The following is a 53,604-nucleotide window of genomic DNA, read 5'->3' as shown; positions in this document are numbered from 1 at the left end:
GAGCAATACCACCTCCATGACCACACCCATCAACAATATAATGCTTTTCAAACCCCAACTTCCTCCTAACAGATAAAACCTTTTCCTCTTTAATCATAGTTTCCATAAGAAAAAATAATCAAAGGCTTGTGGACACGCACCAGGTCCCGTAGGACATTAACTGTACGGGGATTGCCCAATCCCCGACAGTTCCAACTAATGAGACTCATAATCCTAGGCGGACCTGACTAGCAGGTCTCGCCCCTCCTCCAGCTTTTTGATTATCAGTAAATTTTTGTTCAAACTCCATATCTGATTCAGATGTACGCTGACGTTTCGGATCCAATATAATTGTATCTTCAGCCTCAGACCCCTTACACATTGATACTCCATAGCCCGTAGACTGACTATCACTTCCCATGAGAGTAAGTTGAGAACCACTCCTAGTGCCACTAACATCTGTCTCACTACGATCAGAAGTAATAAGAATCCTCTTTTCAAACTTAATTGTATCTGCCTCTGCTGATGGATCCTGAAGCCACTCTTTTCCCCTTTGAACTCCAGTTTTACACATTGTAGCCCATAGCCAACTCCCAAATTTCCTTTCCGAAGTAACAGTAGGACAGTCAAACAACTAAGGACAAAACTTATCAGCATGCCCAATAATTCCACAGAAAAAACAAAATGGTGGAAGCCTTTCATACCTGATATTCACCCACAACCATTCGGCACCACCACTTCTCTTTAATTTCTGCCCCGTCTTAAGAGGTTTACGAACATCAATTGTAACTTTAATACGCAAGTAGCTTCGTCGTAGCCTAGTAAAATTTTTGGGATCAGCCTCCACATATTGACCAATATGATTGCAAATGCCCTGCACACTGCCTCAGTCTGAAATCCTATGGGTAAATCAGATAGTTGAACCCATATGATTAAATCCACCAAAGTAGGAAGCAAAGGTTGTTCCAAAACACCAAGATGTTAGGTCCATGGACCGTCGTTCAACACACGAAGCATATCAATCTCGTGAAAAAATTGGAAAAGATACCTTCCCTCCATATCAGTTTCAGTAATAGTCATTTAACTTGGTTACCAAGTGTTACTCTTGAGCTCAACCCGCACCACTACTGCTTATAAAGTTTCGTGAAGCCTAACTAGTAAAAATCCATATTTGAATAATCCAGTGGCAATCACAAATAGGACAATAACTATCTTAAATAATAGTAAGAAGAAAGAATAAGTGTAAGAGTGCCCAGTTACGAGTTGGTTCGCTTATTTCGAGACTAGAGACAGGGCAGGGCATAATGAGCAGTATATATTACTCCCTCCATTTTTTATTATATGACGTTTTAGATTTCATTTGTTCTTTTTTATATGTCGTTTTGTATTACCAATGCACTTTTGATAGTGCTTTCTCTAATTTGCCCTTATTTACGATAAGAGAGAGGTATAATAATTCATGCAAATAACTTTAATTGCATTAAAAGTAGAGATTAAAGAAGGGTAAATTAGTCATTTTAATAGTCTTATTAATATTGCATTGGTTTTAATAAAAAACCTTGAATGACATGTAAAAAAGAACGGAGGAAGTATTACTTAACAATATCTTATAAGTTTGAATTGTGATACCTAGGACTGTCTAGAATGACTCATGATCAAGTAAAGGAAGCACAAGAGTTGGATTCAATAACTTGGGAACAACAACCATATAACAAATCTGCACATTACTTGCATTTAGAAAATATGTTCCTTTTATTAGAAATCAAGAAATTGTTACTTGTAACTTTAGGATTACAAATGACAAAACTCACTCCAGTTGTCATTTGATTCAATTAATGATCTGCTCCTGTTTGATGGGATGAGGACCCGAGAAAGTGAAACTACGAGGCAATAAGATACTAATCTAAATATTACTAGTCTGTTGTTATCGTGGGAATGATAATTAACAAAGACTAGTATGTGTTAATGGTGTTTCGTTGATCATGGACATCAGATGTCAGTCAAAGGCATATGGGTCTTATGAATCAGTAAGCACTAGATCGATCAGTTATAAGAACACTACATGGTAACAATGTTATGGGTGGTTCTCATTTAATGCTCATTGTTGAGTCCTTATGAACCCAAATTCACTGTGGGCCTAAATGAGACACAACATACTTAGATTATTCGCCTAACGGGCCTATGATAGGGTGCCAAGCATGGGTTTAGTTGGGTATGTTCTGGATCATGTAAAGGAGCCATGAGTGAAGTGCGAGTGATCACTACTCTCCTATGGTAGATAAGAACATCAAATTCAAGTACCCATTTAGCTTGAATACAAATGCGATGTAATGGGATGTAGGGGTGAGAACCTGCCCATTTTTCTTGGATTCTTTCCTAAAAAAAATCACCACACACTTTGGATTCAATTTCTCAAACTTGGAGTTCCATTTCTTATCTCAAAAGGACGCTTATTCCGTCGATTTTTCTTCGCTTCTTGGATTTAGGGTTTAGGTTTTGAATTATTGTTGCAATCTTGCTGTAAATTTTGATAATGTTATGATTTTAATATTGTTATTGTTGCAATCTTGTTATAAATTTTGATAATGTTGTGATTTTAATATTAGAATTATTGTTGCACCCTTGTTGTTATACTTTTTTTTGTTATATACGACTTCGCATATTTCGCAATATGCGAGTATGCGAAAATAATACTGATTAAAAACACGTCTTTTACTTCGCACATTGTGAATTCTGCGAATTAGTGTTGTATTCGCATGCTTCGCATATTGCGAATTAAATTCATGTTCAGAAGCAAAATATCAACTTCGTATATTGCGAAATATGCGAGGTCAGACGAAAGAGAGAAAGAAAAAAAAGACTAAAAAATTTCTTAGTATTATATATATATTAAAGGTATTTAAAAAAAGTCATTAAAAATCACTAATAGGTTGCATAAATTGACAAAATATATAAATACGCCTAATTCTTCCCCAGCCCTCTTAACTTGTCTAAATTGGTCATTTTACCCCCTCAACTCATCGAATGTCCTATTTACCCCCTTAACTTCTTAAAAAGTGGTATTTCTCACCCCCTCAACTTGTTCATTTATCGGGAAATTATATTGGAGTCGGGTCTTCCAATTCATTAAAAGACCCTCCATAGATTTATTGACACCTGTCCACTAAACAATCTACCTGTCAAATGCAAATAATATTTGTAATTCATAAAAACCCCAATTAAACATCTATCTCCACAAAAACATGTCTATTCTCCACCACATCCATGTCCACCGTTTTGTTCTCCACCGCCTCTATTCTCCATCAGTCTAAGTTTTCTTCCTTTCTTTCAATTTGGTGGAACTCTCAAACCTCACCTGGGGTTTTCTAGTCTTGGCAAAAAGGGGAAGGAACCCACTAAAATGAAATTGGATTCAAATCGCTGAAAGGTTGGAGTGGCGGCAGGAGAGATGTACGGCGGTGGAGCGGCGACGATGGAGAATGAAGAATGGTGAAGATAGGAGAGTGTGATTCTTTTTCCCTGTTCTTCCTCTATCATTTATGCTGTGGTCTAGTACAGAAAATTGGAATAATTCCTGTGATTTTTTTGCACACCAAAGGGGATTTATATTCATTCCCAGATCTTTTCTTCGCTGTTCGTTCGCTCATCTTCGGGTGTAGCAAATTTGAAATTGGGTCGCCTGAGTTAAGAAAGGTTGTTAGTTGAGATGATATGAGGGAAACTTTCCCTAAAACTGTTATAATGGATAATGATGCTGTAGGTTCATCTAGGCAATTAAGAGACTATCATGTCACTTGGTAATAATTTCTCCTTCTGTTCATCCAATCCAACTATTTATTTTTCTCAAAAGAACTTGAGCTAACTGCATATTGACTTACTAAAACATAAACTTCACATACACTTCAATGGATGGTGGAACATGGTGCTATCCCAAGCACTATTGTTCGAGTTACCCCTAAGAATCTGCAAGTTCAGATTGCAAAAGAAATGGAGTTAAAACACAAAAGACGTTGGAATGAATATAAATCCCCTTATTCGGACGGTGATGAACAGGCGGCATCCATGGAGATTGGCGGCGACAGAGAAGGTGGTACCTTCTTCCAATATTATTTGTTTGTACTAATTGATTAAAAAGAATTCTTTTAATTTAATAACTATTACAGGTGTAAAAATTCTCATGGGAGGTCCTTGTTTGAGTTGGAGGACCGGATCCCTCCTATAAATTCCCATTTATCCCTCCAAACTCATAAAATGTTTTATTTACCCTTTAACTTCATAAAAGTGGTATTTTTCACCCCTTATAATCCGTTATCGAAGCCTAAATTAATAACTTTTTTAAACGTTAAACCTATATTTATGCTATTTTGTAAGTGGAACCTAAATTGATACTTCCCCAAAAATCATAAGTTTATTTTGGTACATTATCCCTACATATAATGTATTTAACTTGTTTATATTAATGTTCTTGTTATTTGTATTTTTTATTCGTTCTTTTTCTTTTCAACTTTTTTGACTATTATAAATGGATAAGAAATACAATTTTTATGGAGTTAAGAGGGTGAATAGGATCATAAAAATACCACTTTTATGAGTTAAGGGGGTAAATAGGATATTCGATGAGTTGAGAAGAGGTAAAATGATAAATTTGGACAAGTTAGGGGGTGAGAAATATCATTTTTATGGAGTTAATGGGGTAAATAGGACATTCGATGAGTTTGAGAGATAAAATGACTAATTTGAACAAATTAAGAGGATTGGAGAAGCATTAAACGTATATAAACATGAAAATCTACCAAGTGAGCTCTTTTTTCTTGAATGCGAGCTCTCATTTTATTTAATTTTGTAATTTTCTCTATTATTAATTAAAGTACAATGTAATAATTGAGTTGATTGCATACATTTTGTTAAACAAAGAAATAAATGTATGATTTCATGCATAGTAGGTGGAAAAGGAATATAGCCCCTACAGTAAGAAATAAATAAAAGAATACTTTAAATCCCAGTCCTCGAGAGGAGAAGCAGTAGAGCAATGGAGGATTCAACCCAACCCCTTCTTCTCTCTCAACACCAAATCACAAACACTACTAATTCCTCCTCCTCCTGCACCTTTATCGCCGGCGACGATGACATCTCTCCGATTAATAGCCCCCGTGATTTCTTCAGAGAATTCACCAAGGAATCCAAGAAACTCTGGTTCCTAGCTGTCCCAGCAATGTTCACAACCCTCTGTCAATACTCCCTCGGCGCCATCACTCAAACCTTCGCCGGCCAACTTCGCGCTCTGGATCTCGCCGCCATTTCCGTTGAGAACTCGGTAATCGCTGGGTTTTCCTTCGGAATCATGGTAAAATTGAAAACCCCTAAATAATAATTTGAACTCGATTTTGTTCATTCAATCCTTGTATCTTCAATTAATTAAATGTTGGTGATGAATCAACAGCTTGGGATGGGAAGCGCACTCGAAACGCTAACAGGGCAAGCATTTGGGGCAGGGCAACTGGATATGTTAGGAATCTATTTACAGAGATCTTGGATTATTCTTTGCACCACAGCATCGATTTTTTGTTTGATATATGTCTTTGCAACAAACATCTTGCGGGCAATCGGGCAGACGGAAGCTATATCAACGTCGGCGGGATTATTCGCTCTGTATATGATTCCTCAGTTATTTGCTTACGCTATGAACTTTCCGATGGCGAAACTTTTGCAGGCGCAAAGCAAAATAATGGTAATGGCGGTAATTGCAGGATCGGCGCTTGTATTACATGTGATATTCAGTTGGCTGTTTATGCTGAAACTGCGGTGGGGAATGGTGGGTGCTGCGGTGGTGTTAAACGCAGCGTGGTGGTTCATTGATATATGTCAGTTCATTTACATTATAAGTGGAACTTGTGGAAGAGCTTGGAATGGATTTTCATTGAAAGCTTTTCAAAATCTATGGGGTTTTGCTTGCTTGTCTATCGCCTCTGCTGTGATGATTTGGTTAGTTTTCCTTTTCTTTTTTATTTTATTTTATTTACTATGGTCCTGGATCACATTGATCCGGTCCTCATATTGCCACGTATGATTTTACTATTCTTGCTCGTTTTTATTGGCATATTAATTAATTTGGATTATATATATTATTGGATTGGAGTTCAAATAAATTAAAGAAAGGTTCTAATATGTGCAGCTTGGAAGCTTGGTATTACATGTCGTTAATATTGTTTGCTGGATATTTGAAGAATGCAGAGGTAGCAATCGATGCTTTGTCCATATGGTGAGTGAATCAAAATTTTCATAGGCTTAATACATAATTTGCTCTTTAAATTTGTCCAAAAAATTTAATTGACCCATAATTTTTTTTAAATGTCTTGATAGCGCTCTCAATTTGCACAAAATATTTGGATACTCAGATTAACTTTCATAAAATGTAGTCAACTGATCATTCGGTTGCACACACCTTGAAAAATTAAAGTGACTAATGTGGGGGTATGTGGTTATAATATTAGAGACAACAAGTTTTGCAATTGAACAAGAATTTCATTTTTAATATGTTTTAATCTATTATGTGAATTATGTAATAAAATTTTAAAGTGTGTGCAACACACACCGGCAACACATGCCGGCATGCAACATACTTTTTTACAACCGAGTGATTAACTGGTTACATTTTAAGTAAATTGATGAGGCTATCAAGACATTTTAATCAAGTTAAAGACTATCGAAACACTTTAAAAGTTCGGAGAGTCAATCAAAAATTTTGGACAATTCAGAGGTTGGTATATAAAATTATTACATCGTTTAACGACTATTTTTATAAGAAAAATAGTAAATATTGAAATTACCACCAAATTTTCCTGTTGTTGTAGTCATTCAAATAATAAATTATATAATGATCATGTTCTTCAATCATAAATTATAAATATTGAAAAAGAAAACATAAAATAATATGATTTTTCAATCTAATTATTTGCTCTCAAATTAAGAAACAAATAAAACCTCACTTGGGTTTGGTTGTCCAATCATTTGTAGTAATCGACAAACCAAAATAGAAGATTGCGTCCACTTGCAAATTAAGGGATAATTCTAATTTTATTGGTATCCATTTTGGAGGAGCTTGTAGTTATTCTAATTTTATTGATATCATTTTTGTTTCATATTACATGCCAAATATATGTTAAGTTATTTTTTTTACTACTATAAAATGCGGGTTTATGAAAATTAATTAGAATAATTGACTTATTATAGAATAAATAAATATTAGAATCAATAAATAAGGGGCGACAGTGTCTTTTTTATAATATCCTTAATTTCTATAAAACTCTTTAAAAAGACATGTAATATGAAACAGAATGAGTAATATATAAAATGATATAAATTTATATTTTGAAATAATGTTAAGTTTTTTTTTAATTAAAATAATGTTAAGTTTTTTAAATCAGATAAAAGAATGTTACTACTAAATAGTGGTTAACATAAATATTATCAAAAATTATCTATTTATACAGTTAATAAACAAATTTAACAAATTAATTTATTGTTTTGTTTTCCAAATTACTATTTTAATATGTTATTTAATTACTTTTAAATATTACTGTAATTATGTATAAAATGTATATTACTGATACATTTATAAATAATTTATCAAAATATCAATAACTAAGGCCTTTTGATAATTTATTTAATCACTTATTAATTTTAAATAATTATTTAATTTAAGTGTGTTTGATAACGAATATTTTTTTCCCATTTAAATTAGTCAATTAAATTAAAAATCATTTATTTTGATAAGTTAAGAAAAATTAACTAAATAATTTTAAAAAATCAGTTGATAAAATAAGTATAATATTACTTTTTTCTGAATCCATCCTATAGATGCAAATATCAAGTTATTTAGTGGGTGTTTGTTTTAGTTTTTGGAAGGAGCGTTTAGCGTTTCACTCCAAACCGCAGGAAATATAGCGTTTGGTTAGGTTTATATAACTGCAGCATTTAGCATTTTCTCTGGAAACTGCAGCATTTTGGAGCTTTTCACGAAAATCTTTTTTTGGAGCTTTTCATGAACAGTTGTTTGTAGTTATTTGTTATTGACAAAATTATTCTTCTTATTTTTACAAAATATTTTTAAAACATGTCTATATTGGATATTTTAAATACTAACAATAATATTTTAATATAATTTTACCAAACATTAGTAATTAAACAGCTAACAACAACAACAAACAGCTTACTGCAACTACAAACAACTAATAGAAACAGTTATTAGCTAATAACTGAATGAAGAAAGAAAATATTTACTACTGCCTGCCTATTGGATCTCACAACCTTTTTTGCACAGCCTTAGAGAAGATAGAGCTTTAATTTTTAATTTCTCAATTTGCGCTATTATTTAACTATAATTACATATTTTAAATTTTTATTATCATGAAAACTGATTGTGAACATAAACTTTTATTAAAAAGAATGTTTTAAAAAAAAAACTTTTATTGAAAAGAATTATTTATTTTATATTTTTAAGCTGTTTAAAAATATATTTTTATATGTCAAGCTTGTTATAGGATAACAGTAAAATTCGTTTATACAATTTAGCAATGTTATAAAATTTAGACCGGACTGACCGATTTGATCAGTCGAATTCGCAATTGGTTAGCAAGTTGAATTGGTTTGTTACAATTTAATTTAGGGTATTGCTATATACCGCACCCAAATTCCTTATCACCGCATCCATTGGACCATTTTGCCCTTGGCATAAAATTTTTGTCAAAATTAGGAAAAAAAATTTTGAGAGAAAATTTAAAATTTAGCCTAAACGGATGCGGCATACCATTCCCACCATGATGGGAGCGGATGCCGCATCCGTTCCCGCCATGGTGGGAATGGTATGCCGCATCCGTTACCACCATGGTGGGAATGGTATGCCGCATCCGTTCCACCCGTGATGGGATTATAAAAGCAACATCCCCGCATCCGTTCCACCCGTTCCAGCCATGATGGGAACGGCTGCAGCATACCATTCCCACCATGGCGGGTACGGATGCCGCATCCGTTCCCACCATGGTGGGAATGGTATGCCGCATCCGCTTAGGCTAAATTTTGAAATATGCAAAATCGTAAAAATTTTAGTGACGAAAAATACTAAATCATTCAATTTTTTGAGATGAAAAATTAAAAATTCTCCAATTTTTTGTGACGAAAAATGCAAAATCGTCATGAAAAATATGTATTATTTTCATGAGTTCTTTGATAAAAAGATGTAAATCTTAATGTTTCCGACTCGTAATCATCCATTTTCGGGGTTCGGATTGTCACACATCAATTATTTTCATAATTTCAATTATTGTTGTTCGGGTTTATGATTTTGGAGAGAGAATTTTCAGTTTTTGATCAAAATTATGAGAATGGCAGAAAAGTCCAAAAGTAGTGGTGAAAAGGAATTTAATGGCGGTATTTATCATCTCACTTTAATTTATCATAAATTGGACAGAATCGGGATCGGACCGAACCAATCTGACTCGGTTTTTAGAAAAAAGAACTTACATGCGCCACAAAAATGTATCAGTGCTTGCTTTGTTATTCATTCCATGTGCGTAAAGCTTTTGATCCCAAATTCTTCCCCACCTTATCCGAATATATCATTTCCTCACTTTTATGATTTTTAACCTTTTCTTTTTTTTTTTCAAAAAAAAAAAAAAACCTTTTCTTTTTTTCTTTATTAAGAATTCTTAACTTTTTATTATTTTCTGTCTATACCCTTCGAACTTTATTATATAGGCTTAACATGTTATGGAGTTTTGATCTATTCAAAATTTTATCATTTGGTTTCTGATTTATTATTCGGTTATATTTGGTCCTTGAACTATCCTAATTGGTGAAATTTTATCCAATTTAGATGTAGATTTGACAAAACCGTTATCCCCCTCATATGTAATGATATTTTGACATATGAGCTTGACACGTCACACGTCTTGAAGTTTATTTACCACATAACTCTCTTATATGAAAATAATTAATTGGATTAAAAAAGAAAAACAAATAAAAACAAATCTCTAAACTCAAATTTAACTGTCAAAATATCATCACGTGCTAATAGAATAACAACTATGTTAAGTCCCTATTTAAATTGGATGAAATTGCCAAATGTGACCAAATAATATGTCAGGGGCCAAATAAAAAAAAATTAGATAAATCGAGAGCTAAATATAGTGGTTTAAGCCTATTATATATTATACGCAACCCTTAATATCTTTAGTCCTATGTGACAAAATGTTTATTTGAGAAAGTTTAGTTCTAATTTATAAAAATAATTTCAAAATAATTTTATATATATATATATATATATATATATATATATAAATAAATATTATTTATTACATCATCCGGTTTGACCAATTTGAATCATATGGTCTGACTATATGACTCTTGACCCAATCACAAATCCGGTTAAATATTCAGTTCGGTTTTGATAACATTACAATGTACATAGATACATTTAAAATGAATAATATTTTATTCACAATATGTATTTGATTTTCACATTTACTAACTCTAGTAATAAATAATTATATATATATATAGTAAAGGCTATACTTACTTTGTTTTTTTTACACCGTGGTGGCCAATTTTACATTAACTAGATTTTTTTGGGCCAATTGTTCTTTTCGATCTCATTTTATATCTTTATAAACAAAAAATTTAGGGTAAGTTACACAATGATATATATAGAGTTGGTTAATTACAAATGTCTCAAACTTATCCACTAAATTTCAGATTTGTCAAATTTTGAAAATAATAAACTATTTTATCATATAAGTTATAACCAATTGCATCCTTAAAATCAGGAGTATACAACAACAACAAAGACTTAGTCCCGAAATGATTCGGGGTCGGCTAACATGAACCATCATATAAAACCGTGAAATCAAGTCGTGTCAGCGACACAAATTCGCTCCCTCCACTCCGTCGGATCCACTACCATATTTTCCTCAATTCCCAGTAAACTCATATCACTCTCGATCACCCTCCTTCAAGTTTGCTTAGGTCTTCCCCTACCCCTCACCACTACATCCTTTTGCCACTCTTCAGTTCTCCTAACCGGTGCATCAAACGCTCTACGTCTCACATGGCCAAACCACCTTAGTTGGTTTTCTCTCATTTTATTCTCAATAGATGCGACCCCTACTTTTGTCCTAATTATTTCATTACTCACCCGATCCTTTCTCGTATGACCACACATCCATCTCAACATACGCATCTCCGCCACCGACATCTTATGGATGTGGCAGTGTTTCACTGCCCAACACTCCGTACCATATAACAATGCTGGTCTAATTGCCGTCCAGTAGAATTTTCCCTTCAGTCTATTAGGCATGCCGGGGTCACAAAGGAAACCCGTAGCACTCTTCCACTTCGACCAACCAGCTTTAATCCTATGAGCAACATCTACATCTACTTCTCCATCCGTTTGGATAATAGATCCTGATTCGGATTATCACACTAAGGCCCAGGGGCGGCCCATCATGCGACCAGGTGGCATATGGCCCCCAGGCCCAGGACTGTCCGGTATAAATAACCCATTCAAGGAGGAAGGGGCGGGGAACTCTTTCTTACTTTTCTCTACTTCATTCACACTAGCCTAAAAAGCTCTCTAAGAATAACTAATTGTCTTAATCTTCGGAGTATCCATAGGGACCGATCCCCGCGCAGAGACGACCCACGAGAAGAGCAATATCTCCCCGACGGAACCCCGGATCACTATTCCGCATTCCCAGATTATTTGGTGCGGTGAACGTGGAATACAAGTGACTTCGGAGCATCAAACAGAATGCAGACCCCCACTGAATCGGCCCCGGCGACAGTACCCAAAACGGGAGCAACTAGCTCCATGACGCACGCCGAGCGTTCGACCCCGAACATTCCAATTTCCCCCAGAAACCTAGGACCGCTGATGGAGGAGGTGAGCCCTGAAGAAGAGGAGACCTACAACACCACTCAACTCCTCAGTGCAATCCAAGGTTTTCAGACAACCCGGGCGATACATACGGCGGCCCAGATGAAGATCATAGATCAACAAAGGAGTTTGCAGGAGGAGAACGCCAAAATCTGGCAATACCTCAAGGAGGCGGCGGAATTACAAAAAGAAGGAGCTCCGCCAGTGGAGGCCGCGGTGCCGTTGATCATCGCGGGAAGCGGAGCCGGGGCCGTTATAGTCGGAGAAGGTAGAGCGCGGCGCGAGGAAACCTCAGCCGCGAGTAGCGAAGATTTGTTGGAGCTGAAAATCCAGCGCTTCCTTGATAAGAGGGCCCTCGGGGGCGTAATAGGAGGGAGCGTCACGTCCAGCAAAACGCCGCTGGTGTAGAGGATCATCGAGACGAGGTTCCCGCGCGATTGGAAGGCTCCCCGACTGTCCCAATACACGGGGACCGAGGATCCAAACGATCACGTGGCCTCATTCATGAGCACCATCAACTTATACTCGAAGGACGAGGACATCATGTGCAAGGTCTTTCCGACCATGCTTTCGTCCAGTGCGCAAGAGTGGTATCGAGGACTTGCTCCAGAATCAATTGACTCTTTTGATCTCTTAAAAGATCTTTTCCTCTCCCGTTTTGCGGCGGCGGCAAAAGTTAGGAAGATCAGTTCAGACCTCAACGGGCTCAAGCAGCGAGCGACTGAGCCTCTGCGCAACTTCCTCTCGAGGTTTCACCATATTGCCTCGCAGGTTAAGGGCCTCAACCTGGAGGTGGCTCACGACGCTTTGGCAAAGGGGACCTCATGCGAGCCTCTAAAGCAAAAATGTTTCCGGAAGATGCCAAGATCTTTCGATGAGCTCATGACCATGGCACAGACTTTTGTTAGGTATGATGACTGCGACCGTCCCGCCGGGTACGAGGAGTCGGACAGAGACAAGGCCAGGGGAGACGCACCCAAGCAGGATAAGGGCAGACCGATTCCAGAGGTACGAGAGGACACTAGAGATCGCAAGGAAGCCCCAATGCCCTTTCCGGCCCGCGCCGAGCGGGCAAACTTAGAGCGAAGTGGAGATCGATCCCGCGGCAAGGAGGTGCATTACGCAGCTCAGAACCAGCCACGCCGATTCACACAGCAAATCCCTTCTAGCGACAAGGTCAAGTCTCGAACGGAAAAAGAGTACTGTAAATATCACAAATCCTCCGGACATTCCACGGAAAACTGCTATCAGCTGCAAAAGGAGATTGAGCGGATCACAGAGCAGGGCGCACCACCAAAAATGATCAGGCAGAGGGAGCAGAGCCCGAAGCAGCGAGAAGCGGGCCGAGCAGAGGAGCCCAAGCGACCAAGGTACCATGGGGAGATACACGTCATAAGGGAAGGGGCACCAGCGCTCTCCGCACCACCGGAGAGCTCCCGTAAGAGGAAGGAAGTTGGGCAGACTTTAACGGTACAACCACCCCTCCGGACCAGCCATTCAGAAGCTCTGGTCGTAACCATCAACATCGCTGGTTTCAAAACGCACCGGGTGCTGGTTGACACGGGAAGTTCGGTGAACTTGCTCACATGGACGGCACTCCGCGCAATGAAGAGTACTCACACTGCCCTAAGAGCCGGATCTTTCCCTCTGGTCGGCCTGTCGGAGATCGAAGTCCCGGTCAAGGGAGTTATCACATTGCCTACTATTTTCGCCGAAGGAGTCGAGGAAGCAGAGGAGACCGCAGAATGGGTGGTGGTCGATATTCCACTAGCCTACAACGCTATCATCGGGAGGCCCCTGCTGGCTGCCCTGAGAGCCACGATTGACATCTCCAGTTTATGCTTGACCTTGCCAAGTCAACACGGAAGGATCGCCATCCAGGGAGATCGCATGTTGGCTAAAAGATTGCAGTGGGAGGCAACTCAGCCCCGGACAGCGCTCTACCTGGAGGACGACCTGATGGACATGAGAGGGTACAATCCCGTGCCTATCGAGCCGATCGACGACTGCATCCTCGGGGAAAATCGGACTGTAAAGATCGGGACCAGGCTCGCGTCCCCTTTGGCCAACGAAATCAGAGCTGTCCTGTCGGAACACTCAGATGTGTTCGCTTGGTGCACCGAGGACATCATGGGGGTCTCACCTGATCAAGCAGTACATAAGCTAAGCATCGACCCCTCCGTCGAACCCTTAAAGCAGAGGATGCGAGTGCAGGCAAGGGACAAGCAGGTCGCAGTAAAGGCAGAGATTGACAAACTCCTAGCTGTAAAATTTATTCGCGAAGTTAACTACCCGGCCTGACGTTCTAACGTTGTACTTGTAAAGAAAGCCAGCGGGAAGTACCGCATGTGTGTAGATTTTACGAATGTTAATAAAGCTTGCCCCAAGGATTCCTACTCGCTGCCTAATATAGATCAGCTCCTTGATCAGACTGCTGGTCGCAAGATCTTGTCTCAGTTCGATGCTATCGCTGGTTTCCAGCAGATCCCTCTGGACCCTGCCGACGCCGAAAAAACCTCCTTCATTACGCATGAAGGCACGTATTGCTACAATGTCATGCCGTTTGGGTTAAAGAATGCGGGAGCCACGTACCAGCGTTTGGTAGACAAGATGTTCGCACATCTCATTGGCAAGACTATACAAGTGTATATCGATGACATGGTGGTTCTTAGCACCGAGGAAGGCGACCATCCGCAAGATTTGGCGGAGGTGTTTAAGATTTTCAGAGCTTATAACCTTAAGTTGAACCCGGAAAAATGTTTCTTCGGAATTCGCAGCGGTAAGTTCCTGGGCTGCGTAGTGTCGAAAAAGGGTATCGAGCCTAACCCCGCGAAGATCGAAGCGGTTTTGGCAATGGAACCACCGCGTGACCTGCAGGGGGTTCAAAGACTAAACGGAAGAATCATCGCCTTGGGGCGTTTTGTCTCTTGCTCGGCGCAACGGTGTTTGCCCTTTTACAAGGCAATAAAAAAGGAGCATCCCTTTAAGTGGTCGGCGGATTGCCAGGCTGCGTTCAGCGCTATCAAAAGTTTCCTCGCCACACCTCCACTACTGTCGGTGCTAGTACCAAAGCGGGATATTCACCTATACTTCACCATCACCGATGAGACGATAGGAGTCGTTTTAACCCAGGAAGAGGGGGCGGAGCTTTACCCAATCTATTTTCTAAGCAAAGTATTGAAGGGGGCCGAGGTCCGATACTCTGAGGTCGAAAAGGCTCTGTTTGCTATAACTCAAGCGTCAGAGCGTTTGGGACCGTACTTCCAGGCACATACGGTTGTGGTCAGAACCAATTACCCATTGAAAAAGGCCGTCCAGAAACCAAAGGTCTCTGGACGAATCACCAATTGGTCCGTTCGGCTATCCCAATTCGATGTTCGTTTTGAGCCTCGCACGACGATCAAAGCTCAGGTACTATCCGACTTCATCGTCGAGTTCACCGGCTCATCGGCTACCAACCCCAAGACAGCAATGGCTCGCACCAGCGATGTCTGGACTATGAGCATAGATGGGTCCTGCGCTCCAGGACGGGCAGGCGCTGGCATAGCCATTCAAGGACCAAACAATCTCCGCATGCGGTACGCCGTCCGGCTCAATTTCCCAACCACAAATAATCAGGTAGAGTATGAGGCCTTGATCGCAGCTCTTAGATTATCAACAACCATAGTGAGCGGATAGCTGACAATATACTCGGACTCAAAGCTCGTCGTTAGCCACGTCAGCGGCACCTACAAGGCCAAAGATCCGACAATGTGCCAATACTTGGCCCTCGCCACATCCTTGATCAACGAACTCAAAACAAAAGGGATAACCCTCGACCTCATACTGGTACCACGTGAGGAGAACGAGGAAGCGGACGCTATCGCCGCTCTTGCAGCGGGCGAACAGACTAATGACCCGACCACCCTCATCGAGGTCGCCGGGGCCCCGGCTATTCGCGTAGAAAGCTCGCTACAGATCAACCCGGCTGATGCCGCGGCAGGGGGATGGAGACGCCCAATCATCAGATATCTTCAGGACGGAACACTCCCCGAGGACCGGACGCAGGCGTCCCTCGTGGTCCGACGTTCGTGGCGTTATGCGCTGCATGATGACCTGCTTTATCGGAAATCTGCCACGCATCCCTGGCTGCGCTGTATCTCTGAGGAGGAGGGCGATCACTGTCTGAAAGAAATTCACCAGGGTGTCTGTAGCTCGCATCAGGGCGCCCGAACAATTGCAAAGAAGGCTCGGCTTCAGGGGCTCTACTGGCAAACCATGAATTCCGACGCAACACGTCTAGTTCACAGTTGTCAGGCGTGTCAGCTAAACGCCAACACTCATCACGCCCCGGCGGCTCCATTCAAGGGCATTGTCACACCTTGGCCATTCGCAGTATGGGGCATTGACCTGCTCGGCCCTTTCCCGATGGCTCTGGCGCAGAAGCGTTTTGTCGTAGTGGCGGTCGATCATTTTACCAAATGGATCGAGGCCGAAGCGATCGCCAAGATAACGGCAGATAATGTAATCGGTTTTCTCAAATGAACAATCATATACCGATTCGGGATCCCTCACTCTTTTATCACGGATAACGGGAGGCAGTTCGACTGTGGTCAGTTCCGCGATTTCTGCGCAGAATGGGGTATTAGAGGACGATACACCTCGGTCGCGCACCCTCAGAGCAATGGCCTCACAGAGGTAAGCAACCGGACGCTCCTGCGAGGAATCAAAACGCGCCTCTCCGACCAAGGCAGGGCGTGGCCCGACCACATCGCGGCAATATTGTGGTCATACCGCACTACCCCTCACTCGGGGACAGGCCGCACTCCTTTTTTTCTCGCATACGGAGCCGAAGCCATGGCGCCATCTGAAATCATCCTTCGCTCCCCCAGACTGACCAGTTTCAAAGAAGTCGACAATAACGCGGAGCTCGCAGAAGCTAGTGACCGACTGGAGGAAGAGCGCCTTAATGCTCTATTACACATCACGGCCCATAAGCAGAACATAGCGCGATATCACGACAGAAGAGTTCGCCCTCGCACTTTTCAAGTCGGGGACCTTGTGCTCAGAGACGCCGCAGCCGCGCAGTCCCCTTTGGCTCAGGGCAAGCTCGGCCAATCATGGGAAGGACCATACAAGATCGACACCGTTCTCCACAATGGCGCTTACAAGATCGCCTCTTTAGACGGGTTAGTCTACGACAATAGCTGGAATATCCAGACATTGAAGAAGTATTATCAATAGCTTGTAAGGAAAGTTATCAATAAAAGTCTCTCGTGTTGTTCAAAAAACTTTACCTTGACGAAGATCGCAAGCAAGCTCCCTGGTTGAAGAGCATCTACATGCCATCCAAAGGCCTTGTCGAGCATCTCAATCGCTCACATAATCGACCAACAATCCCATATTGTTATCGATTGCTCTAAAGCGGGCACAACTATACGCTTTCCGCTACCAGAGCATTTACATGCCATCCAAAGGCCTTGTCGAGCATCTCAATCGCTCACATAATCGACCAACAATCCCATATTGTTATCGATTGCTCTAAAGCGGGCATAACTATGCGCTTTCCGCTACCAGAGCATCTACATGTCATCCAAAGGCCTTGTCGAGCATCTCAATCGCTCACATAATCGACCAACAATCCCATATTGTTATCGATTGCTCTAAAGCGGGCACAACTATGCGCTTTCCGCTACCAGAGCATCTACATGCCATCCAAAGGCCTTGTCGAGCATCTCAATCGCTCACATAATCGACCAACAATCCCATATTGTTATCGATTGCTCTAAAGCGGGCACAACTATGCGCATTCCGCAACCAGAGCAGCTACATGCCTTCCAAAGGCCTTATCACACATCTCGAGTGGCTACATAATCGACCAGCAATCCTTTGTTGTTATCATTTGCTCAAACGCGAGCACAACGCTGCGCGTTCCGCCGCAAAAGCATCTAAAATGCTATCGACTACATCATCGGGCCCCGTTAGATAACACTAGACAAATACATTAACGCTCACTAAGGAAGAAGATTTGAGCTTATACACGAAAAAGCAAAATCACATAAGCTTATATTTGATACCAAAGCAAACATTACATAAATCCATAACAGAAGAAAGGCCCCAACAACGGCCAAAACACAGGAAACTACAGATCAAACACGTCACCATCACACAAGGTTGGCACGGACACTGTCAGGGTTCGGAATGGCACCCGCATCCATAAGGGCTTGATGCATTGCTCGCCAGTCGATGCATTCGTCCGTATTATGCCCGTTCTGCCTATGATACAAGCATGCTTTCCCCACATGAGTCACTCGGTGTGCCGGGTCGGCCGGTATAGGCCCCAGAAATCCCTGCCTTGAGAATTCGAGAAAGACTACGCTGCGAGGTTTCACCGGATCAACAAACGTCGCCCCATGTGGACGGCTTGGCGAAGCATGGCGCCCTATACGACGGTTTTCCAGCACAAGAGGAAGGTTCATAACCCGATCTAGTTCGTCGGCTAGCAGCCGCCTAACCTAGGCAGGATGAGGATTTGTCACGGGCACCACCGACTCGTCCGGGTTCAGGAACCCTATCCCATCTTGCGACCAGACTTTCTTCTCAGTAGAAGAAAAGACACTGACAACAACTTCGCATGAGTCAGTAGTGGATCCAGTATAGGGTGCAGAACTCTCACTCTCCCCGTTTCGACTTCTCCGGGACAAACTCCGATTCATCCATACTGGAGACGCATATCGAACCTTTTTGTCTAGCTCGTGGTCATCCCTCGGGGGACAATACACATAGGGATGAGGCATCGCCGATATAGCTTTCTGGACCTCGAGGACCTTAGCAGAATCCACGACATCTCGAAGTGACATCTCAACGGAGCTCGGAATAACAAAGGCAACTACGAAGTGTGAACGTTTGAAAACAGTTGACCACATAAAACGAAAACTGCAAGCAAACATCGACTCATATTTATAGCAAAGAACGACAAGACTTGAAAAACAGATCAGGAAAGCTCAAATCAAATCAGGATGCAAAGTGATGATCACATTACTGCCACAAAATCCAGAAAGATACCAATTGTACAGAAATCATTACAACTTTGAAAAAAAACAAGAAAGCAACAGATAAACAGTCTAAATCACTTCTTGAAACGAACACAGAACTCTACAGCTTTCTTTTGGGCCGTCTTATCATACACATTTGGAGAAAATATAACCTCCGGAGGCACGTCATACCCGGCCGAATGGGCAGCTGCGATCAGCATCATCCTATCCATTTTGATTAGCTTCTCCTCGCGCTGACCCGCAAGAGCGCGCAGCTCGCTGGCCTCATTCCGAGCAGCTTCAAGATCCTGCTTCAGCTTCTCGTTCTCTTCGAACAGCGCGTCGGCTTGCCTGGCTCTCTCGTTAATTTTTTCCTTCAGTCAGCGGGTCCATAGGGTGGCGAACTTGAGCATAACTCTGAAAGAACGAATTTTCTCGACATCAAGTTTCAATTTTTTCGCCAGCTCCACCCTACCTGCTGTCTCCACCTTCAGCTTCTCGGCCAGCACAGCTATCACGCCCTCTCGATGATCCAGCAGTTCCCCGACTGCGGCGACCTTCCCATTCGCAGTTTCCAGATCTTTCACCGCGTTCCGTAGGCCTTGCTCCATGTCCCGGAACAGGTTCTCATCGTTAACACACATATCAAAGATCGTGTTCGCATTTTGAATGGCCTGTGTCAAAATAGCATAACTCATTACACAGTGGATGGAAACAAATATACGTGAGCAAGACAAGAGAGCTTACCACACCAAGCGCCGATAAGGTCTCCACGTCGAGATTCATCTTCGACACACCGTCCATCCTGACAACTTCCCCGGGCACCTTAGCTACGCGAGCCATCGCCCGAGCTAGTTCAGATGTCGCCATGTTCGAATGGACCGACAAGCCCATAACATACTCGCGAAACTTGGCAATCTTCACATCCATTCTCTTCATCATTTCAGGATGATCGCCTACGCGATCCATCATCCCGGCTCCTGCGTCGGACCCACCCTCAGTACACGCTCGCTTAGAGCTGTCAGTGTCTCCGGCCACATCATCTACAGCACGAACTTGGTCGCTCGTCATCCCAGCCACGGCTTTGCCCTTATCTTTCTTACGTTTCCGGGTAAGGGGCCCCTAGAGCTGGTTCTCAATCTGCTCCTCCTCAACAACCGTCACCTCGGCAGCTTGCTCGGCCTCCTGCCCCTCCACGGGCATCCCTTCCGGAATGTCTACAGCAACTTCAAGCTCTTCGTGCACCGAGAGCACGCCGCCCATGCTCTGAACCACCTGGTTCGCATCTTCGAGCGAGGAAAACGACGCCAGGGATCCGGAAGCAATAGCAAAAGCTTCCTCCGCGGTATCAAGGCCAACCCCAAACTCGTTTGGATCAAAGTCCATGCTGACGCGGGGATCTCCGGGACCTGCATAACAAAGAAGGACGACAAACTTAGATTACATAACAACAATAGCACATCGAGAAAAAAGGAGCAAAACCTACAACCCTGACCCCTCACCTACAACAGCAACATTCACAGAAATTGCTTATAGTTCCGCCAATTCTCCGGCTTTGAAGTTGTATCCGCGTTTCCACCTCTCAAAATCCGCCGCTGTCCATCCGGATATCTGAGCCATTCGCCATTGGTTCCAGATGTAGTACCCCGCGGCTAAAAAATGACGAACGAGCTCATCGACATCTTGCTTACGGTCTTTATCTGCCGGAAGCCCTTTTAAGTAAGACACAAGCTGCACCTCAAAAGGCAACTTTTCTCGAGGCTTCAGCCAACGACTGGGGTCCATAGGTTCCTCGTTCCACACTACTCGGAAAGGGAAATCGCCGTCCAACTTTCGCACCAGAAAGTAGCGATGCTTGTACTCAGGAAGTTTATCCTTCAAACCGCCAATCACTTTGAACTTTTGGTGCGAGAAGGTAACGTGTTGCGAACGGGGGCCCTTATTCGGACGAAAGAACTCGCGGAATACCAACCCAGTCGCCCGATATCCAGCCGACCGGCATAACGAATAGAAGGCCACCATCATCCTCCACCCGTTCGGATGGATTTGACCAGGACACAAGTCATATTCCTTCAGAACCTCCACGAAGAAGGGAAGTAGGGGCAACCGCATCCCCGATTCAAGCTGCTCCTCATAAACGATAAGCTCGTTCGCACCACCTGCATGATGAGCACGGATATCTTCCCCGAGCGCGACCAGTTTGTAGGGCTTTCCCAATCGATACACCGCAGAAATAGCGGCCAAATCCTCGGCAACAATAATACTATGCTCATCTTCAACCGACAAAGATTCTGGCCTTTTTGGCCGCTCGACTCCCTCGAATCGACGACCATCAATATTAGTAACCCCAGCGGCACGAGTCCATACCCTCTGACGCATTTCCTCGTAGATCGAGGCCAGGGGGCGCTCTTTGGTAATCAAGCCCTCTGGTACCACCACCACTACCTCAAGAACTCCGGCGGCAACTCCCCATAACGGCCGCTCAACGTTAGGCGGCACGCGCTCTAGGATTTTCTTCCTCTTTATCACCGCAGAGGCACTCTCCTCTCCTGCATTCGGTCGCCTTTTCCTTTTTACGACCCGAGTTCGTGAAGCGTCCCGCAGCGTAAAGTCACCCGGTGTGACGGGCGGCAGTATTTTTAGGGCTCCCAGTGAAGAACCCTCTGACATACTCCCCTCCCCAGAATAAAACAAAGAAAAAGAGCGAAAGAAAGGAAAGTTTAGGGGTACAACTGACCTCGCAAACGGGTACGAATAGCGTCGTAAGGAAAAGTCAGCAAAGCTCCGTCAACTAATATATCCGCTACCCAGGACGAGCAACTAGAACGAGAAACACCGACTTCAACCGTAGCACAGGGACGGTACAGAGGCAAAGAGCAAAACAATTTCTGGCAAAGTAAACCACAAAAAAGGGTTCACCCCTGCCTTTTATAGACAGCCAAAAGACGGAGGCGCCGGCAGGGCACGGTGTCCAAAGTAGCTTTTACGGCGCATGCAGAGGCAATTAATGATGCACTAATACCCACAACGCACGCGCGGGTTTTCTGAACGGTCTCAGGAAGATAAACGGGTACCTTCGCACCCAGCTGTCCACCACTTGTTAAAAGAAGGCCAAAGTCCTTTCGAGCTACTCCCTCCTCGCATACAATACTCGGCTGATTTGGCCGGGGGGGACTACTTGATTCGGATTATCACACTAAGGCCAGGGGCGGCCCATCATGCGACCAGGTGGCATATGGCCCCCAGGCCCAGGACTGTCCGGTATAAATAACCCATTCAAGGAGGAAGGGGCGGGGAACTCTTTCTTACTTTTCTCTACTTCATTCACACTAGCCTAAAAAGCTCTCTAAGAATAACTAACTGTCTTAATCTTCGGAGTATCCGCAGGGACCGATCCCCGCGCAGAGACGACCCACGAGAAGAGCAATATCTCCCCGACGGAGCCCCGGATCACTATTCCGCATTCCCAGATTAGATCCTAAATATCGGAAGCAATCCGAGGCCTGAACAACTCTCTCATCTAGGGTGATTGTCCCTGCCTTCCTACTCCTATGGCCGCTAAACTTACACTCCAAATATTCTGTCTTACTTCGGCTCAACTTAAAGCCTCTAGAATCTAGAGTTTGTCTCCATAGTTCCAACTTCCTCTCCACTCCTTCTTTCGTCTCATCAACCAACACAATATCATCTGCAAACAGCATGCACCATGGTATACCATCTTGAAGTGAACTTGTTAGTTCATCCATAACGATGGCAAAAAGAAATGGGCTTAGTGCGGAACTTTGATGCACTCCAATCGTAATAGGAAACTCTTCAGTCTTCCCAACACTAGTACGTACACTCGTTCATGCTCCCTCATACATGTCCTTTATGATGTCAATATATTTCTGCGAAATGCCTTTCCTTATCAAGACCCACCAAAGTACTTCCCTTGGTACCTTATCATATGCTTTCTCCAAGTTAAGGAAAATCATATGCAAGTCTTTCTTCTTATTTCGATAGTGCTCCATTAATTTTCTCATTAGATGGATGGCTTCCATAGTTGATCTTCCCGACATAAAGCCAAACTGGTTTTCCGAGATCTTCACCGTCATCCTTAGCCTTTGTTCGATCACTCGCTCCCAAAGCTTCATAGTGTGACTCATTAATTTGATTCCCCGATAGTTGGCACAATCTTGGACATTGCCTTTGTTCTTATACAATGGGATTAAGATACTTTTCCTCCATTCTGATGGCATCTTATTGTTTCTCCAAATTTTGTTGAAGAACGTCGTCAACCATTCGATTCCTCTTTCTCCCAAACATCTCCAAATCTCAATAGGGATGCCATCAGGTCCTACTGCTTTCTTCAACTTCATCTTACTTAATGTCATTTTGACTTCACCCTTTTGAATTCTCCGTAGGCATTCATGATTTATCATATCGTGATGGATACTTATATCTCCAACATCTTGTCTGCGATCTCCATTAAATAAGTCATCAAAATAGGACCTCCATCGTTTCTTGATATCCTTATCTCCAACTAGGACTTTCTGGTCCACATCCTTCGCACATTTAACTTTTCCGAGATCTCGCGTCTTCCTATCTCTCATCCGAGCAATTCTATATATGTCTCTTTCCCCTTCTTTCGTATCCAAACTTGTATACAAATCCCGATTCACCTTTGCTCTAGCATCTCGTATGACATTCTTTACTTCCATTTTAGCCTCTTTGTATTTTCGTAGTTCTCGTCACTCCTACATTTCCCCAATATTTTATAGGATTCTCGCTTACTCTTTACTGCTTGTCGTACTTCTTCTGTCCACCAAGATGTGTCCTTACCCGGTGGCATGCTACCTTTAGATTCCCCTAGAACTTTCTTCGCTACTTCCCTTATACTATGCTCCATCTTAGTCCATATCGAATCTATATCTAAATCCATATTACAAGTCCAAACATCTTTTTTGGTCATCTCATCCACAAATTTTTGTTGATTTGCAATTTCCACCACTTAATCTTAGTCTCTACTTATGTTGTTTGTTTTCTTATACATTTCCTACTTCGAAAATCAAGCACCACTACTCTATGTTGGGTTGTCTTACTCTCACCAGGGATCACCTTACAATCAATATAACTCTTTCTCCAAGCACTCCTTACTAAGAAGAAGTCAATTTGGCTCGAATTACCACCACTCCGATAAGTCACTAAGTGGGATGTTCTCTTCATAAACCATGTGTTCATGATACTCAAGTCATAGGCTGATGCGAATTCCAAAATATCATTTCCTGCTTCATTCTTATCTCCAAAACCATACCCTCCATGAACACTCTCAAACCCATCTCGCCTAGAACCCACGTGTCCATTGAGATCACCCCCCAATACCATTTTTTCATCCCTAGGAACCTGTTGCACCACTTCCTCTAAGTCCTCCCAAAAATCTTGTCTTATAGAGACATCTAATCCTATTTGTGGCGCATATGCACTAATGACATTCACAACCTCATCCCCTATCACTAGCTTAACACTCATAATTCTATCGCACTTCCTAGACACCGTTACTACATCATCAATATACTCCCTATCAATAAGAATACCTACTCCATTTCTACCCTTATCCTTTCATGAGTACCAAAGCTTATAACCCCAAGGAGCTATCTCTCTAGCCTTGGCTCCAACCCACTTGGTTTCTTGTAGGCACATTATATTTATTCTCCTCCTCTTCATAACATCTACAATTTTAGCTAATCTTCCTGTCAAAGAACCTATGTTCCATGTCCCAAAGCGTAACCTACTATCCTTACCCCTACCCCTACCATTATCGTGGACTAGCTTATTTACCTGCAACCCTTGCATATTTGACACCACCCCCGGGTCCTGGGGTGGCGCGCCGCTTCGGGGCGACGACCTAGCAACCCTTGCACATTTATCACTACACCCGGGTCTAGGAAGTGCAGCGCGTCGCTGAGTAGGGAACGCCCCAACGATATTTATAGTATGGTTCATGTCATAAGATGTGGCTAAGTTTTACGCTGGCCGCCACAAACCTACCGCAACCCTCCTCCTTTGTCCGGGCTTGGGACCGGCTGTAAAGGCCACCAAGTGACCCTCACAGGTGGAGTTAAAATCAGGAGTATATGTAATTATTATTAAAAACATTAAATTAAATGAAAGAAAAACATCAAAATTTGTACACTGGTTTGATTTCTTTAAAGAAAACTGTATACCGATCTTCAGTTCTTTTCCCAGGCAGGAATGGAAAACCAAAATATAAATAAAAGCAGATGTTCTTTTTTGCTTCATTTTCTGAAATTCATGTCATGTGAAAACCTCCTATAAGATTAAAGATTTAAAGCAATATTCATTTCATTGCAGAAATGAAAAAACTGATTAAGAAGAACTGTATTTTCATTTTAGACTGATCATAAACTATTCTCTTCAACTGATTAAGAAGAACTGTATTTTCATCTTTTTAGTTTATTTGAATCCAAATTGAGATTCATGTTTTGTGTTTTTAAAGCATTACACAATTTAATTTTGAAAATTACAGAAAATTAAAAAAAAAAATTTGTTGCAAACCTTTTCTATTCAATTTACATGAAATTCAGAAAAGTGTGTTCATAGTTTGAAAATTTCCATAGCTGAACCATAGCTTACTAGCAAGGTTTTTTTTTTTTTGCGATTCATTCTTTATTTTCACGATTCATTACAATTTTTGGTTTTTTTTTCTGTTTTTTTAATGGGTTGTTCAGGAACTATGGATTCCTTCTCTGTTGAAATAGTTTCAAAAATAATTTGAAAGCCAATTTTTCAAACAAGAACACCCTTACAAAAAGAAACCTAGAACATGTATGACGAAAACAGCCAAATTCATAAACATCAAAATTATAAAAAAGCAAACAAAATAACGCACGAGGAAAGAGTCATATGATAGTGGCTTGAATATAGATTTGAGCACTAAATTTGGAATAAATAAATTAATAAATTAATGTTAGATAACTGTAATTTGACAAAATTATAATTAAAATATATAGGTATGATAATATTAGAAGAAAGTGGATAGTTAATTGTAAAATAAATTTTAAAGATGATTTATAGTGTAATTTCCTCAAAAATTTATCCCAAATAATTTTGGTTGCATCTTCAACCCCAAACCGTCAATTAGGGGTGATTCTAGAAGCTGGAGCCATGTCTCCTCTATATATATAACTAAATAAATAAATAAAAAGAGAGATAAATTTCGGTTATTCTTTTCTGGATCCAGTGTAATGGTCTTTCTTGTCAAACAACTATTTGAACTAAAAATTTAAATTGATAGTTAAAGTTTTAAGAATAGTTATTATTATTATATATGGCACCTCTCACACGAATGTCCTCTAGTTTGAAGCGTGTACAACATAGGTACATTCTATTATGTGTTGAAATTTTATAATTAAATGGAATTGTCAAAATTCAAACCTCCAATCGTTTGATGTAAAAAAGTTTTGATACTATGCTGTAGGACTATTTGAACTAAAAATTTAAGCTAATAATTAAAAGTCTAAAAATAGCTTTTATTATTATTATTATTATTATTATTATTATTATTATTATTATTATTATCCCATATACCTTTTCTTACTTTTACTAATAGATTTATAACAGTTTCGTTTTGTTTAATTCTTCTTAAAGATTGGTTCCTTTTTTTTTAATGGTCTATTTGGTTCAGTTATTAGGTAATAGTTGTTGTTAACTGTTTGCAGTTTACTATTAGATGTTTGTTATTAGCTGTTTAATTATTAGTGCTTGGTAAAATTATATTAAACTGTTGTTGTTAGTATTTAAAATGTCTAATATGGACATGTTTTAAATTAATCAGCAAATAAATTATAAAACAAAAAATGTATTACATAAATTAATAAAAATAATCTAAATAATAAAATAATAAAAAAAGTATTGAACGCAACAAAACTTTGTTCTTTCGGTAATTATGTTATATAAATAGAAACAATATTAAAAAATAAACATATTTTGTGGAAATAAGAAAGATAAGTTTGCCAATAACAAATAACTACAAACAGATGTTCATGAAAAACTCCAAAAACGAGCTTTTCGTGAATAGCTTTAAAACGCTGCAGTTTCCAGAGAAAATGCTAAACGTGGTAGTTATATAAACCTAACCAAACATTATATTTTACACGCTTTGGAGTACAACGATAAACGCTATATCGAAAGGCTGAAACAAACACCCCTTTAGATTGACATTTTGATCGGTCGAACCGAGTCAACCTGACATTCTGATCGGTCGAACCGAGTCAACCTGGTTCAATCGAAACCAATCACTATTTGGATATGGTTAAGAGTTATAGTTCAATCACTATTTTGATGGGTAAATTACATCCATCCATGGCCACTCAACTTTACCCATATTAACATTGTGGTCACTGAAATTCAATTCTTAACGGTATAGTCACTGAACTGAACTTTACACTTCTTAACACCGGTGGCCACTCAATTTTAACTAACTCTTCAAAGTGATTGTTAACGACCTCAAAATGAAAATATTCAAGAATTAAAATTGTTCAGAACGACATTTACCATGAAATCATATTTTTTATCTTCAAAAATCACATTTTTTGGAGCTTTCTCTCTCTAAAAAGTTACTCTCTCTCCTAACAAAACAATACCTAAATAACCTCAAAACGAAAATTTTCAAGAATTAAAGTTCCTTAGAATATCATTACACTTTGGATTTTTTATTTTTAGGCCGTCAACGGTCGTTTTGAGTAACACTAGTGTAAAATTCAGTGGCGATACTGTTAAGAATTGAAGTTCAATAACCATAATGTTAAATGGGTAAAGTTCAATGGTCATGGGTGTAATTTACCCCTATTTTTATTGAACATAACTCTTAACTGTTTTTTTTTTTACCTATCCAATTTTGATAAACATGAAAAATACAGCTAGAAAATATATTGTCACACTTCTTTACAATTGCAATCATATTATTGAAAATATGAAATGTGATCCGCGGCATGCAGCATGAACATATTGGGGTGGACGATCATGGCTTCTCTCGGAATGAATGCAGCTATAAGGTTTGTTTCCTCTCACTTAAATAGCTTTGTATACGAGATAAGTTTCAATTACCGCTAACATAAATGTTCATATGGACCTTAATGACCAACATCGGTCATTCACCGTTAAATTTAGACTTATTAAATATCTTTCAAGAAGTTAATATATCTTTAAACTAAGATATATTTATAAATTTTGGAGTCAACGCTCCCAACCAAATCAATGTTAGGCTTAACGTATACTCGTTCATGGATCAAGTTGGATCAGATTTAGATTGGATTATCATTTAAAAATGCTCAACTCCAGCTCAATCTGCTATAATTTAGCAGTTTCTGGCATTCTTAAAAAAATATTTTTTAATAATAAAAATTAAAAACTATGCATAGAAATAAATATTATAACCTCCGTTTCATATTACATGTCTTTTTAGAGATATTTTTTGTTTCATATTACATGTCATTTTATATGATCAGTATACGTTAAGTCATCTTTTTTTTTTTTTTTGCTATAAAACGCGGGTTTACGGAAATTAATTAGAATAGTAGACTTATTATAGAATAAATAAATATTAGAATCAATAAATAAGGGATAACAATATCTTTTTTCCAATATCCTTACTTTCTATACACATTTCTAAAAATACATGTAATATGAAACAAAGAGAATATATAAAATAGAAGTTTAACTTTGAATTTAAATAAATAATATTCTACACATTATTTCATAGGCAATATCAATGGATGAGTGGAGACGACTCATTCTATTTTTTAAACTCTAAAGTTGATAAAAAAAAAAGACAAACTTAGACGGGCTGACCCTAATCTAATTTTTTTTTATTAGAGTTTGTACATATTTTTTTTTTATAGAAATTGGGACGAGACAGACCTTGAGCTGGGAGAATGCACCCAAGGTCCAAGAACTGTCAAACCCGTCATATATTAATAAAAGAAAATGTGAGTGTTTGAACAAGAGAAGAGGAAGAGAAACAAACCAGAAGAAGGGGGAAGGAGAAAAGTTTAGGAAAAGTCCAGAAAAACGCAAATGAAAAAAATTACAGATGTCATTATTGATAAACCTGTGACAAAAAGCAGGAGCTGAAGGCCACCAATTGATCATTGAGGAAGAGACTCCAAACTTTGTCAAAGCATCAGCAACGCAATTTCCTTCCCTAAAGATGTGTAAAAATAATGTTCATCCTAGAACAAATGACGAGACAGTGCAACCATTCTTGTCGAATACTTCAAGGAACATCCATGGAATGAAGTCGAAGCAGATTAACTACGTACATGGAGTCTGACTCAATCCAAAGCTGATGCCAATTTTTCTCCTAAGCAAGTTCAATTGCGAAAATAGCGGCTCTCAATTCAGCCATATAAGCAAAAGAAGGAGGGGTAGAAAAAGCAAAACAACCTTTGGGAAAGCCGCGATTATTACGAAAGATACTGCCCGCTCCCGCCTCGCCAGGAGTGCCAAAAGCAGAGCCGTCCACATTGACTTTAACCCAACCCGGAGGAGGTTTAAGCCAATGAACTGGAATAATGTTGGGAGCCGGAGGCAGTCTTGGAGAAGCCAGAAGAAGGGATAAGATATCAGTATCTCTCCTCGAAGAGCAAAAACCTTTAGAAGAGGCAAAGGACTCTCGAATCATTCGAAATAGAGAGATCTTCGAGTGTTGAATAGAAGGGGAATCCTCCTTAAAGGTTGCTTCATTCCTACAATGCCAGATTAACCAGATACAAGAGACAGCGGCAACACGCCAGATCATCGACACCTAAGAGCCAAACTGAATGCTACGAATAGTGCTGAAGAAGTGGATGAATTGGGAATGACGAGGTAAAGTGCAGTCAAAATGAATTTCAATGGTCATCCACAAAGAATATGATCAGATAAATTACAATTATAAATTACAATTATCTATAAATTACAACTAAATTAGACTATCAAACTTAATTCTAAATATGATATTGTTTTTTTATATGTAACAAATAAAATATGTTTTACACCCTAATTTAAAAAATTTAAACTTCAATTCATAAATTATAAATCTTAGTCAATATATCTTAGATCCCTAATTTATAAACTCCAATTCTTAAAATAAATTAAAAATAATGATTTTATTAGTTTGACATAATTTAAAATTATGACTTGACATAATTGTAGATAATTTTTTAAAAGTTAATTTGTATGTAATTTTCCTTTTTTTGGGTCAAATACATGAATATCATAATTAAGTACAAAATTACAACTAAGTCATATCACCAAACTTAATTTTTAATATGTCATTATTCTCTATATATTATGATTTTACACTATAATTTAAAAAATCTACTCCAATTCATAAAGCATAAACATTAGAAAATATATTCTAGCCTTCTAATTTATAAATTCTAATCCTTAAAATATATTAAAAGTACTGATTTTACTAGTTTGGCATAATCTAAAATTATGACTTGACATAGTTGTAAATAGTTTTTAAAACATGAATTTCTGTGTAATTTTCCCTTTGCGTTTCTACAAAATATTATAGATAAATTATTATTTTTTAATTTGGATAATGATAAAAAAGAATAAAAGTTCATTTTCTTTTAAGTTTTTAGAAATGGTTTAGATATTAAATGTGATTATGTAGAAATTTTATTATTATTTTTATTATTATATAGTAAAGAAGAGATTTAAGACTGTCAAGGATAATATTTTAGAAAGAAAAAAGGCTTAATAGACATCCAACCCTCTAAACTTGTAACTTTTTTTCATCTGGCCCCTTCAACTTAGAGGACAACCTCTCAACCCCTCAACTCTCCAAAAACATCACATACAACCCCTTACACCCCTATGTTCGGTCAAAATATTAACCCATGTAGAAAACGCGCTTGACTGTTGACCACACCAATGTCACGTGTCACTTTTTTATTACATTTTTCTAAGTGATTTCACCTCGACGACCACTACCGCCAACCTCAGCACCTCAATAAGGTTGCGACGACAAACAGCAACAACACCTCGCATACAATAATCACTTGGAAAAATTTAATAAAAAAATGACACGTGGCATTGGTGTGGTCAACAGTCAATCGCGTTTTCAACACGGGTCAATATTTGACCGAACATAGAGGTGTAAGGGGCTGTATGTGATGTTTTTGGAAAGTTGAGGGGGTTGAGAGGTTGTCCCCTAAGTTGAGGGGGCTAGGTGAAAAAAAGTTACAAGTTTAGGGGGTTGGATGTCTATTAAGCCAAGAAAAAAACCTAGAAGTTTATAAGTTTTATTGCATAACATAAATTAAAATTTTAAAATTTCAATCTAGATTTATTATAAACAAATGTCTAACTCGCCTTAAAGAGTATGTTTTTTTAAAAAATTTGCGCAATGCGCTTACATTAAAGAAGAAATAAAAATCTCCATCAGACCCGGATGTGATTCGAACCCATGACCTCCCAAGGCATAGGTAAACTCTCAAAGAGTATGTTAAATGAAGAAGATTGCCTCACAAATTATATTGCTTTCCAATTTAGCAATGTGAGATGTTTAACGAGACTTTCTCACGTCCAATTCATTTGATGTGAGATGCTAATATCAGCAGGAGACCAACATTGAACATGGATCTGATATAATGTAAACAAATGCATTGCTCAGCCCAAAATATACTTCAAAGTTTAAGGATTGTCTCACATATTTAAGAGTCGTATAGTTTTCCAATTTAGCAATGTGGGATGTTTCACATTTATTCCTAACGTTTTTTAGAAGTATAAAATACCTTTAACGTTTTAAGTTTAATATTTCAAATCAAGAGCAATATTAGACTCAAGTAACGGAACCCATAAATGGAACAGTTTCCTAGGTCTAACATGGCTCACGTTGAGTAGTACAAAGAGTATGAAACATGAGATAAGAAAATAACCTAAGCTTAACAAGATTAGGTGAATAACTAAAATTATTGTCATTTTATTTCTATTTTTCCATACATAACCAAAAAGAAAAGATTCTTCAAGAGTCTCAGGACCCATAAGTGCATGAAAAATGTCGCCAAAGCCCAATATTATAAAGAAAATTAAGTGAAGTATACCAAATATAAAGTATCGAGAACCTTCCTACCATTATATATGTGAAAAGAAGTATAAATATTTTATACTTAATGAGTATTGCATCCTTAAAATTGTAACCTTCCCATTATCCCCCTTCTCTTATCCTATTCATGTTGTTAACAAAATTATCATACTGCTTAACTGTTAACAGAATTGCTAATTGTCTAATGTGATTAAATGTATTGTATTCAAAAAGCTTGAGTGAGCTTAAATCAATGCATCACATAAATGGTGTGATGCATTTCTATATTTTTCTACACCTTATCCGTCTGTGTATTAATTATTTAATGTAGAAAAATGAAGTGAACAACGCTACTAGGTTTATTTAAAATATAATTTCCACTGTGGCCCCTAAATTCAAGACATTAGATAAATAATATTGTGTGTTTGATGCAGTGTAAGAATATCAAATGAGCTGGGAGCAAGACATCCAAGAACAGCAAAATTTTCACTATTGGTGGCTGTAATTTCATCATTTTGCATCGGAGTCCTTATTTCTGCAATTCTTTTCTTCACAAGAAATATTTATCCATCTTTATTCTCTAATAATTCCCAAGTTCAAGACTTAGTCATCCAACTCACACCACTTCTTTCTGTTTGCATTATCATTAATAATATTCAACCTGTTCTTTCAGGTATTTTCTTTACTCTTTTAGTTCTTTCACATTTTTAATGGGCAAAATACACTGACGGCCTTAAAATTTGGAGTCTGTTTCATAAAGTTAGTAAACATGGCAGCCACGTTTTGTCACATACCACATTTTAAGCTATAAAAAGAATTTAAAGTCATATTCGTATTCGACATGTCGCTTAGTTGACATATAGTTAATTGTCTATGTATCACATCTCCGGTGAATTTTTATACATAAATTGACTTTTATAACTTTATTGAAATCAAATATAAAATACACTATTTTATTTAAAAAAAATAGAAGTGGTTTTACTGAAAGAAATAGAAGTTTAATAACATTTTCGAAAAATAGACTCCAAAATTTAGTGACCTGTTGCATAATAGTTTTATTTTAATTTGGTTTAAATATAAAAATATCTATCTTAAATATTATTATTATTGATATTTTAATTTTATTTTATTTATCTATGGAAGGCATGGCAATTGGTGCGGGATGGCAAGCTGTCGTGGCTTATGTGAACATAGCATGTTACTACCTTTTCGGAATTCCTTTAGGCCTCATACTCAGTTACAAAATTGGTCTTGGGGTCAAGGTAGGCTTTTTTTATATATTTTTTTTCTACGACTTTTTGTTTAATTAATATATAATACAGTGTTTTCTGATTAACCATATTATTATCTATTAAGTAAGAAAAAATTGCTAATTAAATTTTAGTATTCAGACTTATTTGCTTAAGGAATTTTTTGATGAATTTTTATTTCCAGGGGATTTGGTTAGGCATGATGTCAGGAACGATTGTTCAGACTTTAGCTCTTACCTATATGATATATAAAACAAATTGAAATAAAGAGGTAATTTATTTCACATTTTACTGTATTCAATTGTTAATCCATACGACTTTTATATAATTTTAACAAAATTTAACTATATATGAAGTATTGAACTTAGTTTTTTTTAGAAATAAATTAAATCATCATTATCCTATTATTTTGAAATGCAGGCTTCGACTGCCGAAAATAGAATAAAGAAATGGGGAGGCGAAACAAATTATGAGATTAAGAAAAATAGCGCATCTTAAAAGGAGAATATTACTCTCTACTTTTGGCTATATATATATGATATATGTATATATATATATATTGCCTCCGATCATTATTTATATATGTTTTTGATAATGAAGAACATATATTTTGCAGTGATCAATATCTAATCAGGACACGCAATTATTATTTGGATAACTTTATTTTTCAAATTGTTTTGTTAGAACTCATATTGACTCTGTTAATGTCTTTCTCATAAAGATTTTATGTCGTTAAATGGTAAAAAATTGTCAAATTTTTGTTGGTTTAGACTCATGAAACAGTTTTTTGATTTACATGTGTAAACATCAATTTTCACTTCTAATGATAATAGCCAACAAATTTAGTGATTGGCGTTTTAAAACTTAAAATTATCCAATCGTTTTTAAATCTTTTAACACGACTTAAAATTTCTAGTTAAGACAAAAATAACCAATTATTCTATCACCTAGCGTAGTAATATACAATTGGTCATTTTTGTACTTAACAACATGAGCCTTACCAGGGACAAGAATGAAAAAATCAAGGTCATAAGAAAATCTGACTGATACTAAATGATAGATAACACTCTGTACTGAAGATTATTTAGCCATCGTTGGCTCCAATGTGTTGATTTTGCCGAAGCCCAATATATTCTAGAAGAAATACATGGAAGTTTCTACGGTAGTCACGAAGGTAAAGACACTTAGTAAGAAAGGCTCGACTGCAACAATTCTACCAGCATAAAGTTCCCCAAGATGCAATTGAGTTCGTTAAAAAATGTTCGCCATGTCAGACTTGCCTACTTCACATCATATCCTCGACTTCTATAAGAAAGGTAATCCATCCGGCATGGCTTGGGATATTGATATAGTGGGTGTTTTCCTTAAGTCACGGTATTAAAAGAAGTACCTTATTGTAGAAGTCGACAATTTCAGTAAATGGGTCGAAGCCGAGGTCGTGTTCTCTATCACCTCCAAACAGAATATTAGCTTCGTGAAAAAATCCTTACTCAGCTGATTTGGGATCCCTCGCATTATAATCACATATATTGGAAATCAGTTCGACTGCCATGCATTCAGAAATTATTGTGAAAGATTGTCGATCAAGCTTCGTTTACTCGATAAGCTTCGGTTTACCTTAGTATCCCATCCTCAAACAAATGGAATGACCGAGGTTACGAACTGAAACATAGAGCACATCCTAAAGAAAAGATTGTACGCCCTTAAAACATGTTGGGTAGAAGAGTTGCATAGCGTCCTGTAAGCTTACATAATACCACCAAGAACCGCCATAAGAGAAACTCCTTTCTCCCTCACTTATAGAGTCTTGAAGGACTATGGACCTCAACCTCTACGCAACAATATCCTTCGTACGAATCAACACATGACCATTTTCATCCTCAAGGAATTATTCAAGCATGGCACCTTCTCTTTAAGAGCACGCGCCTCGCCTTTAAAATGATTACGCGCTTTTCGAAGATGTTCATATTCGCCTTTCGTGCGCTGAAGGTCTTATTATAATATTTTCAAATGTGGCGACATGAGTATAAATGGTCTGATTTCATTCGATTATGATACTCCTAACCTCGTCTACTCTAGAAGCTTTAAAAAGGTCCACATTTTCAATCTTCTTAGTTTTGGCTTCAGCCTTCCTTGCTTCTACTTCCTTCGTTTGGCCAAATCAATAGGTTTTTTAGTAGCAACCAAGTCTCGCTCTGGAGTTTCTATTCGTGAAGCAACCTCATCTGTCTTCTGAACCTGCCTTCCAACTCCTCATCCTTTTTCAGAAAAGCCCCCGCTATATATAAAAGCTCCATACAAACCTCAAAAGTAAAAGGCCAACCATGCATAAGGGGAGCACAAAAGTGATTAGCGAGAGGCATTAACAAACGACCTAAATCACAAGATAGTCTCATTTGTGGCTCAAGACATGGTTAAGTCGACCATGCCCTGCAGAGTCTTCTGCCTAAATATAGAATATTCTTGCGGAACCAAGGCCAATCGCCCTAAATCATTATTCATAGAGGGGTTGTATACATGTCATCCTTGATTTTAGGATTCCCTTTCAACCAAAACCACTTATGTTTAAAATCTTTGACGCTCTAAGGCTTACCAGTCAAAACAATCTTCCAACGAGAAACCATTAGCCAATAATATACATCGTCCACTGACTTTTTGTGGGTTTCCAATAAAGACCATAATAAGGGTCCAATCAAGTTTATCTCAAGATCTTCGTAAACTTTGGCGAAAGCCAACAAGTCCAACCAAGTGTTGGGAGAGATTTGACATGGGCAAAGGTTGAACTCCTTCAAGTCATTCACTAGTCCACCTAAAAGAGGGAATTGTAACCCCCAATTCAACAAAAGCGTAAACACTCCTAAATGACCATCAAATCCAGAATCAGCCCGATGTTCTTCAGACGAAAAACTCTTTTCCATTAGATTAAGCTCGAGGTAAGTGGCCACGATGGAAATAAACTCCCCAACAGTCAATATAGACGGTTGTAACCAAACTTGGGAATTAGTTTGCTTGGGAGCAATTGTTTTTTCAACATTAGTCTTAGATTTTGATTTTCTAGGAGCCATGGTTATCTTGAGAATATTAACAAAAGTAGTAATTTTTCAACGGCCTCAACAACTAGAGATTTCTTGGAGTTCTTATGGCACAATGCTTCTATACAATGAAAGAATCTGAACGAGCTCATTAATGCTTTGGCTAAAGAGAAAAGGCACGTTGATTGACATCTAAATATTAGAGAAGAAGTAGTCAAAATGACAAGATGATGTCAGGCCCAATTTCACATGACGTGTCAGCCTAAAAAAACCATTAAATCACACTCCTCCGTCATTTCCCCACCAACTTTATTTGGAAAGTAAGACGCACACGCTACCATAGTCATAAAGACCACAAAGAAGATACGACAAGAAGATTGCTTTTTCTCATGCATAGAACGAAGCTCATCACAAACTTCTTTCGTCCAGCCACTCATATTAACAAAGCTCGAAAAGAAAGAACGAAACCCTAAAGCACTTCGACTGATTGTATTTAGGTGGGGACATCTGATATCACACATATATAAAGAGTTGAACATAAGTCTTCATCAGCATAAACAAGGACAATGTTGCTTAGAGATCCTTCAGATCAAACTAAACTAGAATATCTCAAGCGTTATGACACATCATTGGATTATGTCACTGATTCTGTGCATGGAATTAAGGGAGACAGTTTTGATAAGATGCGAACTGCCCTTCTTGCAATAGACATCTACCAACTAGAGATTGACACGTGTCTGAAGGCAAACTTAGGGCAAACACTCCAACCAACTATCAAAGTTACACCTGAGAATCTATAAATAGAACAGGATATCACACAACTAAAGTGTATAGGATGACATACATGCATTGTGTGCAATTCATACTCAATTGATTAGTGCTCACCTTTACGTACTCAGCTAATTTTAGTATCATAGTGGGATCACCGATCTTGAGCCCCTCCTTGATCTTATTTTTTGTCCTATCTCAGGTATCGAAGAATTACAATCTAACGTCAAAGCACTATTCTCAGATTTACTCATATCAAACATTTGCAATGTCGTATAAACATTAGCAATACTCTTACAATTAAATATGCAATGGGATGATGGGATAGAAAAACCCTTACAATGGTCTATCAATCACCTAAACTTACTTAAAGTGATGCATAATTTAACTAGTCTAAATCTCTTTTTATTCTCCCACGTATACTTAAGATATATTGAGAAGATCAATAAGATAATTTGAAAAAGTGCAGAGGCTCCTAATGCATGTATCAAGAGGCTCCTGATATGTCATGATATATGATAGTGCATTTATAGCAAGGAAAGAGTGACTGGCCTCAGCTTCTAACTGATGCATTGACCTCGGAATGGTTCCCTTATGCGGAAATAGGTAGAATTCGGAGAAGACACCACAAAATAGAAAAGGTTATGTCGTGAAAATAAATAGAAGATTCTTCTTTCTGCTTTATGCATACGCTAAAGTCAACATATAAACAATCGAATATGAACATAATAATAAAGCAAATAATTACAACATGGTGTCTGTTGAGTGTGATTCATTGTAGAAAGAGGGCAGCTCCAACCAAGCCAAACCATAATGTTAAAGCTACCCAAAATGTTGTGTTTTTCTCCAGCCCAACAGGAGGTCGCCACACCAGAAAATCTGCTAAATAGTCTCTTGATGAGGGTACCTGATTGGTTGTGTTTTGATCCTTGTTTTTATCAGTCCATGTTGCTGCATAGCTGCAAAATCACACCCAAGTGAAGGACTTGAAGTAGAGAAAGTAAAGGTTTATTTTATTATTTCCGGCAAATTAAAAAATAAAACCAATAACAGACCAATAAACATCACAAAGCTCAAAATAAGAGCACGCATGCAAAGCAAGCAAGCTGAAGATCGTGGGTGGTTTCTAAGCAGACAGGTGAGCCATTGGTAGCATCTTTATTGATTGGAGATAAGATGCATGATGAGTAGACAGAGGTACAATTGATGTTTATATTGGTTTTGCATGGAACAGACACTATCAAAAGCATCATAGAGAGTCGAGGATCGTTGGTGGTTTTTAAGCAGTCAGGTGAGCCTTTACTAGCATCTTTATTGATTGGAGATAAGATACTAGTATAATCTAAAAACCTTCCAATTATAAGATGCATGAATACCGTTTGGTCACCATATGCAATCACCTGTTTTCAAAATTTGCATTGTTCTGCAGACTGGCGTGCATAAAGCTAGGGGACTTTGTGATCTGAACAGCAGTGGATCAGTTGAATGCAAGATGCCAACTAAGTTGCAAATTTTTCAAGCAGAGTGAATTCTCATTATTGGTTGGACTGCACATAGATGTTATTCTAGAGTAAAGGTACATTTCACATTGTGTCGAGACTGAATAATACTTCTTGCATATCCTGGTTGATCACAGAAGAAACCTAGAAGAAAGACTGATTGGATTCCAAGAATAAGAAGAATTTGTTTGATAGAGAAGATAAGATATACCCTGTTATGCTACTCATTTATAAGCATTCATCCACCCACAAGGCAAACATAAGGATGGATTCAATTTTTATGCTTCGGGGACTAGGGGGGTCAAAATGGGTTATAATATACCTTGTAAATCTGTAAATCGTGTTGTTGTGTCGGAATGGACAGCCATATTGGGGACTTTCAGCTCAACAAGATGTCTCACATTGGCTCTTTCTTTTCTGTTACATCTCACATTGGTTCTTATTGCAATTTTGTTTCTCATAGTCAGTTGCTCTCAGGTATAATATAAATAACTCTTCACTAATTTACTCCATTATTACCTTTCACTCCCAAATTACTTACTCAAGTATGGGTGTTTTCTAGCCGGAAGCTCCGGCATCTGAGACTTGGTTCTGTTTGCAGGTGATCATCAAGGGTGACAGAGTCATCCGGAACAATTGCTAACTTGAAAACAAATACCAATAGCACAATGTACTACACATGAGAAAATACTCTGGCTTCTGGTTTTAAGATTTATGCAAGGTGAAAAGTAAGAATGGCAGGCAATGGAATCAATTTTTTTTATCAATCATACGTTAAATCATTCATCATTCAGCTAAACAAGATAATAATGGTTAACTTTCACGCGCCAATAAAATCTACATACAACTATCAGCTTAATAAACCAAAGACTTCCACAGCCACACATAAATCCACGCGAACAATAACTTTTAATAAGCAAAATCCGAAATTAATTATCAATGCAAAAAAATATCAAAGATAAAAACCATTGCATTATAAAATCTCTAAATATCCAGCGATTATACCAAAAATTATCTCTGAAAAATCTCCAAAACATAATTATAACAAGAAAAAAAAAACCTAACCTAAGCAGTAAGAACGACAGCTCCACCAGCCTCCTTGATCTTCTTCTCGGCGATCTTGGAAATAAGTTTGGCCTTGACTACGATCGGCTGATTCTCAGGCAAAACACCTTTCCCCAAAACCTTGAAAAACCCAAACTGAGTAACGTCAAGCATCGGAGCATTCTCCTTAGTGGCTTTGTCCTTCACATCCTGGGGAATCATGGACCAGAGCTTGTCGATGTTGACGATTGGGCAATAGAACTTGTTGCGGAGCTTGTGGAAATAGCGCATACCGACTTTCCCAAAATAACCTGGATGGTATTTGTCGAAGAGGATCCTGTGGTGGTGCATACCTCCGGCATTACCACGACCACCGGGATGCTTCCTGTGTTTCCCGATACGACCGTGTCCGGCGCTCACATGACCTCTCTTCTTACGATTCTTCTTGAAGCGTGTAGTCATTTTTGAGAGTGGTGAGTTGTGATTCAGCGGCTGGGTGGGTTGGGGATTGAAGAGAGTAAGTTTAGGGTTTTGTGGGATTTTATAGTTGTGGATGAAATGGGTGTCAGATTTTATTTGACGGTTTTGTCCTCGGCCTCATAGGTACTGGGCCTGACTCAATAAAAGGGAAGAACGTCCCTTTTGATTTTGATTTCGAAAAATAGAACGATCCAATATTCCTGATAATTAAAAGTTTAGAACGATCCATATTAATTATTATATATTTATATATTAAATATTTATTTTTAAATATAAATTTTTATTATCAATACTATTATATAAAGATGAATGCAAATCGGCCTTGATTAATAATGGTTCTTATTCTTGCAAATCGGCCTATGAAGCTTTTACCCCTAATAGGGCTGATCCTCCCTTGGAAATTTGGAAGTCCATTTGGGCCCTCAAAGTCCCCTACCGCATTAGGAGTTTCCTATGGCTGGGAGTCAAAGACAGGCTCCTCACGAATGCAGATAGACACAGAAGGCACTTGGCTGTATCTGGTGCCTGTAGCAGATGCAGCGGCCATGTGGAAACCTTGTGCCATGCTTTGAGGGATTGCCCGAATAGTAGAAAGGTTTGGGAAGGGGTCCTTCCTCACCACATCCTTCCTTCCTTTATGGGGTTCTCTGATATTGACTGGTTCTCTGAAGGCGTTAATGGGAATTTGTTGGCCAGTACGGAGCACGGGGCTATTCTCTTCGCTATTATTTGTCACCAAATGTGGAAATGGAGGAATGAAGAGTTATTTGCTGAGAAGACTGTCTTTATTCATGACATCCGGTTTTACTTCTCGAAAAAACTCTCTGTTATTACAAAGAGTTTTGAAGGAGAGCCCCTGGTTCACCCCTCCCCGGTTAAAGAGGTCTAGTTAGTTGGTTGGAGGAAGCCCAGGGAAGGGGTTGTCAAGTTGAATACGGATGGCTCCTGCCTTAGTAATGGCAGAATTGCTGCTGGTGGAGTTCTTCGGGATGCTGGTGGCGCCTGGCTGGCTGGGTTTACCCATAACTTAGGTACGGGCTCCTCCTTTACTACGGAGCTCTGGGGGAGCTTGTCTGGCATTAAACTCGCCATTCGTATGGGTGTTAAAAGACTTTCGGTGGAGTCTGACAATTTGGAGGCTATCAACAGGATTTCGGATAGACAAGCTGTTTGTCTTAAGAGTCAGAATCTCATTAAAGCCATCTTGAGGCTTCGTCCTGCCTTCGATTCTCTTACCTTCTCCCATATTTATAGGGAGCAAAACCGCGTGGCGGATCGCTTGGCAGCTGCTGGGCATGGGGGAATGTTAGGTGTTTCTACCCTTTCCGTTCCTCCTTCTTTTCTGTTACCTTCTCTTCTTGAGGATAAGATTGGGGTCAGTCTTCCTAGACTGATCCCGGGTTAGGTTTTTGTTTGTTTGTTTTTTTTCTTCCCTTCTTACCAAAAAAAAATATAAAGATGAATGCAATAAGGAATAGTGAATTCCAATTGATTCAAAACAGTAACATATTCATGTTTTTTCCAAATTTATCCTACAATTTCAACAGTCCATGAACACATGTTGTGGGCATTTGTGTATTTAGCACACTCATGGTAAAACGACGTCGTTTCATACAATGGCATTATCGTCATTTACATCTATACTATGTAGTAGGTTTCAGACTCCTCAGCCATTTCAATCTTTTCTTCTCTTCCCACTACCTCCGCCGCTCTCCACATATCCATCTGTTTGTGTCTAGGTCGTTTCTTTCAATCTCTTCGATTTCTATCTGCAATTTTAGATTTTTATTTTCACTCGGTTGTTAATAGATCAGATTGGAACCGCTTCAAGAAGTTTTATTCCTATTGATTGAATCCGAGGATACGCGAATTTAGATGTGGTCTGTTGTTGCAGTGTTTGAGTAGAAGAGAAGAAGAAGAAGAAATATGTTGGGAATTATAAGGCAAAAAGTGAGTACTGGAGGCTTTCCTGTTCTGGTGCTATAATTCTATTTTGTTTCTATTGAATTTGAAGTTGTTTCCATTAATTTTAGTTTTTATTCGGTTTTTGCAGGCTTTTCGGCAGTCGCTTCAGCAGATTCGGCCTGCGGCTTCAGCATGGAGAAGCTTCTCATCCGCCTCTAAAGAGGTGCAGTAAAAACTTGGCTCGTCTGCTTTATTTGGAACTTTTGCTGTTTAACTGTGCCGTGGTTAGCTTAATTTCTTAGGTTGTGTTTATTACCTGTTTGATTTCATGCATTCTTTAGTTTTATGGAAATGCTGAAATCTTGTGCGTTGTATGAATTTGTAACTATATGCAGATGACAGTTAGAGAAGCACTTAACTCTGCTCTTGATGAGGAAATGTCTGCTGATCCTAAAGTGTTCTTGATGGGAGAAGAGGTGAAAATAATTGGAAACTGTTGTTTTTAGTTGTTTATTTCTTGGTAGTCTCCGTTCTTATGTATTTTTTTTTATCTGTATGCAGGTTGGGGAATATCAGGGTGCATATAAGGTTAGACTTTATCTGTATTTTTATGCTGTTCTCAAAGGTCATCCATTCTCTTTCATGTGTCCGATAGTCAGATTTCTATTTGCTGTTTTTTGTAGATAACTAAAGGGCTTCTGGATAAGTATGGTCCTGACAGGGTTCTTGATACCCCAATTACTGAGGTTTCTTTTGTTTCGTTTTCTTTATGTAGTTTTTATTTTTCTATTGCTTTTGCCATGATATTTTGTTTTTGCTCCTGGCGGCAATGGTTTCCTTACTATCATCTCTATTTTCTTATATGTTTATTAGGCTGGATTTACTGGAATTGGAGTTGGTGCTGCTTACCATGGTTTGAAGCCAGTTGTTGAGTTTATGACATTTAACTTCTCTATGCAGGTTGGTATGCTGAATTTTGTATGTTATTTGTTAGTATCTTCTGCAAGGGAAGTTTCTTTGTGTAATCAATTTAAATATGTCAGGAGGTCAAATTCATGTGTGCGGTTGTTGAGGACATTTCTTTATGTAGCAGTGCCCTTAGGATGTAGTTTTGCATTTTATGGTGTTGTTTATGACTTCATTTTCAATGAGAAAAAAATCATCGTGGGGATTTTGGTCGAGATTTGCTTAATTTACATTGTTCTGTTGTGCCTTTGATGCAGGCTATTGACCACATTATAAATTCAGCTGCAAAATCTTGCTATATGTCTGCTGGCCAGTTATCTGTGCCCATAGTTTTCAGATGACGTAATGGAGCTGCTGCAGGAGTTGGTGCCCAGCACTCCCATGTATAGTTTCCTGATACTTTCTTTTCACCTGTCATTTAATTATTCATTGTCTGTTTGTAGCTGATTCATTTTATTCTTAGTTTCAGTGATGATGTTGTTGCTATACTATCATACCATTTTTTTCTCTGTATTCTATTATGTTAATGTTCTTGCTCCAAAGGTGTAGTTTGAATTCCGTTTGTAGATGTTGACGGACAATAATATTTGGTATCAATAGAGGGCAAAGATAACGAATAATCATACAAAAATGGGATTAAAGAATTAGTGAATTTAATTGATTTCGGATTGTTGTTATAACTTTTAGCACTGTCCATGACAAGTTTTAAGAAAAAGAAAATTCTTTGTGATTATTTAACCATTAGCGTTGTTGAATTGGTTTGTCTTCTATTACATGTTACAAAAGCAACCAGTGGTTGATTTTGAAATTTTGTTTTGGAATACTTTAAAGTTCAAATTAATAGTTACAAGAAAATGCCTTTTAAATGCTAAAAAATTCCAATTGATTCAAAACAGTAACATATTTATGTTTTTTCCAAATTTATCCTACAATTTCAACAGTCCATGAACACATGTTGTGGGCATTTGTGTATTTAGCACACTCATGGTAAAACGATGTTGTTTCATACAATGGCATTATCGTCATTTACATCTATACTCTTCCCACTACCTCCGCCGCTCTCCACATATCCATCCGTTTGTGTTTAGGTCATTTCTTTCAATCTCTTCGATTTCTATCTGCAATTTTAGATTTTTATTTTCACTCGGTTGTTGATAGATCAGATTGGAACCGCTTCAAGAAGTTTTATTCCTATTGATTTTTCCTCTATCTTCCTCCCATACAACACCAGGTTCGTACACGGTCCGAGAAGCTCGCCTCCATTCCAGAACTGGAGAACTATGATGAGGTAGTTTTCATTCCCTTCATTTAAATCTATTTTTGTCATTTTGTCTTTCATTCTTATGCTGTGATATTTTCTTTAAATTTAAGTTTGTCTTCATGTTTTGCCTTTCAGAGAAGTTTGGAAATCTGAGTTCTGCATGTTGTCTGAATCTTAAGGGATTCAAACCTAGATTGTTGAGCATGTGGGTATTGTAGTGAAAACCCTTATATTATTTTTCCTTCTCTTCTCTTTTGTTATTTATAATACTGATCTTCAAATATGATGATTTTGTATCACTAGGTGTCTGATTCAGTTCCTTTTCTTCAACAAGTCAGTTGATTGGTAATCTTGCCGGATCTGAGAGATCTATATGATTTTTTCCACCTAGGTTATTTTCTGACCGGTGAGTCCCATTTATTTCTTCAGCTTTATTTTTTTTTTCTTGCCATTAGAGATTGATTTTGATTTTTCTTGCCATTTGGAGATCGAACTTTGGGGATTTTATTCTTTTATAGTTTCCTTAACATGAATTTGTAGGTTAAGTGAATGAATTGGGAACAAGGGTGTTAATATGTTCATGTGTTTGTTTCAATCTAATTCTACTCTATTTTTTGGTTTCTACTTTTGTAAATCTATTTTCAAATTCGTGATTCTTTTTTTCTTGCTTCAGTTGTTAATTTTGATTTTTTTCCAACGTGAATTTTGTTCAGTAGAATAGTTTAGATTGTTGACAAAGGATGGCAAACAAACTTTCTGAGAATTTCTCAGGTAAAAGATAAGTTTTTCTTCAATATACTTAATGATATTCATGATTTCAATCACTGTTATTATCTTTTTTGGCTTACAAACTTTAAACTATTGGAAAGGTTGTTTTATAAAGATTTCCTATTTATATGTCCAAATTGAGATTGACTATCTATTAAAGACTCATATTTGTGTCTTGATTGCATAAGGTTTCATGAAGATGATATACCAAATCGTTGTGTAATGATTTTGTTTTTCTCTAGAGTTTTATTTGCATGATGAAATTAAGTTAACTCTTTCCCAACATATAGCTGATTCAGCTTTTGATAAATTAATGTTTATTAAGGTACACTCACGATTCTTAACTTCGATATGGGATTGGATTAGCATGTATTTGTTCATGGTGAATTCTTTCCGATGTTGACATGGCCTTAGTTTTTAATTGAGTTCGTACACTAAGGATGTGCAGAATAAAATTCCCTTTTTTTTTGTTAAAATGCTGAATAGGTTGAACATGGATAGGATTAGACATGAATAGTTTTTTTTTCTTATGTCAATTAATTTGGTCAGTACAACTTATGATATGCTTACATCTTTTTTTTTATCTAATTTGGAGTGGAAACAATAATTACTTAGAATTAATTGATTAGATATGCACCTACTAAATCTGACAGTTATTTATTGTGATTTGAAGTAGAAACAATCATGAATTTGAATTAATTGATTAGATAGAAATCTATCAAAATCTGACACTTATTAATTTCAACTTACTCATACTGATAGTAAACTGTAACTTGTGTCAGTGTTGCATCATAAATGCACTTTTTTTTTCTATAAATGACCTATCTTTTTTTACCAATTCTGAACATTCTTCTTTTCTTTTGCTCTGCTTTTATATTTGTGGCTTTTAAAGTTAAGCTCTTTTTGCTCTTTTGGTGGAAAAAGAAGGTAATCTGGAGATTATTTTAGTAATGAATACATTGTGGTTTGATCACTTCAGGACTTCATATTTATTAGAATACATTGTGATATGATCACTTCAGGAGTTCATATTTATTAGCACACACTGAATACATTTATTATAATGATAGAAGTCATTTCATTTGGCTTTTCTATTAATTCCATATCTTTTCTGACTGGTGTTTTTATTGTGATTTGAAGTAGAAACAATCATGACTTTAAATTAATTGATTAGATAGAAATCCACCAAAATCTGACCCTTATTAATTTCAACCTGCTAACCTGTGTCAGTGTCAAATCATATCATAAATATTCTTTCTTTTTTCCTATAAATAGCATCTCTTTTTTTTACCAAATCTGTACATTTTACAGCTTTCCTTTTGCTTTCCTCTTATACTTTTACTTTTTCAAGTCAAGCTCTTCTTTTTCTCTTTGGGTGGAAAAAATGTAATGTGTAGATTATTTCAATTGACCTGTTACATTTCATTAACTTGCATTATTTATATTCTTATTATTATGTTATTAACATAGTGTTTTATATGTTGGCAGATGTTTTTGGTTCCGTTAAATATGGATTCTGTGTTAGCGGACATCCTGTTCCGTCTCTCCCTTGGACCTCATACAAAGAAAATCTTCAGTGATTCTGGGATTGGCCCTTTTCAATGCCATATTACTTTTACATGTCCTGATCAACATGGAATTGTGGGTGAGCGTTTCTTTGTTGGCCATAACAATAGCAACTGTGGGCAAGCTGTTGCTAATGCTGCATTGGAAGCACTTCACTTTCTGAAACCTATTTATGAATTTGAGGTTATCGATTTCAACCACAAAGAATTAACAGAGTTAAAAGCCTTCCATAATGTGCTTGCCATGCCTTCAGTGCAAGAGGGTTCACCAAATTCTGTGGGTGCACATAATGTTGCTGGTCCTACTGCAGAAAACAACAAAGCCTCTTATGAGAAACTTGAGAACAAATATGGACGTCTTAAAGCCAAGTATTTTGGATTGAAGGAGAAGCATATTCAATTGGTAAACAGCAACAAGCGGTTTCACAAATCACTGGTTAAGGCTAAAGTAATCTGATAGATGTCAAGTGGCAGGAGGTATTTTCTTTGTTATTTCTTTCTTATTTTTGAATTCCAATTTGGTATCTGTAAACATATTTTACAGATTTGAAAAATTATTTACCTATTATTTATTAATACACGATTTTGACTGTTAATTGTATGATATTAAATTTTATTCTTGGTTTTATTATTAAGTTGTGTTCTGATTGTAACATATTTCATGAGTTCTTTTTGTTCCTAACACATTTTGGGGAGTGCAGTGCAGTCTGCTAGCATCTTTTTCAGGCTTGGTTCCAGGACTTTTTGGATTGCACTATGTTTTGTCTTTGCTAGCAGCTTTTTGTTAATATCAGTTAATATCAGTTACTGGTGAACTAGCCTTGAAAAATTTAATGTAAGATATAGCGGTTTATCCATGTGGTAGATGTACTAAGTTCATGTATTAAATATTATGATGTTTTATAATATATAGGTTACAATTACAGTTTCTTTCTTATATTTTTTTTCCGTATTCTTTCAAAGTAGCTTAGGAGCGGCCTCTTGCCAATTAAATTGGCAAGGGAAGGCTTGCCCCCAATACACCCTTGTGGTGGGACCCCTCCCCGGACCCTCGCTCAGCGGGGACGCGTAATGCGACCGGGCCGCCCTTTTTTTTTTATTATTCTTTCAAAGTAGCATTATCTGATACTAAAAAAAACACTATGAAAAACAAGGTTGATTGAATAATTAAATTTTTTTATTAATAAATTTTATATATGAAATAAACTAACAGATTTAATTATCAAATTAGAGATTTTATTTATGCTTTATTACCTAATTTATTTATGTTTTTAAGAAGTGTTTCATTTTAAAAAACAAAAATCATTAACCAGTTTATTAACAAGAATTACTTAAAGTTTAATATGATATAATGATATAATTTTCTTTTCATTTATTAGTATAGTTGTTAAAGATAAATTATCAAATTAAATTTTTTTATTCAAATTGACTTTTAGATAAAATCTTATCAAATTAACTAAGTATTTTAAAAAGAATATAACTAATAATAAATTTTAACTCAATCCCAATATATTCCTAGATATATTTACTAAGATATTAATTGGTTCAAATATTTTTATTAAATTTTAAACACTTTTATATATTAAAGGGATAAGGTGCCAAAATAGGTCTAAGGTTTTTGGGAAAGTACCAATTTAGGTTCAACGTTCAGAATAGCAACAATATAGGCTTAACGTTTACAACATAATATCAATTTAGGCTTAACGTTTATAATATAGCATCAATTTAGGCCTCACGTACAAAATAGCACCAATATAGGTTTAACGTTTACAAAATAATACGAATTTAAGCTTAACGTTTACAAAATATATCAAATTTAAGCTAAACGTCACGATTAAATTAACCATATTATATTTTTTTTCTATTAACTTTATATCCTATCTTTTTATTTAGTTCTATTTTCTTACTTATTATACTATAATTAATTAGTTTTCTTGCACATTTTATGTCTCATGTAATATATGCAAACCAAAAGTAATCGAATATCCACAATATTAACTAAAGGTAATTGAATGTCGACAATATTTTTTGAAATATTGTGGATATTCAATTACTTTTGGTTTGCATATATTACGTGAGCAATCAAATTTAGTAGTCATGGAATCATTTATGAAAAACAAATATAATATTTTAATGGGTAAAAATACTAATTAATTATATTATATTATAATAAATAAAAAGATAACTTATAAAGTTGATAGGGAAAGAATATAATAGGATTAATTTAATTATGACGTTTAGCTTAAATTGTATATATTTTATACGTTAAGCCTAAATTGATGCTATATTATAAACGTTAAACCTAAATTGATATTATGTTGTAAACGTTAAGCCTATATTGGTGCTATTTTTAACGTTGAGTCTAAATTGGTACTTTTCCAAAAACTTAGGCCTATTTTGGTACCTTATCCCTATATTAAACCGTTTAGCAACCCCGTCTACTTAAGACACTGACTATCTGCTTCCAACACAATAAGTAGAGACTGATGACAATCAATTCAAATCTTATAAGTTACCTTGCCATGACAGTTTAAAATATGTATCATCATGACATTAAATTATTTATGTACTTAGTATTTAATACACGTCTTATCAATCAATTTCATATTAACACTTTAAATCTGTTAATGTCTAGAAAAAAACTTAATCAGAGACTTAATATATCCAATTAAAAGATAAATGACTGGATCACTGAAAATGGAATAGATCAATTACTTGATTGTTGAATTATGGTCCACTCTTAAACATCACGATTCCGCTTACATAATTGCTTAAGAAATGCGTAATGTTGTATGAAATAAATGGTTAAAAACTAATGCATAATGTTGTATGAAATAAATGATTAAAAGCTTAAGGTCTCAATCTAAAAGAAAATTATTGTTTAGTATTTGGACAATGTATATTACCTAATTTAAGCTATCAAACCAAACATTTATTTTAATCATCACATTATGCCAAATTCTATCTAAAGAAAATATAAACCCATTGATTATACATATCTTATCAATCAACTTCATATTAAACATGTATCATCATCCCTCTTAAAATTACAATCTCATTTATAGAATAGTCTAACAAAAGCATACTATCTTATAAAATAAATGATAAAAAACTGAATGGCTATATAGAAATAAAAGACTTAATATATTCAATTAAAAGATCAATGTCTTCATTACTAAAAATCAAATAGATCAATTGTTTCAGTATTCAAGTCTGATGCACTCTTAACATTATACACAATTCTATCTAAACAAAATATTAATTCGTTTATTGACTTATCATTAATGAGAACCAATAACCTAACCTACACGTCCCGTCAATCAACTTCGTATTAAATATGTACCATAATGACATTAAATTATTTATATACTTTAGTATTTAATACATGTCTTATCAATCAATTTCACATTAAATTATCAATTAATCAAACCCCAAGAACTTAACAACTTCACCTATTCTATCTATATACTTTCTATTTAATAGATATCTTATCAATCAATTCTATATTAATTATAATCCTACTACAATCTTATCAATCAATTTCATATTAACACTTTAAATTTGTTAATGTCTAGAAAAAAAATTTAATCAGAGACTTAATATATCTAATTAAAAGATAAATGAGTGGATTACTGAAAATGGAATAGATCAATTACTTGATTGTTCAATTATGGTCCACTCTTAAACATCACGATTCCGCTTACATAATTGCCTAAGAAATGCGTAATGTTGTATGAAATAAATGGTTAAAAGCTAATGCGTAATGTTGTATGAAATAAATGGTTAAAAGCTTAAGGTCTCAATCTAAAAGAAAATTATTGTTTAATATGCTGCAGAGAAGACAAATTACAGACTTAATATACCATGATGATACATATTTAATATGAAATTAATACCATTAATAAGACTCCACCAACTTAACCTAATTTATTTATATACTTAGTATTTAATACACATCCTATCAATCAGTTTCACATTAAACTATCATTAATTAAACTCTAACAACCTAACAACTTCACCTATTCTATTTATATACTTTGCATTTAATACACATCTTATCAATTAATTTCATATTAATTATAATCCCATCTCACAATCTTATCAATCAATTTCATATTAATACACTCTGACATTCCTTTTTCTTCTTCCAAAGTGCCTTAAATGATCTCCGTTCTTAGTAATGTCTTCCCATTTTAGTAACTATTTAAATTTGATCTTCACCTCTTTCTTTCTAGCACTTTCTGATTCTGGTTCCTAAGGTAAATTTTTACTTTCTTTATATTCTTTGGGCATCTACTTGTGCTTCCTTTTCTGATCCATTCTCATGTCATAAGCTCTAATCTTCTTCTTCTTTCTTTCTTTTATTACAGCAGTTACTGAGCTTTGCTTCATTGCTTTGAGCTACTCCAAAAGGTATTTTACAAATATGTTTACATTGTTAGAATTTGCACATGTTTTACTATTTGTTTGCCTATTTATTTATTTATCTCTTGAATAAGTGTGTTATTATGATTATGCCAGATGATCATTATCAAAGTACCTTATCATAGTTTATTAGCTGAGATTTTGCCCCAATTAGAATTACCTCAGTATTCGGACCACACAAGTCGTGATCCCGCTACCGAGCTATTTAGTTGCTGTTTACAGTTGCCCCGCCCAAATTCGTCTGAGCATGCCACACCATTAGAATTTTATGGTTTTAGCTCCGAAAGCTACGACGATGCCAAGAATTTAGCTGCTTTTAGATGTATTGAACACTTGCACAGTGTTTACAGTGTTACCATTGTCGATTTCAGCCACGAAGAAATCAATATTGTTAACAATCAGATTCGCTCCCTAATGATATCTCAGACTGTAGACTAGGAAGCTTACGGAAGACTAATGGCCAAATATGACCATCTTAAAAAAATGTATAATAAAATGACCGCTTATCTTAGGCAAATCAGTGACACCGTTGCAAATTTCAAATTTGCTGATGTGGTGAATGACATCTAAGACATATATTTCTATGTATTAATATGTTACTCTACAAATATATTCAGACTTTTTGCTAAACGTTCACTTATATTTTGTTTTTAATTATTACTATTAATCCTCATGTATAAAAAAAGAACACGCATTCTCAAACTGGATTTCTGCAAGGTCGCTTGATTTTTTCCGTCCAAGTAAAATAACTTTCTTATTTAAAACATCATTTTCTAAATTCTTTAGGTTGGCAACACCTCATGTTTTGATTTAGAAAGTTATAAGTTATTTGCCTTTTTACTCTCCAGAAAAATCAATAATGAATTCTCATTTTCTTCTACTCCTTAACTTTTGATTTCAATTGGGTTACTTCCAATTTCTTTTTCTAACTTGTGTTCTTTTCTTTATTGATGAATAGAACCATGTCCTCTTCATCATCCTTCCCTTTTCCGATGCACGATTTATTTGAAGTTCCCATATCTTTTACTTTAGGTAATTTGAAATTAAACATTTGTAATACTTCAAAAATATCTATACTTTAAACATTTAATTAATTGTTTATCACTTCCTCCTTAAAGCAGATTCACATAATTGTTCTTCATTTGGTACTGAAATTACCGAGGGCCACGTTGAGAAAAAATTACGCATTCACACCTCACAAGTACCTTCATCACCAACTTTCAATTCAACCAATTTAGTTGATGTTACTATTACAGAAAATAATGACATGCCCATATACATAACTAATAATTTCCCCGTACAAACAAACCTTTCCACACCCATTTCGAGGCGGATTCGCAGTACGTGCATTCTATTGTACTGTTCTTATTTATTTCTTCCCTTTCATTAAAACATATAACTAACTACCCACTTTTTCAACACCTAGATGAGGAGCCAAAAATCTCTAATATGGGTAGCCCCGATTGCAAATGCCCATATTGTGGTGCTTTGTTCTGGCGGGCCGAGTCTATAAAGACAACAAAAAAACATGTGCCGGAATTCAATAGATGTTGTAAGAAAGGAATTGTGCAACTAGATGTCCTGAAAGACCCACCTCCAATTTTAGATTTCCTTTTAGATTACACTAAAGGACAACAATGTTCAAAATTTAGAGACAATATTAGAATGTATAATTCTATTTTCTCTTTCACCTCAACTGGAGGTAATATTGATTACAATGTCAATAAAACACCTGGTCCATATATTTTTAGAATCTCGAGGTAAAATCACCATTTAATCGGTTCTTTGTTACCAAATGAAAATGAAAAACCCAAATTTGCGCAATTATATATTTATGATACAGACAATGAAATACATAATAGGATGTCTTCTTTCATGAATGATGACTCAGACAAAACTCGTGACAAGGATATTGTTAGACAATTGATTCTCATGTTGGATGAACATAATGTCATTGCAAAAGCGTTTAGAATGGCTAGAGATAGATTTAAAGAGTGTGAGCTTTTACCTATTAGATTAAAATTAATTGGAAACCGGCCAAATGCTACCCAACAATACAACCTACCACAATCATCTGAAATAGCAGGCTTATTGGTAGGAGATTTTGGTTTTTATGACCAACATAGGGATATTATTATCAAACATAAAAATGGAAACTTGAAACGAATTAGTGTTTTGCATCCATGCTTAATGGCAATGCAATATCCGCTTCTTTTCCCCCGTGGTGAAGATGGATATATGCCTGAAATCAAATATGTATTTCCTACTACTGGTCGATCCCTAAATAGAAAATATGTTATAATGCGTGAATATTATGCTTATAGATTGCATCAACGTCCATTACAAAATCCTGCTTTGTTAAGAGGTGGTCGTTTATTACAACAATACATTGTAGATGCTTTCATATGTGTTGAACAAGAAAGATTAGATTTCATTCGTCGAAACCAACAAATCCTACTTTCAGAAATTTTTGAAGGTATTAGAGATGCTTTCTTTCGTGGCGATGTCGATGGGTCTCAAATTGGAAAAAACATAATTTTACCATCTACCCATACTGGTAGTCCTAGATACATGATGGAACACTACCATGATGCTATGGCAATATGCAAATATTATGGTCATCCAGATTTATTTTTGACCTTCAC

At 37.2% G+C, this 53,604-nt stretch overlaps 2 protein-coding genes across 3 annotated transcripts; one reads left to right on the top strand and one right to left on the bottom strand.

The window, feature by feature from the left end:
- The first annotated feature begins 3,222 nt into the window (after positions 1 to 3,222).
- LOC136230029 (protein DETOXIFICATION 29-like) lies at positions 3,223 to 33,850 on the top strand. Of its 2 annotated transcripts, XM_066018956.1 has the most exons (9): positions 3,223 to 4,066; positions 4,923 to 5,323; positions 5,420 to 5,961; positions 6,152 to 6,238; positions 27,918 to 27,974; positions 32,431 to 32,669; positions 33,140 to 33,258; positions 33,431 to 33,517; positions 33,667 to 33,850. In XM_066018956.1, the coding sequence occupies exons 2-8, from the start codon at positions 5,009 to 5,011 to the stop codon at positions 33,506 to 33,508; spliced, it is 1,437 nt and encodes a 478-aa protein (XP_065875028.1). In that variant the 5' UTR covers positions 3,223 to 4,066; positions 4,923 to 5,008; the 3' UTR covers positions 33,509 to 33,517; positions 33,667 to 33,850. The 2 variants fall into 2 exon arrangements, with proteins under 2 accessions (XP_065875028.1, XP_065875029.1); XM_066018957.1 differs by lacking the exon at positions 32,431 to 32,669.
- A 3,829-nt stretch (positions 33,851 to 37,679) lies between these two features.
- Positions 37,680 to 40,113, bottom strand: LOC136231235 (large ribosomal subunit protein uL15x). Its single transcript, XM_066020548.1, has 2 exons — positions 39,611 to 40,113; positions 37,680 to 38,005 (listed from the first exon to the last, which is right to left on the bottom strand). The coding sequence occupies exon 1, from the start codon at positions 40,049 to 40,051 to the stop codon at positions 39,611 to 39,613; it is 441 nt and encodes a 146-aa protein (XP_065876620.1). The 5' UTR covers positions 40,052 to 40,113; the 3' UTR covers positions 37,680 to 38,005.
- Positions 40,114 to 53,604: the final 13,491 nt, after the last annotated feature.

This window comes from Euphorbia lathyris, chromosome 5, assembly GCF_963576675.1.
Source record: "Euphorbia lathyris chromosome 5, ddEupLath1.1, whole genome shotgun sequence".
Taxonomy (NCBI): Eukaryota; Viridiplantae; Streptophyta; class Magnoliopsida; order Malpighiales; family Euphorbiaceae; genus Euphorbia; species Euphorbia lathyris.
Note: the sequence above shows the minus strand (reverse complement) of the source record. Positions and strands in the feature narration are given on the sequence as shown.

Coding starts and splice junctions, on each gene's coding strand:
- LOC136230029 (XM_066018956.1), top strand. CDS start 5,009: ATGGAGGATTCAACCCAACCCCTTCTTCTCTCTCAACACCAAATCACA. Junction 5,962..6,151: donor GCCTCTGCTGTGATGATTTG/GTTAGTTTTCCT, acceptor TAATATGTGCAG/CTTGGAAGCTTGGTATTACA. Junction 6,239..27,917: donor ATCGATGCTTTGTCCATATG/GTGAGTGAATCA, acceptor CGCGGCATGCAG/CATGAACATATTGGGGTGGA.
- LOC136231235 (XM_066020548.1), bottom strand. CDS start 40,051: ATGACTACACGCTTCAAGAAGAATCGTAAGAAGAGAGGTCATGTGAGC.